Source organism: Indicator indicator, chromosome 16, assembly GCF_027791375.1.
Source record: "Indicator indicator isolate 239-I01 chromosome 16, UM_Iind_1.1, whole genome shotgun sequence".
Lineage (NCBI taxonomy): Eukaryota > Metazoa > Chordata > Aves > Piciformes > Indicatoridae > Indicator > Indicator indicator.
Window position 1 is genome coordinate 17,467,551 of NC_072025.1, and position 69,831 is coordinate 17,537,381.

Below are 69,831 nucleotides of genomic sequence, written 5' to 3' on the forward strand. Positions count from 1 at the left end.
GTTTAGACTGGATGTTAGGAACAAATTCTTCACAGAAAGAGAGATTGGCCATTGGAATGGGCTGCCCAGGGAGGTGGTGGAGTCACCATCTCTGGAAGTGTTTAAAATAAGACTGGGTGAGGCACTTAGTACCATGGTTTAGTTGATTAAATGGTGTTGGGTGATAGGTTGGACTTGGTGATCTTGAAGGTCTTTTCCAACCTGGTTAATTCTGTGATTAAAGGAGGGGTGTGCAAGAGATGCTCAGAATGGAGTTGGGACTAAGAAGCACAGTTCATGTTAAAACTCCTACAGCAAGCAGCCTGGCTAGGTGGTGGTTGCACCAGTGGCTTTTACTGGGTTTAATAGTCAAGCACATGTGACAGAAGGGGAAGTGGTGGTGCAGAATGCAACTGCCTGATGTTACTGAACTCTGAATAGGGGCACTGGGGGCACTTCGTTTTGGCTCTCTCCTGCCTCGTGCTAACAGAACTCCCAGATTTCCTGGGAAGCTTCAAACAAGACACAGCTGGGGCTCTGGGCTTTACTATTGGCTACATTTTGGAAGCAGGAAGCTGCCTTTATCTGGTCCTTCCTTGTCATCTAAAAAGTGTGGAGTGAATTACACCAAATGGGCTATAAATACTAAGGCTTGTGAGTACTTAGCCCTGTTGCTAACTAAATTAGTACAATGGCTAGAACTGTGATCAAAGAAAAGTAAAATGTCTCAGCAAGTGGCAATATTTTAAGGAAAAGCAGCCTGTGCTGTTCTCTACAGGAAATTCAGCAGGGTGAACTTCATGTTCTTGCTTGTCAGAGGCTGTAAAGGAAAGTTAACTACAACAGACCATTGATTTATGTAAATGAAGCCCTTGCTGCATTGTGCACAGAGCTATTAAGGAGAGAAAATACCAAGTTAGGAACAAGTGAGAACTCTCTGCAAACTCTTCCTTTATTTCCATGTTCTGAGCATCAAACTATGGCAAATCTACTCATATCAAGATTTCTTGATCTGTTTTGCTCTGTTTAATAATGTGACCCAGAGCATCTGCAACTTCTGTGATGGAGAAAGGCTCTGAAAATCCACCTGAGTATGGGTCAAGCTCTTCAGCTGCCCTAGGCCCCCAAAATTTAGAGCAGTCTGTTCTGTCCTGACAACTCAACACCACTACAGCAGAGATGCCAAGAGAGAGATGGGCTTGGAGCTGGCTATAGGCACTGTCAGGGGCCTCCCCACCACGGAAATGACTGCTGGCAAGTGCAGTGTGTCAGCTGCCCACACTGGATGGGTTACTCTTTGAGTAGACTTACACTGAAGCAAAGCTAATACTCCTCCTGTGTTTGGGTTGAGCCATTCGAAACTGAAAACTGCTGTTTGCCATCAGCTTTATCAGCCACATGGATACTCTGAGTGAATTAGGAAGTTCATTGTCACATGATGACAGTTAAAGGTAGAATAAACTGTTAGCTTCATACAACAGGCTCAGTGGGCATCCTTCCCATGACATGCAAAATTGCAACCCTTCTTCGAGGATGGGAAATGAGGCCTGGAAGTGCAAGAATTTGCTGCAGGACATACAGAAAGAGAGAGAGGATAATTATTGATTATCAGGTTCGCAAGCTCACTGCACCAGTCCATTAATTTTCTTTTGAAGTGATTCTCTGTGTTTAATGCACTTTGGGTGACTATTAAATTAATTCCGCAATAAGTTCAGTTAAGTAGTAGAGCTGAAGAAATAGGAAATGAGAATCAGGTGGCAATGTTTTCTAGTGGTTCATCTCTAGGACTAACCATTATTGTGATCAATAGTCTAGGTAATGCTTATTGTGAATATGTTAAAGATGATGCAGTAGTTAACAGAATTGAGCATAAGGTACCACAACTATGAAGGAAAAGTGAAGTGCTTCGTAATCTGTCCTGGGCTGAAGAGCAGGTCCTTTGATACCTCCAAAAGAAAAGCTGTAAATTTGGGTGTAGCAAAGGGAGGTCACACAGGAAGGATGGGGCAGGGATCCAAAAGAGCAGCAGCTGCACCTTCCCTCAGGGTTGTCCTGCATGTTTCTGCTAGTGAATGCAAACTGCCTGGCTTTACCCGAGCAAGACCTCTCTCCCAAGCACTCCAAGCACAGATGTCAGCAGCAGATTCAGTGCACCCACTGCAGTCAGCACCCCGACAGGCTGGTGGGGTGCAGTGGGACGGCGCTTTGAGGGAACACCCCATCCACGGCAAGGCAAACTTGGCTTTGAACTAAGGCCTGCAGCTGGCCCACCCGTGGTCTCTGCTCCCCACCATGCCTCTGGGCATCTTGTTTGCAAGTGCCCTGGCAGGGGCTGCCGTGCACTGCCACTTTAAGGCACGCAGGCACTGCCAGCGGAGGTCCTCTCCGGGCTGGAGCACGGGGCGCAGACAGCAGCCCTGCGCTCTGCAGGGCTCGCAGCCGTTCGCTGCTCTCTATCTAATAACATTTGGCTGCTCAGCAGACGTCTGACAGCCGAGCTGAAGACTTCCTCCTCGTGTGGCAGAGTTTCACCTGGTGCAGGCAGGAGCTGCCCCCATGGCAGCAGCCACAGGCTCTGCTGCAGTCAAAACTGCCAAGTCCTGCAAGAAGCAGCGAGCAGCGAAGCGGCAGGCAGGCATCTACACCTACCAGGAGCCACCCCACAGGTAAGAGACCCTCGGGTCCCTCACCTGGCACAGAAGTGGGATCTTGTCCTTTCATTTTAGGCAGTGTGGTAGCGCGGAGAGGGGGGTGAGGAAAATCACTCTTCTCTCTCTCCTTAGACGTGTCTCAGATGTCTTTGCTGGGATTTTTGTTTTCACAAAAGCCATTTTTCATTCTGCAACATCAACGCTGCACAAACCTGCTTAACTCCAGTGGGGTCAGGATATATAGCAGGGTAAGAAATCACACTGCACTTCTGCTAATTACATGTTTCCCTTGAATGTCCCCTGTGACCAAGGGTCCAGGACCATGCACTGATGGAGCAGTGTTAATATGTCCTTACACGGCATGGTGTAGGTCCTGATTTATGTCTAAGTGATTCAGAGATGTTGCTTTCTCAGTAAAACTGAAGGGAGCTTTCCCAACAAATACAGAAATAGTAAAACAATGAGAAACCTTCCTAGCTGATGGCTGTTAAAGTACTTCAGATCTCTTTGCTCCCTTCAAGGAGAAACATTCACCACGACTTTTTAGACCTGTCTGCAAGGGTGACCCTTGCTGCTGCTTCATGTACAACACCCTGCATCAAACAGGGCATTGCCAGAGCTGAAGCTTAGCAAACATGGTGACAGCATGAGGAAAGGTGATTTAAGAGCCACCCACAGAAATCTGCAGGAAAGCTCATCAATCTTTTACAGGGGAGAGTAACTCTTGGTGTGTGGGGTCCCATGCTCCCACCCCCTTCAGTGGGGGACAGGAACAAAGGGTGACCATGCTCTAAGATTCTGTTCTTCCCCTTTCTAGCAAGAAAGTATTTTATCATTATTACAATCAAAATAAAAGGCCAGCACCACATGGTGAATAGCTGCAGGTGAAGTCTCTTGCTGGAAATGTTTAGGCAGCACTTTGGGCCAGAAAAATGCCCAGGGTCCTGCTAGCACAGTGTGCAAGCTGCATTGGCTAAAAAGGCTCAGAGAGGAAAGAAGACTGGGGTCTGTGGTAAAAAGTAGGGATAATTTATGACTGAGCAGCAACTGGTGGGGAGGAAAACAGGAGTGTCCTGGAGATGGGGAAACCATCCAAATTATTCATCAGCTCTAAGCCAGTCAGGTGAGTTCCTTAGCTCCCTGCTGGTACATTGCTTTGATAGGTTGGCTCCTGTGCAAACCAGCAGTTTGCTGGGGAGCTGCGTGGGGCAAATTGGTCTTGTTTTAACTTTCATGGCTGCTAGCAACTCAGATGAGGATACTGGTGAAGAAAAGGCTGAGAGCCATGACCCAGAGCAGATCTTCCAGAACATCCAGTACCAGAAGGAGATAATGTCCAACATCCGATGCCGGCCGTGGCCCATGAGGCAGAAGCTGAGGGCGCTCAGGTACAGGGGTTTGCATGGAGGCTTTCAGGCTCACTGACTGTGACTGCTTCCAGCCACAGGGGTTTTGCAGTGTCAGCTGGAAGGGATTATGCATGAAATGATAAAGAGTGGTTAGGAAAGCATGCCAGGAGTGTGCCCTGACAAGGTCTGAGAGCTGACTGAAGGCAGCAGCCTTGCAGTGGAAGGCCTGCAGGTGAAGCTGTCTCCTGTGCACGCCTGTAGCTCTCCTGAGACAGTCACTGTGCAGAAGAGAGCAAGAAATCACACTTAGGCTATTAACCATCAGAGCAGTGTGTCAGCTGTGCAGTGGCCTAAGGAAAGGGGATGCTCAGGAATGAAGTGTAAAGCTAAATGGTTTCACTCTGTCTCAAAGATCAAAGCCAGTCTGCTGTTTTCAGGGTAACTGCCTGTGGCAGTGACACAGCGTGAGGACAGAAGCTGGTCCTGATCCTCAGGCAGTGCACTGTCAATGGCAGGAAATACTGGGCACTTGTAGGTGTAAAAGGTATGTTCAGTGCAGTAGTAACATGTTCCACACCTTCAGATTGCAATTCTTGCATTAATAATTCCACCTTTATGGTGGCAGAGTGGGTGCCTAACTCTTTGGGCCTCCTGTTTAAATGATGTCAGGTATTTCACAGTGTGATCTGTTTGGAGATTGCTTTATTTGTCCTCTTCACCTGGCATCTTTCTCTTAAAACCCTGTATGATGCCAGGATGGCATCTCAGACACAAGGAATCCTTGGCAGCAATAGAGCCCTTGTGAAACCCTGAGAGCCAAGAGAGATTTTTCTGTCTTAGAGTCTGTGACTTGCTACCTTCCCACTCCTCTTGATGAGATTTTGGTGATCCCCATCCACCTTCTGCTGAGGTCAAAGACTGCAGATGACCAGGTCAATATGCACCTCTGCATCTTGCCAGAGCACTACACCATATGTGCAGAAGAGGTGTTAGTAGCCACATGAGATCAGCAACGGGGACCTTTGCAGGTTATTCATTTGGGTAGCACCCAAAGTCTTTGAATCAAAAGGACAGAGAAAACAAATCAGAGGGATAGGAAACTCTGCTTGCAGTCAAAGTTTTGAATGTTGAGTTTCCACAGACAAATTTCTCAGTGGTTTTAAAGTGTCAGTAAAAACAAAGAAGAGAAAAGCTTTGCCTGGGTGAGGATTTCATGGTGAGACAGCTCACAGCTGGATTTCAGAGCACTTGGGACCTTTGCTGGTTTCTGCTTGTGCGGAGGAAGGGGCTCTGAGTGAGGAGGTGGATGCAGAGTGACCTTGCGCCTTCTCGTGCAGACAAGCGAAGGAGATCGTGCTGAAGTACGAAGGGAGGCTCACCAGAACCAGGGGTTACCAGGCTGCTGGTGCAGAGGTATGGCTGCTGCTTCTTCTTAAAGGACAGCTCTTTTCTATACCAATTCATCTGCAGTTTTCATCCACAGAGGCTGATGTTTGCTCTGAAGTCCTGATCTCCACCTCAGGATCTCTGCAGAGAGAGGAAAATGCAGTTAAAAGCTTCTCATTTTTCTTTCTTTTCTTTCCTTTTTTTTTCCCTATTGTGAAGTTAGTAATGACATTTTTGCAGACTAATTTGGTGTGGTGAGGGATGGATGCCCTTCTATTAATGCACTATGAGCTTTCTTCTCAAATAATCTACAAATAGTGCTGCCTGCTAGAGGGGGTGGAGGGAATGGGATAGCAACAACATGATGCCAGTATTCTCTGAAGAGTTATTTCCTCAGGCTCTGGGGCCACAGCTCAATACTTCAGTACTGAAAAATGTGTCTAGCTTGTGGTTTGGCAGACAGTCCTACAACAGGTTATGGCAAAGTCATTGTTAAAGAAGGTTTTTGCTTGCATAATACTTAAAGAACCTGAATCTAATTTAGCAAATCTACTTAGGCTACTGTAAATAGTCCCTGGCTCTCGTTTCTGGAAATCAGTAACATGTAGGAAATTGTCCCTAATACGTGGCCAACCTTATTTTCCTCTAACAACATTTCCTGGAAGGCATCATGCTTCTCTTAACTCTCAAGTTAGTTGTTCTTTTGTTTGGTGTAGAAATCACCTTAATTCAATGTAGTGCAGTGGGATTCCCTCACCAGTAGCACAGACGCTTGGTGTCCCTGCAACACCCAGCTGGGATGGCTTCTGCTGCCTGGCCCTTCTCTGCAGTTTCTCCTCTCTGCCACTGCCATCCATGGAGAAGAGGATAGGGAATGGCACCAAATGGCTTCATCTGTTGGTTCCTCGTGGTCCTTCTGTGTAAAAGATGCAGATTGATGGCTGCTGACTGTAACTTTAGGGGTGTATAAAGGACACCTTGCCTTGTCTTTGTTGGCATTTGGCTGAGTCAAGGCCTCCTATGCCCCCATGTTTTCTGTGCTTCTAAACCCCACCATGGTTTGCTTCATCCACCTTACCCACAGACGTGCTCTAAAGTCTCTGTAATTACTGTTGGTAATATTTCTTGTGATACAGGATAAAAGAGACACGAGCAAAACACTCTGCATTTCAAATGTCTTCACATGCACAAGTGTGATATTTCTCTTTTTTTTCTACTTTTTTTTTTTTCTCAGCTTTGGAGGAAGTTTATTCGACTTGCATATAACTTTGTGGTCATCTTTATTCCCTGGGAAATGAGAATAAAGAAAATTGAGAGTAAGTATAAAGATTTAATGGCATTGACCAGTAAAGTCCTTGCTAAAAGGCTGAGTCTTAACGTTTGTTTTTTTTTTTTTAATTTACTGAATTAAATATTATTTGGGAGTTAAATGCAAATTTCAGCAGTGACTTCTTCATTTAAAGCTTCTACTTTTCTTCTTTTCCTGGTGCCTTAGGCACTGGGTAGTTCTCATTTATCATCTTAGTGAGGGCTCAAGTTTGTCTGGTTGTGATTCTGAAGAGGCAGCAAGATTTGGTTGCAGTTTCTCCCATTTCATGGTGCAGCATCCTTCAGCCCAGGGTGAAAGGTGACTGTGACCTGAGTATCCAGCCCTTGAGTCCTTCAACTGGAACAGCCCTTAACATGACATCAGCAGTCAGCTCACACCTCTGTGCTTCAGCAGCAAAACAGAATGTGTGCAAATGTCCCCCAGCTGAGCAGCCTCTAGCACAAATGCCACTGGTGACCATGAGACATCCCCAGGTGTAGGAATTGGATTTCCCTTAGTGCCCTGTTTACAGTTTCTCTGCTTTGCTGCCTGCCCTGTGTGAACAAGAAAGGGTTTCCTTTGGGTTTGTTTGTCACTCAATGCTTCATGAATTGCTGGTCTGAGCTTCTATAGACTGCTGCTCAGAGAACTGTTTGCTGTGGTTTAAGGTCATTTTGGGTCTGGAGTTGCCTCCTACTTCATCTTCTTGAGATGGCTGTTTGGAATCAACATTGTGCTCACCATAATGACAGGAGCCTTCGTAGTCTTACCCGAGGTAAGCAGCTGGTGCTGGCAGCCACAGGACAATGCTCACTCCTGCACCTTCTGGATTAAATGCCACACCTCAAGCTGTGCATCAATTTGAAATGCACAATTTGAGATTATTGAAGATAAATTTCCCCTATGAAGAAGGAGCTTGTTCTGCCAAAGGATGAGATATGTTTGCTATTACTTTGCCAACACTTACTAATGCTTTCATGGAATGTGTTTGTAGCTAAATCACTAAAATGGAGAACCCAATCCTAAAGCTTAGCTGCTGGTACTGAGTACCCTCAAGTCCTGTTGGTGTCATTTCTGAGCACAAAATCATCACATCTCTCTCCAGGCTCAGGATTAGTATCCACCAGAAGAGATTTCCTACTAGTTCTGAACAGCCACCACTTTGTTTAGCTCTTGCATTGGAGTAAGGCTTCATTGTTAAATTATTCATAATTATTTTGCCTCTCCTGACCTGCTTTAATGTTATCTGGCAATATCTGATGTTTCTTCTCATTGGCTAAAGTAAAACAAAAAGTAAGAGCCCCAAAACCTAGAAAGTGATCTGTGAAATAAAAAAATATGTTTACCTGAATCTTTTGTATTTTAAAGTCAGAGTGGATTTCATCTTGAGATACCATTCTGAGATCACACACTGTCAGAACTGATTTCAAAATGCTTACATTAAACCAAACATAACTGCCAAAGCTATTTGCTGATGGTTTCAGCTGATCTCTCTCTTCACTTCTCAGCTATTTGGAAGATGCCTACAGAGTACTGAACTTCCTCACAGGCAGACCACAGATGGCCAAAAGCCCTCCCTGGTTTAGTGGCCAATGAATGCAGGGTTTCTCCTGTAGTTTCTAGTTTATACTTTAGGATGAGGAATGACCCAGTCCTTGCTACCCTGACAGTCTCATCCATGTGGGCAGCTCTTGGTGGGTTCTGCTGTGCAGCCCCAGGTCAGATGGGCTTCCAGAGCTTCTGAGACCTTCTCTCTCTTCTGCAGCTGCTGGCTGGAGCCCCGTTTGGCAGCACCCTCAGCAAGACCATCCCCAAGGAGCGTATTGCGTCTGCTCAAGACCTGGACACCATCTGGTCACTAGGGGCAAGGCTAAACCCACTCTTGGTTCTTTGGCTGTCTTTGTTCTGCCGGCAGCAGCTGCTGCTCTCACTCACGGGCTCTGCTCTTTGCAGGGCTACCTCCAGTACTCCGTTCTGTTCTACGGCTACTACGGGCGAGACAGGAGGATTGGCAAAGCTGGATACCGGCTGCCTCTTGCCTACTTCCTTGTAGGAATGGCAGTGTTTGCTTACAGCTTCATCATCCTCTTGAAGAAGTAAGACTTGCCACTTATTGCTGCTCCTGAAGTTGTATGTCCAGGCAATGCTTCATGCTGCATTTATCCCACTTCCGCTCTCTTCATTCCGCACAGCTCCGTTCATCTGTTCAAGCCTGCCAGGGTCCAGGAGGCAGGCTGGGTTTAATTCCAGCTTGCTCTGTAGTTTGCTGTCATTTATCTCTGCTATCTCTTCAGTTTCCCAGCCTATAAAAGGGCAGCACCCACCACAGTCTGCGTGCTTCGTGTAGCAGGCAGCCCACCTCTCACAGAAGCCTTTTCTGTCCTCTCTTTCCTCGTATAAATATTGCTGTGACAGAAATGTGTATTTTCAGTGTAATGCTTTCATCATTTTTATTGCCATCTTTTGCAATCCAAATCCAAAATTTCATCCCAGAGGGAATACCATGTGCATTGTTTCAGCTGCTTTGTGGCACCCCATTCAAATGCAGGATGCTACATGCTGCTGGAGGGCCACGACTTACTGAGCAGAGAGCTGACCATAAATCCAGGAATGTGCAACCCTCAGAGAGGGGCAAGGTCACTCTACCCTCTCCTGATTTGCTTTCCCTTCCCTTTGGACACCTATTTATCTGTCATACTGCAGTCCAGGGACACTTCCAGCACTACCTGTAATCACTCCCAGCTTGAAAGCCAAACCTTCCCTTCTCCTCTAGTTTTATTCTACCTGCTGGTAGAATAAAATTTGTGTCAAGGGTCTCTGATGTCTGACCCTGATCCACACAGTTGTAGTTTCTGGGTATGATCAGCTCTGCTGCTTCTGACTTAGCTCACTGACTCTTTGCTCAGCTGCTTACAGATCCCCTTTTAACACTGTCCTTTCTTTATGAGCTGTTAATCTTCATTTCATTTCTTACACTGCAATGCTCTGCTTTCTTACCCATCTGAGAAGAGTCTGTGGGTGTTCTTTTCTCCCAAGGTCTGTAAAATGGCACTGGATTTGGATTTGACAAAAAAGTCTATTTTGAATGTTAAAACAATACAGAAAACAAGCAGATCTTGTGCATGAGCACCAGGTTTGCCAAACTAGCTTGTAATCACAGTAACATAGTGAGGGATCTTCCAGCTGGATCCTGCCTGGAGGTCATAAAACTGAAATGTGTTAAAGAGCACAGCTCTAGTGAGGTGTGTCTGCTTTGTTTGTCAGTACCAAAGTGCCCTTCCACACTGAGTCACCTCTGCATGAGAACAGAAGTGGAGTTCGTGCTCTGAGCTTCACTCTGGGTTATTTTCTTCAGGCAGCTGCCCACAATGACACCAGCTACAGCAAAATGTTGGTAGTTCTACAGGCTTCTGACAGCTATCAGCCTGACCAGTGATGTCCTTCAAATTCATCTGCACACACTGACAACAGCTGAGTACCTGTGGGGCTTCTTTTGCAGAATGGCAAAGAACTCAAGAATGAGCTTGGCAAGTGCCTCTGATGAGAATTACACCTTCTGCTGGAGACTCTTCTGTGCCTGGGACTATTTAATTGGAAACCCTGAGGCTGCAGAGAGCAAAGCTGCTGCCATAGTTAACAGCATTAGGGTGAGCAACCAACCTTTGGACTGCTTAGAGTTGCTTTGTAAGCTATAGAAGTTTTTTTCTCTCGTTCCCTCACATCTCCTGTTGGAGTATTTATTTGCAGATCTTTCTGCCTGGTATCTCATCCCAGTGAGGTGTTGCTGTCACACCGTGCCTGCTGATGCTGCCTTTCTGTCCCTGCAAAGGCCATTGTGGTGTTCTTGGGAAGTTTTCTTTAGTGCCACTGTATGTGTGACAAGGTAGATAAACAGAAACAAGCTTGCTTGGAATGCAGTTTCAGTGGTTAACAGAATCAAACCCCTGTTAACCACGTGAAAACATTGACTTCACCTCTAATTAACAAATGGTCCAGGGACAACTTACTGCCCTTTTTAATATTAGAAAAGGCTTCAGGTACAGGTGGTTTTCATTTAGAACTGAAGAGCATCACTTGGTTTTCATCACAAGTAATTCATTTCCCACATTTAGTATATTCTCATGAAATGACTAAGTTATGATATTTAGCTATTGCAATGCATCAGGATAACTTTGAGCAGTTCTGTGTTGTGTTGCTGACATGGATTCCATAGGCACATCCTGCAAAAAGTTCTGGTGGGGTGAAGCTGTGGTTGTAGCTCACTGAACCTGCATGACTGAGAGTGCACAAGGGTTTGATCACTGTGTTTCTTTCTCAGAAATCTCCTTCGCTGTTTCATCTCCCTTAGCCCTCCTGAAAAGCTGTGCAGGACAGAGAGGTTTTATCCATTTGCAGTCTCAGGATGTGAAGTTTTTTATTCGTATCCTTGATGCCTTCTGTGAAAGCTGTGCATTATTGTTGCTAAATACTATTAAAATGCTAATGCTGTGTTTCTTTCAAGGAAGCTATACTGGAAGAGCAGGAGAAGAAGAAAAGCAAAAACTTGTATGTATATCAGACCAGAGATCCCTGCCAAAGCACTGCTTCAGTGCAGATAGCAGTGCTGACCTCCTTGTCTCCTACTTGTAGAAACCATGTTAGAAAAGACCCCTGATGCCATAAGCCAACCTACTGTACTAGCTGTGACTTTTGCTTTTCTTTCCAGGGCAGTGACAATCAGTTTAAGAATCATTGCAAACATCCTTGTGCTCCTCTCTCTTGCTGGAAGCATTTACATCATCTACTTTGTGGTGGATCGATCCCAAAGGCTGGAGCGTGCCAAGAAGGAACTGACTCTCTGGGAAAAGAATGAGGTAGGCTGCCCTGATGTCACCTCTGTGTGCACTGAGCTGTGAACTGCAGGAGATCAGCCAGGAGAAATGGGGAATGAGAGGGCAGAGTGCTGGTTACCTGGATCTGTCTTGCTTTCTCTGCTCTGCAGCAAGGTATTAGCAGAGCTGAAGGGGCAGGGGGATGCTGCAGGTCTGGTTGGCCCCTGCTTTGTGAGGGCAAAGCATAAATTCTCCTGTCACTTAGAAATCTACTTATGCACTCATGAGAGAGTTGAACAAACACTGGGCCAGTGGACTAGAAAGGATTTGGCTTGGACAGTAGCTATTGATGTCATCTGGGTGACGCTGAAGGTTCTGTAATGTTGCTGTTCAGAGGAACCAGTGGATAGTGAAAGCAGGAAGGGAACAGCTATGGAGAAGCTGCTCATCCATTTGACAGGGAACATGCTGGCTCCTATTTCCCCCAGGTTAAGTTTTTATTGTAATTAATAAAGTAGTAACTTTAAAGCTACAATGTCTGGAGTGCAGACTCCAGAGCAGTGGTTAGCACTGTAACACTAATGTCATTAATTACCTTTTGAAGCATCTCCTTCACAAAAAGCAGTCCCTAAAGCTTGTGCAGCAGCAGCAGCAGCAGCATTTCAGTCAGCACTCCAGGTGCCACAGATGTAATGAACAGTTGCAGAAAAGCTGCCTGTCTCTGCTCTGCAGGTAAGCGTGGTGGTGTCCCTGATCACAATGATTGCACCTTCTGCTTTTGAGCTCGTGGCAGCTCTGGAGATGTATCACCCAAGGACTACTCTTCGCTTCCAGCTCGCCAGGTACAGGCATTACACAAGAGGTGTGAGAGGAAGAGCAATGTGTTGTGGTCATGTTTTAGTGCAGCCAGACCTGAGAATGTAGCAGAAGTGGACACCAGTAGCCTGTATCTTATTCTTGCTGCTTGCAGGGTTCTTGTTCTGTATTTGGGAAACCTCTACAGCTTAATCATTGCTCTGCTGGACAAGGTGGACAGCATGAGTGTCACTGTAAGTTTTAACCTGATGTTCTCTGATGTGTAAGGCTAGTAGGCTTTGCAGATAAAATTCCATTTACTGTGATGTATGTGACGTCAGATGAGAGTCTGTCTGAAGACGATTAAAACATGTTCCAGCAGTAGGGTTGTAGAATTAAGCTGAGTTTGTAATGGTCATTTACAACTACCTGTGGTTTGTTAGGATGACTGGACCCATTCAATTGCTGGTGCAACGAGAGGAAGTGCTGTGCCTTGTTTAACTGTTTAAAACAAAGCAAACCTTTTCTGTAGACCAAATATTTCAACTACCTAAAATCAATTTTCACTGCTGTCCTTACAAGTTCCATCTGACTGTGTACATTGAGAGCTGTTTAATGACCCAAGTGCTACTTGAAAGCACACTAAGGAACCCCTCTGTGTGTGCTGCAGAGGCTGCAGACATCTGCATGCAGGTAGAGTTCAAACAGGAGCTTTGGGCACCTCTATTGTTTCAGGACTCTGATGTTAACAACGACGCAGGCAATTCCACCAACTTCTTTGCAACCAAAACTCTTTCTAAAGAAGACAATTTCTCTACAACTGTTCCTGGTGCACAAGTGGAGAGCAATGGCATTATCACACTGGAAGAGAGTCTCACTCAAGGCTTGATTCTCTCTGACTCACTGGTTAACAGCACAGCTTCCTTTAACTCTCAGAACCCACAGGATCAGTGCTGGGAGACATATGTTGGTCAAGTATGTAACTGCTTTATCATCTTATTCCTAATAAGTTATCAACTTATTCCTAATCCACATTTCACCAAAAAAAAAATTAACATCATGTTTGCTGTGCTCAGCTTTAAAGCTTTTCTCCATAGAAATTCCAGGCTTTAGCTAAGGATTGTGTAGAAAGTGTAAAGACTGTGCAGAGGGATGAGGCCATGGACACAAGCTTTGTGTTTGCTTCACTATCTACAAAGTGTTTAGTGCTGTACAAATGCTTTTTTGCCAGGCTTCAGTTCTGTTTTCTGTGAAGAATAAGCATTTCTTATCATGAAGCACTTAGCGGGCACACATCACAACAGCCAGTATAATGAATGAGTGAGTACATAGGAAAACCAGCTTATTTCTCTTCAGCTAGGCAAATTTCCAGAACAGTCGTGAAAAAGGAAGCTTGAAGCCTTCATGACCAGGGTTTTATTGCTGCAAGCAATAGAAGACAACACAGCAAGCTAGATTGTATTTGTTCTCTTTGCTAGAGCAAGGACAAATAAGGGAAAAGTCAAACAGGAAAAACTAAAAGAGAAATAACTTATTATATATTCAAATTATGTTCTATCAGGATAGTGAGCTTGAGCCAACACACAAGTGTAAATGCAGTTGATGTGCTTCCAGAAGGACTCAGGATGCATGAACATTTCTTTCAGGAGATGCTAAAGCTTTCAATCATCGACATGATTTTCACAGTGGCAAGCATCCTGCTGATTGATTTCTTCCGTGGGCTCTGTGTCCGGTATTTGAGTGATTGCTGGTGCTGGGATCTAGAGAGCAAGTTTGTGAGTGCAGTCTTTATTTCACCAAACTAAGATGCTGAAGGTGGGTAGGCTCCTTCCCTTAGTACTGAAAATCCTTTAAAGCCTTTAATCAGATAAATAATTCCTTGTAGCTCACTAGCTGCAAAGGCAGAGCTCACACCACGTTCAGCTTGGAGGGCGCAGGGTAGATGATAACAGTGGATGTTTTTCTCAAGCCTGCTCCCAAGCCCATGATGTAAAAAAACTTTGTCCTTCCCAAAATGAGACCACAGAGCAGTCCCAGAGCCAAGGATGAGACAGAGGACATAGAGTTGCTCCCCACATCCCCTTTTCTGTGGCTGTAAGATCCGTAATGTAGACAATGGTCCATGACACAACCAAAATCATGGAGTCCTTTAGGTATGGTGAGTGATACTTGGTTAGCAAGAAGCTGCTGGTATGAAAGGCTGAGGATTGTTCTTTCTCCTTCACTAAAGTGAGTTAGAGAGGAATTATTTCCTGCTCCAGAGTAGGTTTTAGTATGTTACCACTGCCTGCCAAAGGCTGGTGTGTGATCTGGATGTTTCAGGCTCTCTGCTGTCTGCAGACTGTTTCAGTCAGATGCTTCTAATAAATGATCTGTAAGAAGATGTAAACAAGATATTCATCCTGCACTGTTTCCTGTAGCCAGAATACGGAGAATTCAAAATTGCAGAGAACGTGTTGCATTTGGTCTACAACCAAGGGATGATCTGGTACGTACTCCACAGTGAGTTTTACTGTCTTTTGCTGGCTGATTCCTAAGGCAGTCTGATGATTTCCCCTGGGCCCTGTTCAAGCAGGCTCTTGGTGATGCAGCCTGCTGCACTCTGCTGTGTGTCTTGTGACAGAGAGCTGTGGCCCATGCCCTTGTTTCCTATCTTCTCTTGCTAGTAAAATTGCTTCTGGCAACACCAAGCACTGATGTGATGTTCTTTTTCCAGGATGGGAGCTTTCTTTTCACCTTGCCTACCAGCATTTAATGTTCTCAAGTTGATTGGCCTGATGTACCTGAGGAGCTGGGCTGTGTTAACCTGCAATGTGCCACACCAGCAGGTGTTCAGAGCCTCGAGGTTAGTCCAAATGAGGACAGAAGATAGAGAACAAATCAGTCCGGTGCAGATGGTGGGAATGTCTTCTGTGCACAAGAATAAATGACAAGGGGTTTAGCTCTGCAAGTTGCCAATCAAATTTGACATTAACACTGACAGCAAAGGTCTGTGAAAACAAAGGTGGTTATTGAGAAACTGGTGGGTTCACAGAACAGGGTAGTTAAGAACTGGAGGACATGACAGGGGAATATTCCTATGCCGACACAGAAATGCTTTGTTCCACACCCATCTGCCTGAGCACAACACCACACTTGCTAATTGCTGCAAGTCCTGTTTCTGGATGTTTCTTTCTTTGAAAGCTACCAAGTGTCTGCTGCTCTCTGTTGCATTTCACAACAGATTTCCCCATTTTTCTCCCCTCAGGATGAGTATTTTGTTACTCAAAATGGAAACAATTTAGGGTTACTCAATTTTTGTTACTCAAAATGGAAACGATTTAGGGCATCTTTTGTTCTTGAGAAGCAGTTATTTGTGCCCTGTTTTAAAGATGAAGCAGCTCCTGGCACTGCTGTTTTTCTGCCCCAACACAAGGAGGTAGCTAGGTCAGTGTTTACAGCCAGTTCTCTGGCTGCAGGAGCAGCCTGGAAAGCAGTGGAAATAGGATTTTGACCATTAAGAGCCTGCTTACACTCTCTTCAGACTTCCTAATCACAACAGAATGATTTTGATCTCAGAAAAGTAGATCTTGAACTTGTTAGGTAGATACAGGCTTGCACCTTTGCTGCTGCCCCTGTTTTTCTCTCCCATTAGCACAGTCTGAAGCACATTTTGCCTCCTTGCAGGTCCAACAACTTCTACCTGGCCATGCTGCTGTTCATGCTGTTCCTCTGCATGCTCCCAACCATCTTCGCTATTGCCCGCTACAAGCCGTCTTTAAGCTGTGGTCCCTTCAGGTAGGTTCTGATGGGCTAATGAAAAGGGCAAACGTTTGCTTCAGCCTCATTGTGGTGATTTTAAGGCTGTTTTCAATTTCTTTTTACAGAGTTTGAGTTTCCAAACTGAGCTAGTCTGGTGTGGTTCATGTGGGAGGGAAATTTCAACCCGCCTGTGTCGGTGTGAGCTGAAATTCCCCCCCCACCAACAATAACCAGGCTAGCTCAGTCTGGAAGCAAATGAAAAGCTGTATTTACAAGCAGAGTCTAAAATCTACAATGAAATGCAATGAATATGTACAAATATACAAAATTCACAACATTCACAAATATATACAATCAACAGAAAAAGCACAACCGATCTCCCTTTGCTTCCCCCCAAGGGGACCCTCCCAAAGGGGCCTCTCTCTCTCCCAGGAGCTTCCCCCCCAGACCCCCCTGGACAGAGAAGCAGAGTTAGTTAAGCAGAAAGTTGTTAACTTAGCTGCCAAGGTCAGTGTGTTATCTTCAGCCAGAAGAGAAGAAGAAACAGCAGCCAGACAGCCCAGCAACTGCCCCCACTGCCGAACGCAGAATGTGCAGAATGCCTACTTTGTTTTGGGTAATAGTTCTTAAACATTTCTATCTATCCAATGGAAGTGTTTAGAACAATCGTTATTTTGCTTTCTTACACCCAATAGTGACTTCTTTCACTTTCTCTGTTCTGAACTTTGCAAGGAAAAATTAAAAAGACAGTTTCAAACCATCACACCGCCACACTCTTGCAATAAATTAATCAGGTTCATTAACACCCAAGTTACTGACTTGGGGGGGGAAACAAAACAAAACAAAAAACCCAACACAAAACCCAGCGTTTGGCTGCTGCAAATGTGATCCAGTATAAGGTTTAATTAGATGAATGTGGCAACACCCTGAGCGAGGCTCAACACTTCACTTTCCTATCTATGGTACGCTTAATTTGTGTTTACACAGCATAATGTACTGCTGAGCAACCCAGCCCACACCACCACCATGTGTCTCAACTCCAGCACCCTGCAAGCCTGGCCAATGCTTTTGTGTTTTGGAAAAATTGTTCACAAGTGTGGTGGGTTGAAATTCCCCTCCAACATAAAATTGCCAGACCAGCTCAGTTGAAAGCAAATGAAGCTCCCTTTACAAACACAACTACAGTCTAGAAATATGGAATCATAGAATCATAGAATCATAGAATCAGTCAGGGTTGGAAGGGACTACAAGGATCATCTAGTTCCAAACCCCTGCCATGGGCAGGGACACCTCACACTAGATCAGGCTGGCCAGAGCCTCATCCAGCCTGGCCTTAAACACCTCCAGGGATGGGGCCTCAACCACCTCCCTGGACAACCCATTTCAGGCTCTCCCCACTCTCATGGTGAAGAACTTCTTCCTCATGTCCAGCCTGAATCTCCCCACTTCCAGCTTTATTCCATTCCCCCCAGTTCTATCACTACCTGATAGCCTAAAAAGTCCCTCCCCAGCTTTCTTGTAGCCCCCTTCAGATACTGGAAGGCCACAATAATGTCACCTCAGAGCCTTCTTTTCTCCCCAACTCTTTCAGTCTGTCCAATGAATATGTACAAAATTCATATGCAATGAATATGTACAAAATACACAATATTTATGTATATACACACACAATTTATAAGCAACAAACAGGACAAAACCAGGGGGTTACCAACAGCTTCCTTATCATTATTTTCCCTTTCACATCCAATAGTGATTCATTTGCATTTTACCACTTTCTGTTCAAGATCTGTGGAAAATTTTTCTAGGCATAGCCTAAAACTACCACAACAAGCAAATGATGAACAAGCTGCTTTTAGTTTTTATTCTGTCTCCCTTTCACTGTACTGCTCCAAAGTCCTTCTGGATGAACTCTTTGTTTATTCAGGGCAACACTGCTTACCAAACTGATGTGTCTGGGATTTCTTACTACTTAATTTGACTTTTTTTTTTTTCTCCCCCCCGTCTTGCAGTGGACAAGAAAAAATCTATGATATTGTTTCTGAAACGATTCAAAATGATTTTCCCACATGGTTCAACACAGTGATTACCTACATCAGCAGCCCTGTGGTTGTCCTCCCTGCACTGCTGCTTTTGTTGTAAGTACTTTGGCTCTCCCAGGCAGGTTAACCTGACTGTTAATGCTGGCTTTATCTCTGCAGAGTCCCGTGGTGACACTGGGGAACAAACACTGCATTACTCTAATTTTATGAAGTAATTTGAAATCCATGAAGTCATTTCATTTTATACCATTTTTCAGTATCTGAAAAGTGCCCACCTCATTGAATATGGAATGTGGTCAGACAGGAATGAGAGTTTGTTCAATAGGCTGGCACCACAGCTGGGAAAGGCATTTCTTGTTCTGGGATACTGTGTGACAGCAAGGTCACTATCTTGTGTCAGGGTTTGCAGTGCTGCTGGCTCCAGAAAGTTTTAAGAGCTTTCTTCCCTCTCAAGGGCTTCTCAGAAATTAATTTTCCATTTCCTTATGGTCATTAGATCAGTTAATGATGGCTGACAGGGCTCTGTCTATCAGTTAAAGAAGCCATTCACTCATCCTGATCTCAGACAGGATAAATCAATTAGGAAGGTCTGCTCCAGAGTGTTAATGCAATAGAACTTGCTGCAGACCTTCCAGTGCAAGTCCTTTCTTGCTCTAGTATCTAAATAATTGTTCACAGCTGGGAATTAATATTTGCTTTGAGCTGTTTGAAATTCACTTGCTCTGTGAAGTGTCATTTCTTGTTTGTGTACCTTTCTATCATCTCTTCCCTGTAAGCTACAGAAAATGTAGAGTTTGTCCCACCAGTAGGACTTTCAGACAAATCAGAAAGACTGAGGCAGCACCTCTTGCTTGGTCCCAGCCATGTAAATATGAAGATCTTTACAAATTTAAGTAGGTCTGTTGACTGCTGGACACTGCTGGCTAAGCACATAGGTAAATGTTTGTGGTATGAAGCCTAGCTCTAGGACTTCATCTGAGAGCCAGCATAATAGATTGTATCAGGCCAGATCTGACCTTGGCTGTGCCAGTGTAAACAAGCTGTTATTCCAGTCAGTCCACAAAATTGCACTGGTACCAACATGCAACCTCAGCTGTGCTTCCCTGAATGTCTCTGTTTTGTAACCTTGGACTGGGAAAACAAGGCAAAGTGTTTACCAACATTTTTATGTGAGCATGTCCAGGATTTAAATAAAAACAAGCTGGAAATGCACCCAGGGTTAGGTGCACATTGAACAGAGCTGCAAAAAAAACACAGGCACAGGTAGAGCTGCTGGTAAATCTGTTTCCAGTGGCATTGCTTTCTTTTCCTGCATGTTTGCTTGAAAGAAGGCTGTGATACACAGCATAAAGGAAATGCAGCAACTGAACCTGTACATTACTTTGACCTACAACCCCCCAAAGAGAAAACTGTCAGTGACTCATAATCACCTCTTTCACTTCCAGCATGCTAATCTATTATCTACAAAGTATTGCAAGATCACTAAAATTCACCAACAATCAACTGAGGATGAAGATCCAGACAGTAAGTACAGCACAGAGCGCTTCTACATGCAATTTGGTGGGCCTTCAGTGAAGCACTAATTAAAGCTTTATAGGAACTTGTAGTGTTCCACAATGTAAAACCAGTCCTGTATTTGTCATCCTCACACAGCAGGGGATTGATTCTCTAACCCATAAAAACTTACTGGTCCCCATTCTTTTGAATGCATTTTAGGAACGAACTGAAGATAAGAAAAAGGTGGTGCAGATGGCAGTAGGTAAGATGGTGAGCTCTAGAAATGCCACTTAAATTAATAAAACATTGGGATGCAAAACCACTGTAATTTCTCAGCACGGTTGCTGGTGCCAGCTTGCTGAATTGAGCAATTGAGCCACCTCCATATCAGAAGTGGGGTGCATTGTGAACTAAAATGGGGCTCTTGAAGAGAGTCCCTGGCTTGTTGACCACTTTGGAACCCTACAAGCAATGCCCAGTGTTCTGTATGCTGTATCTGCCCTGTACCAAAGAGTGCTGATCCACCCCTTCAGCACCATGCCTCCTGGTGTGACACCAGTTTTTCTTTTCTGAACGCCACGGGGGTTTGTTAGCACTGGATTGCCTGTCTGAAGGGTGAATTTGAGCCACTGCATTTACACAGCAGCTCCTATTCAGAGATCTGGACAGTTGTAATAATTCCTGTTTTCTAGCCAGAATCCAAAATCTGGATGGGAATGACAAGAGACCAGAGCAAGAAAATGATCTCCTCAGCCAGGAGTCCTCTGCTTGGTCCTCAACACCCCGAAAGAATGGTAGTGTCTTGAACTTTGAATCTCCTGTGAGCAAAGGCATCAGAATCCAAACCATTTCCCAGTCTGTGCCGCAGGCTGTGCCCTCAGCTGATACTTCAAGACCTGCTACTGCAGCTCCCACAACTCCAGCCTCCATGACACCAGCTGCCTCAGTAGCCAGTGTGCAGAAAGCAAGAAACAATCACATCACTAACAGGCAAGTGTGGGGTTTGAGGTGGCTTCTCTGCAGCACAGCCATGGCATACCTGGGGCTGTTCACAAACCAGCTGTGCATGCAGACTATCTGGGGCACTGAAACAGCTGAGGAGCTTTTGAAAGGTAGATCCATTCATGGGTACTGCTCAGATTGCTGGTGACACCAGTTCCTTAGCTCTCCCTTAACTGAGCTGGGATTACAGAACTCTGCATATGAAGGATACAGTTTAGCTCTTCAAATGTGAACAATACTGTTCTAATAGCCTGCAGGGGTCAGGCTCTGGCCCATCGATGTATTATTACACAAGCAACCTCTGAGGCTGAAATTTTGTCCTTTCACACATGCATTTAACCCATGATTTTTCTTTTCCCTTTATATACTACTTGAAAGAGTCCAGCAGAGAGCTACAAAAATGATTAAGGGAGTGGAATATCTTCCTTACAAGGAGAGACTGAGGGTGCTGGGTCTCTTTAGCTTGGAGAAGAGGAGACTGAGAGGTGACCTAATTCATGTTTATAAATACATAAAGGATGAGTGCCAAGAGGATGGAGCCAGGTTCTGCTCGGTGATGCCCAATGACAGGACAAGGGGCAATGGGTGGAATCTGAGGCATAGGAAATTCCATGTAAATGTGAGGACAGAATTTTTAACTGTTGTGGAACACTGGAACAGGCTGTCCAGGGGCTTGTGGAGTCTCCTTCTCTGGAGATACTCAAAACCCTGCCTGGATGCGTTCCTGTGTGATCTGCTCTAGGTGATCCTGCTCTGGCAAGGGGGTTGGACTGGATGAGCTTTTGGTGTCCCTTCCATCCCCTAACATTCTGTGACTCCTTGAAACCGTGCAACTGATGGAGTCTGCACACACCTCAGGCAAAGACAAATACTGAGCTTCCCCTCAGGCACAGAACTAGTTTGTGCAAAGTACCCTTTCCATGAACAAGACAAACACATCTAAGAGTGAATGAACTCTGTGCAGAATGCATGTGACTGTCTAGTTGTAGGACAACCAGTTTTGGATACCATCACACTGAAGTTACCTGTTGGGTGTTTTCTAAGCGATCAGACATAGAACAGTTGCCAGAATAGGAACAAAACTTGAGAGGTCAGCTGCCTGCTGCCTTTTCCCAGGGAAGGACAAATACATCTCCTAATTTCTAGGGTTTGTTTCTCAAACTGCTCCTAAGAAGTTGGTAACAATGTCGATTTTGTAACCTCAACATTGCAGGCCAGTGTTTGATCTCCAGAGCAATGTGTTTTAGTCACCATCACAGATAGGTGTCCGTCTCAAGATTTCCTTCCATTGTTTTTGTTTCCTGAAGGTACTCAAGCGCTGTGCATGGCAGTGCCAGTGAGCTCTGCAAAGCAAAGCCCTACACAGCAGTGCCTTCCAAGATGCACACTGAGGATGTTCACTCTGAGCCTCTCTTCAGGAGAGGCCTTCGGAAGGTGAACGTGGAGGACTTTGGGGCAGGGGCTCCTGTTGTGGTGGGACACAGCCCCTGTGCTGCCAGGTATTTCCTGGTGAACGAAAAGGAGCCCCGCAGAAAGCCGCTGCGCGCTGCCTCACGGCTCCAGAGGCACCTGAGGAAGGACGACTCGGGAGACATCATCGAGCTGTACCCACGCAGTGTCAGGAGGTACGTGGTCCGAACGCCATGCCAGGTGTATTCCCCTCACCCCAGTGAGGATGAGGACGATGAAGAGGAACTTGGGAGAGAATTCATGAGCAGATCTCACCGCCCTCGCTCGCTGTCTGACCTTCGCCCAGCACCACGATTTTACATTGGGGAACATGGTGATGGCCACGTTCTTATGAGCAAGGACCTAGCCAGAGTGCATTACAAGTCCTGGAATGATGGCTTTGAGCTAGATCTGGACAGGCCTCCATATGCCTACAAGAAAGTGCACCTGAACTACCCCGAGCCACGTGTGAAACCAAAATCAAAGCAGAAGCTGGAGCAGTCGCTAACAGAATCTGATTCCATTTCCATGGAATCCAGTAGTGATCCACAGAACAGCAGCAATGACCAGTACATCCAAGTCATTCACAGCAAGGAAAAGTATCCCAAATCTGGGACAAAATTCACCAAAAAGAAACCAAAAACCAATGTCAACCTCAGTACGTCTGAGCCTAATGAGCTAGTGTGCTCAAATGTCTGAAAGTGCCCTGACCTTGCTGTGTTGTCAGCTGTCTTAGATGCTGTAGCTGTTTTTGCTGCCCAGAGTCTGTCAGAGTACCTACAGCACCACAGCCTGCAGCAGCAATGTCTGCAGTCACTCCAGGTGGGAAACCACAGCTTGTGTCTGTCTGTTAACCCTGCCTTGCTTTAATGTCACAACTGCTACGTTGCAAAAGTTGGAAGAGAAAATTATTTCCATTTATTACTTGCTATTATGCCATTGGAAACCACACCCCCTACCTACTGGAAAATCAAAAGCTATGTACGTGGGGAACTTCAATTAAAGCATTGTAAAAATGTTGGAGGAGGCTCTCTTTGTCTCTTTGACACAGTCACAGTTGAACATGCTCCCACTGAATGAATCTGGGAGGTGATCAGCTGTTTACAGGTGATTTATGACAGGTTGCTGTGCCTAGGCTGAACATGGTGAAGCTCAAACGAATCAGCACTAGATTAAGAGAACAGTGAGTCTTTAGTGTCCTGCAGGGTGAAGGGAGTTCTGTGATGGCAGCAACGCACGGCAGCCTCCCAGCTGAAATCCTGCATCTTCTGTCCATTTCCTGGTGATGACTCATCCCAGCCTGGTAAGCACAACTGTAGAAAATACTCTGTCCGGGGCCTTTAAAACCCTTGCTTCGTTACTCCTAATTCTATTCTATACCACTGCGATTTCCCCCGTTCTTTGAACGCCAAAGATTGCTCTTCTGCTGGGGGCTCTTTTCCCTTCAGGCTGCTGCCCGGGGAGGGGGTTGTTCCACCGTTGCCAGCTGCTGCGGCCACCCGCGGCTCCGGGCTGCCCCCCACGGGCCCCAGCACCGCCCTCCCGGGGCCGCGATACCAGTCTAGGGGAGCAGAGGAGGGCGGGCAGCGGCGCCTGCTCAGGTGAGGAGGCGGAGCCACATCGGCCCACGGGGGTGGCGCGGCGCGGCTCGCTCATAGGCAGCGGCGGCGCAGGGGCTGCGCCTTGTTCTGCCCTCTCTTGCCGTGCGATGGACTACGCGGGGCTCGCCGAAACGGCCGTCGAGAAGATGGAGTTGTACCGGCGGGACCCCGGCGGCTGGCGGGGCTGCCGCCGCACGGTAAGCGAGGGTTGCAGGGGCCGCGGCTGAGGAGGGGCGGGCGGCTGGCCCGGAGAAGCGGCTGAACGCTCTCCCTCCCTGCTTTCCCCTTTCCTGCTTCCCCCTTCCTGCAGAGCGAGGTTGCGGTTTCCTGGAGACCCTCCACGGAGTTCGCTGGCAGCTTGTGAGTACGGCCGGCGCCCCGCCTGCATCCTGCCGTGCCGGGGGAGGGATCGCCCTCCGCGGTGCTGCCGCCGGGCGCTTGGGGCCAGGCAGGGGGGAGCAGCGGGGTTTGGTTTCGTTTCGTTCCGCTGCAGATACAGGGGAGAGGGGACCCTGCTTGCCAGCCCCCAGGATGTCTGGGAATGCATAAAGCCGGTGGCCGGCGGGTCCAGGACCAAGTGGGATCAAAACGTGAAGGACTTCGAGGTGATCGAAGCCATCAGCGATGTAAGTGCCTAAAGCCCCGCTGTGGCCTGAGCCTTGGTTCAGCAGCGCTGGGCTCTTTGCACGGACCCTGCTGCAGTGCCTCACAGACAGGCTGCGTCTTTAACGAGCTGTTCATGGGGGAAGAGGAGGTTTAGAGGCTGCACAGACTTGGCAGAGCCGCGAAGGGTTGGTGTCATTCAGGCCCTGTCTTTCACCATGGCAGTGCCTGGCGCTCTGCGTGTGTCACACTGACCTGCGCAGTGGGGAGCCTGTCACCACAGAGCATCCACAGAAGGGGATAGTGGAGTTAAGGTGTCTGCAGTATAACAAATCTGGTTGCCAAGCTGTGTCCCATGTGATAGGTTACAAAGAAGTTCTCTGTGCTAGTTTCCTGGAAAGAAGCATTTGAACTGTCCTATGAGCACAGATCGGCCAAGTTTGCTGTTCAGCATCCCTTGTGCTATCTGCCCTTAAGCAACCTAGAAGCAACACATTATCAATCTCTCGGCATTAAACTGTCTTTCATCAGCACACACAATGCCTGCTGACTGTGCTGAACCGTCCTGATTTGTGTTTTGTTCAATTAAGGGTCCAACAGAATTCCTTGATATGCTTTGGGAAGTGTAACTGAAAGTGCCAGAAAGCACTGGGAGTTTTCTGCTGTACTTCTGAAAGCACAACTGACAGAACTCTGCTTTCACTTCCAGACTGTCTCTGTGTGCAGAACCACAACCCCTTCAGCTTTCATGAGGATTATTTCACCAAGAGAATTTGTGGATGTGGTACTAATGAAGCAGTATGAAGATGGGACGATGTTGTCTGCTGGTAAGATGTTTGTGTTCTCAACGTGTTCACATTAGTTAGGAGATAACAGCAGCTACCAGAGATAAATATAAAAACCAAGTGACATGCTGGTCATTAGTTGATCTGACCAGAAGGAAAAAATATTAATAGTCTCTATATTGTTTTTCATGGAGTATATAAGTCAATGTGACATTCAGGTGATGATATTGTGGGCTTGTGGTTTCTTTCCTTGCTATTGAGGTTGAGTAAGTATTTAATTCATTATTAACCTTGTTTTAGGAAAGTCTCTAAATTCTTTGAAAGGAGACCTATTTAAGCTAAATCCTGGTTTATTTTTTTCTGCACTGCCTCTAGGTTTTGGGGAAGCCATTGGGTAAATATACTACTGCTGTATGCAGAAATAATTATGCTTATGAAACCAAACAGTGCTGAGTTTCAAGGGGCTGCTGCCACGTGGAAGGATGTTTCTTTGTTTTTTGAATCTTACCCTGTTGTTGACCTGTTACTAGGCAGTGGTTCTATCGCCCCACTCTTCAACTGCGCCATTTTCCCATCCCATTCAGGAATGACTTGCCAGGAATGTTTGTACTTGCTGGAGTGCAGCTTCTTAGCAGTCAAGTGACATGTTCCTCTGTGCCATGGATTCATTGGAAGTAATTTGAATGACCCCTTGAGGAAGGGGTCACTCAACATGGCTTGAGTGAAACTCCCTCAGTGTCTTGCTTGAGGAAACAATTGCTTTTAAATTCAGCACCTCTTTGATTTTCTCATTCCATGGCCAGAGTGGTTCCTTTTAATGGTCTGGTCTGTCTGCTGCTGTGGCACAGCCCCAAGCTGAAAAGGCTATACTGCTGCTGCAGTTTCTCTTGTAGTGAGTTTGCTTCTTAGCTGGTGCTTTGAGCACCAAGGACTTTTTCCCATTTTTCTCTGGTACTTTCCTTGAATGTTTTTCTTACAGCCACCAATGTGGAGCACCCGCTGTGTCCTCCTCAGCCAAACTTTGTGCGAGGCTTTAACTACCCCTGTGGCTGTTTCTGTGTGCCTTGCCCAGGGTAAGAAGTGATCCATCTACCACCATGTGTTCTGAAGCCCTTCTTAGCCATCCTGTGGTGTGCTCATGGCTACGTGTGATCTGTAAGCTCTTGGCAATGGCAGGTTTCTGTCTTCCTTTGACTGGGTGCTCTTTGTGTTTTCTTCCTTTGTGTGCAATGAATTAAGACTTTCTTCATGTCCTAGAAGGAAGTCTTTAATGTTACAGGAGCCATCATCCTGGTAGGACACTCTGACCTCTGAAGCAGAGATTCTGTAGAACATATGAGTATGGTCTTAGTTTTTGGACCATGAGTGCCCAGTTGTTCATGACATTGCTGTAACTCATAAACAGAATCATGGCTATTTAAGGACTGGTCTAGCTGTGATATGACTTGTGGGGTAGCCACATTAATTGGCACTTGGAACTAATGTCTGTTGGTGTTTAAAGAGAAATAGCTACTTGGAAATATCTACTGTCAAACACTACAGGGGAGAGTCCCTGTAAAGTTCTTAATACTTTGAAACCACTGGCTATAACCTCACTTGTGCTGTCTTCATAGGGAGCCAGAGAAGACCCAGCTCCTCAGTTTCTTTCAGACTGATCTTGGTGGCTACCTTCCCCAGTCAGTGGTGGACTCCTTCTTCCCAGCAAACATAGCTACATTTTACAGTAACCTCACCAAAGCTCTTAAGACATTAAAAGCATGACAGGACCATTGTTGACATCACCAGCTGAGGGCACGGAAAAGCCTGGAGGCTTGCGGATAGGAATAGGAAACTGGCCTTAGAAGACTTTTCTACCAACGAAGATACTGAAGAAAGGTGAAAGGGGAACAATGAACTGAGTAAAGCAAGATTTTCAACCAACATTTTCTGCCTGTGCAAAGCAATGCATTCTTTCCTAAGGTGAAATCCTTCCTTTGCATTGTTCAGAGTCCTGGAGACAGCGCTGGAGGCTGGCTGTGGGAAGAAGGTGCCCTGCTGGACCTGTTCTTTGCCACACTTCTCAGTGTCTGTGAGGAAAGGGGTTGCTAAAATCCACTTAGCACTACAGTGGTAGCCAGGTGCCAGGTCAGCTCTGCTTTGTCCCTGAAGCCACCTGTAGGTTCCTGGGGGGCAAATTTCCCTCTCCAAAGCAAGAGGCAGCTGTCAGCACTTGCAGAGCTGCAAAGATGCTTCATCGGGTCCAAGTCAGCAAAGGGAAAAAGGTAGAACAAACTGGGCTGTGTGAAGGATCCCACACGTTAGTTGCAGCAGACCCCAACACTGATGGTGACTGTGCCTGAAGTGCTTTTTTTTAACAAAGCAGGGTCCAGCAGTGCAGATGAATGGCTAACTCTGTGGCTTGGCAAGTATTCTTCCTTCATCCCTGCTGCCCCAAACCCAGCCATTTCCAGTGTGGCATGAAACAGTCTGCACTGACAGAGTGGTGGTAAATAAAGAAGATTTGCTTGCCACTTTAGAACCTGCAGTAGAAACGACCATTTTTAACTGCACTTGCACAGTTCTGGTCTCCTGTGGTGAGTGGTTTTAACAGGTCAACAATCTTTCTGGAGTTCTTCCTTGACAGGCCATAAGGACATTGCTGATTTTTTTCTAAGACTGAGTTGCCTTGCAGCACTGCCCTGAGAAATCAGCTCCTGGTCTTGTGTGCGGTGATGTGTCCTGCTTCAGAAAACACTGATGGTGCTGGTCACTACAGGAATGTCAGGCATTGCTATGGAATACATCTAATTACAACAGGAAAAAATAATCACTGAATCATGAATTTAAATGCAGGCTGTGATTTTAATGCTGTAACTTGATTATTTACTAAGGTTAAGATGCTCTGCTTTCGGTCCCTTTGTTTGCTTTATGTTTTGGGCATGGACTTGTGGACAGTTTTCCACTGTAAACCTATCCCTATGCAATAGGTTTCATCAAGGAAACACAGGTTTTAATCTAGTCTCTTTCGTGTACAAAGATGTAAAAACTTGTGTGAGTGTCATGAAATAAATATTTTTCTGATACACCTTGCTAGTTTTCCTGGATCATCCTTTACAATGGCTCCTCATGAACCTGCTTTGCCATCAAGGAAACAGAAGAGCCACCTAGACCTCCAGCATCTCTGAATTCAAGGCAACAAGAGAGGGCAGAGCCTACCCCTCCCATTTACATGCCCCACTAACAGGATAAAGGTGACCCTGTGAGCACAGTCACCCTTCCAGCTCCTGTGCCCATGGTTGGTTCTTCATTTCCAGCTGCTGCTGTTCATGCTTATGAAGAGTAACAAATTAACTGGGGAGAGATTTGGGCCCTGCTATTGCAGAGGTTCATCCATAGTTAGTGTACTGAAGTTGGTAGGCATGAAGTTCAGTATCTTGACAAGTCTTTGCAGCCTTGTGATTAAACCAATTAGAAAAAAGTTCAGCACTCGTTCCTGCTAGGAAACCTTTTGCAGACAATGAGGCTGCTTATTAACTGTTTTTTTTTTATACTTTGTATTTATTTTAATTGCTCTGAGCAATAAAGATTTAGGTGAGGCTCTCTCTTGGAATAACTCAAGGATTCCTTTTCTGAGTGTTCAACACCTTCTATCCAGAAGGAATTAAGAGCCTGTAATGTTCATCCTTCTGCCCTGCCAAGCTGGAGAAGGAAATTGCAAAGATCACCTTGTGCAGCCTTGAAGTACTCCCTAGACATACTGCTTGCCCACTGCACATTTTGACTCCTTTTGATCTTGGCAGATGTCAGGAAACGTAGAGCCATGCAGAAACTGAAAAACTTTGGAAGTCAAATGGGAACAGCACCTCTGGAAGAAAAAAAAAAAGAGTTCAAGTCTGTCTTGGTTCTATGTGCATTCCTTAGCTGATGAAATTCAGTAGCTCTTTCAGCAGAGGGCTTTGAAGTGAGTAAGGCATTGTGTGCCATGGCTCAGCTGACCAACTGTGATCTGTCTTTTACAGGAAGTAGCTTTAACAGTGCTGAAGAGTTCAGGTCTGCTTTTCTCCACAGAAGTCATTCGTGTTTTTCCTGTATTGCTGGTGTGAGCAAGTGGTTGCAAAACTTTAGATTCTTCTGTATGCAACAAGCCTTTACTCTGACTTTGTCAAGCCTAGGCCGGTAATGCAGAGTAAGCTGAACACAAGGAATTCTACCAAAAAAAGAACTGAAATGTTATTTTCCTGTAGGCATCCATTTCAAAATGCACACAAAGGGTTCCTCTCACATTTTTCTCCTATTTTGGTTGCTACCCAAATTCATAGAAATCTTGTTTTAAGTTTGGTTTGGAAGTGACAGCTCAGCTGGGAAGAGCTTTGGAAGTTTGGGGACAGATAGTCTCTGAAAGAACATTCTGAATGAGCTAAGAGAGTTAACTTTTGAGGAAAGGCCACAGCAAGTTGCATGCCTGGATTCCATTTGTCTGCTATCTGCTGCTGTCTATGCTGCTTCCCTGTGGCACCATGCTAAGGGCATGGAGAGCAGCTGCAGGCTGTGGCTTGGTGAAATTCATCAAAGAAGCCTGCAGCAACTTCCTGGCTCTGGGAAGTCGAACAGCCAAGGACAATAACCAGTGCAGCCATCTGACTTTCAACTGGTGAGTCACTGCTTCCATCCTGATGCATCTATCCCTTTAGTGCAGTAGGTCAGAGAAGCCCAGCTGGGTGCACCAGACCATCCTGCCACAGGTACCCTCAGTGCTGCTGCTAGAATCCCATACAGCACTTTAAGAGTGCTGCCAAAACACCCCCAGCAGTGCCTGAGGCACGGAGTTATCTCCAAATCATTCAGTGTTTGCAGATCAAACATCTGGATTCAGAACTCTGAATTCCCAAGTACTCTTACTAGTATTTTCCATTTAAGAAGTAATGCTAAGACCTCTAGAAGGTAAGACATTAGAAGGTAAGACTTTGTTCTAAATGGCTTTGTTACTCTCCTAGTGCAGTCCTTTGAGAGCTCTGGCAGAAGGAGGTCAGGAAACCCTCCACTGCATTCCTCAGCTTTCTGCCTCACACTTGCAATGCCATCAGACACCTCTTCACACCCCATGTCTGTCTCCTTGCTGGATTTGAGATGGCTGCTAACTGCTGGTTTGAGCTGGAGCTCTCCAGGGCACATCACCATTCTGACACACCCAGTTACAGCCCCTTCTCTCTGCCCTTTACACATTCAATAAGGTAGTGTGTAGCTGTGGACCTGCAGACACATTTCTTCCTCCTAGGGAGGTAAGGCAGGGAGTAAGACTTGTAGAGGAAAGCTGAAAGCTTTGCACAAGGTGTGCTCCTGATGCTTAAACCAATTAAAATGGGAGAGTAGCAGAGCTGTCAAGTGTTTTATTACAAGCAGTGAGTCATTGTTTTATCACTGTACACTTTGTAATGTCCCTTTCCGAATACTGAAGTAACAATCCTGTACATTTTGTGCAGATGTGATTTTATCCCAGGCAGCTTGCTCTGTAACTGGCAGTCAGCTGCCATGTGCCCTTCCTAAGGGTTCTGAGCACCTTGCTGTGCTAGCCAGATAGCTACAGGTCATAAAATCCTTTGTTTGTCTGTAATACTGGCAGCAGTCTATTTCCCTCTCTTATAGAGTTTCAGATGACTTGGTGGTAACAGAGCTTGGATTCTTCCTCCTGATGATAGCTGTGATGGGGCCATCAGGTAATTCCTTGATGATATTCCATGCTTCAAAACGAGTGAGCCCTTGCATGGGCCTTGTGTGCACTTGTAGCAGCTCATCACCAGGCTGAACAGGGCTGTGTTGTTCCAGTGCAGTCCCTGGAGGAAAAAAAAACAACCAAACAATTCCTTTAATTCTTTGGGTGGAGGACACTCTAATGTAGCTTTCACTTATTAAGGATCACCAACATGTTTGGTACAAACGACGTGGGCTTAGCAGGCATCAAAATGATCAATGCTACACAGGATAATGCTGCATCTACAAAGCACCAAGAAGCATTTTCCTGGCTATAAATCTGCAGTCAGTTACGAGCTGCACGAGCTCGCACCAGCTAAGAACCGACCCTGCACACCTGTTAAGTGTGTTTACCTTTAAATATCCTGTTAATGATGATGGGTTTGTCTCCATGAACTGAGCCCTTGCCTCCTTCCAGACTGAATCCTAAACCAGCAGCTGTTTTTTCCAGAGTCACAGTGCAGGTTGTATCTGCTGGAAACAAAGGGGAAGGTAGCAGATGGGCACCATACAGTCAGCAAAGCTCAAACATCTCTTTTAAAAGATGAATGCCTGTTCTGTTTGCAAAGGCACCATAAATTGTCAAATGAAAGAGAAAATGGTGACTTTTAATTTCTTTTTGTCATCTTAAGGCCCTTTGGGAATCTGGAAAGAGAAAGGTATGTTTGAATTCATGGCAGAATAAAAATGGAAAGATGAGACATTTACTAAAATAGAAAAGCCTGTTTAAGAAACAATAGGCTAAATGTAACTGGTCTGATGTCAGTCATGACATTGGTATCAACTACTAAGCTGCTAGTTTTTATTTGCACTGTCTAAATAAAGCTGCAGGTCTCCAGATCTTGCTTTAGAAAAAACAACCAAAAAAAAAAATCACAAATATACTGTAAGAATGTGAAAGGTTGCACAAAATTTGACCTACCTTTGTTTCTGCTGTAGCCACCTGCTACAGCAAACAACAGCACATTGTTTGTTCAAACAAATTCTCTTTCATAGAGAGAGAGTCTTGTAAGCTAGAATCTGATGATGTTAGAATCCCTGGTAATGAGTTGTCATTACACCTTCATTAGCTGATAATCTTTGTGTACCTGTAGGCATTGCAGAGGATCACATCTGGGTTATTTCAGAGGGGTTCTTTCAGAAATTGATCTGTTTTTTCCCTTTCCAACTGCCTGTGTCAGGAAGGTTTTAGTAACTGTGCTGTCTTCAGCCACGGTTCTCAGACCCACATGGCCAATACTGAGCTGTTTCATAACCCCACGGCTTGCAGGTGCTGAGCAAACACCGAACACGTGGGAGCTGCAAGGGCAGTACCACTGAACTCACTCACCAGACTCCTGTGAAGCATCACTTGCTACTGAAGAGCTGCTAGAGCTGATTGAAGCACTGAACTGTTTCTCTCCATCTTTAGCTTTTCTGGTGACAACAACAGCTTGTCTGGGCTGCCGTGCCTGCCGCATGAGTGCTGAAGCAGCGCTGTGAGTCGCACCCTTCAGGGACTTTCCATTAATGGACAGCACTTCATCTCCTTTCTGGATAGTTCCTTCCTGAGATGCTAGTCCATTGGGAAACACTTTGTGAACCTAGTGAAGAGCCCAGCCAACACACACAAGGAAAGAGGAAGAAGATGACAGATGGCTAAATGGTTCAGTTAATGCTGTTCACTGTCTGCACGTCTGTTCCTCACCAGGAGCCAAATTGCTGCTAGCACATTGCAGAACTGAGGGCTACAGAGAAGTTCTCTTGGACACAGCCCTCCTCAAGCAGCTGGGCCTTCTGTTCAGCCTCAGTATTACATGGCCAAAGTTTTGTTGCCCATGGCATGGGCCCAGGTACATTGCCTGTGCTACCTCCTCACTGCTGCTCTGCTAGAGGGAGGAAGAAGGCATCAAGTTGGCCTTTAGCTTCCAGACCCTACCCATCTGCACACTCACCTCATTCCTCTTGACCACCCTGCATGGTTTTCTATAAGCACATAAACAAGAGATGGTTTAGTGCCTGCTTAGGGCTGGTGGTTTTCTGCCTTGGCTTTCAGAACTGTTATGGTCTACAGTGCCCAAGGAAACAGGAGACCACCGCCCAGGTCTGTGCAGAAGAATCCTGTTTGCACTCATTAAAACCATGATTACTCTGGCTATATCAGTACAGCTGCCTACTTTGATTATGCCAAAAAGCCAATATCTGTAAGGGAAACCCAGTTACATATTCCTGGAGAGAGTAGTTGTTTTCTAGAGTATTTTTTTAAGCAGGATGCTACTTACTGTTATCACTTTGTTTTCTAGGTCAACACCTCCTGCCAGACTGAAGCCAAGCCCAGTATCTTCTTCTTTATGCAAAACTGTGACATGAATATCATCAAATTCCTAGGCAGAGAAAGAAAGGAACTCAAGACCTGTGGAGATGGTTGGAAAATCAACGTGTTTGCTTTTTGTCTGTTGGTTGTTATGTAATGAGACTTGGTGGCATATAGGCACAATACTGAGACATTTTTAGTGTTTGGCTGTGATCACATCTACCTAATCAATTCATTATTTCATAAATAACTGTTCTGTGTCTAAAGTTGTTCTAATTTGGTAAAGCAGTTACCAGTTGGATCTGGACCATGAATTGAATTAAAGAGCATAGGTATCATCAGCTGTAGAAACAGGAAAGCTGCTGAGTTGTGCTAAAGGACCTTTGAATTAAGTGGAAAGTAGCAGCTGTCATACAGCTCCCATGGGTACAATTGCCACAACTTAGGAATTGTTTCTCATTCCTATTTTTATTTTTGACAATGTCCTACTAACATTAGAGGTCCCAAAGAGGAGTTTGTGCAGTGTAACTGCACAGTGTAACCTGGTTTGCTAAGGAAATAAGACTCTCTTGACCGCAGTTTCACAATCCTGTTTACTTTTGATACTGGGTCTGTTTGCTCCCACAACTGAATCTTCTGTCCTGCTGCAAGCAGGCAGAGGGTGTGTGCTGCTCAGACTGAAATTTCCCTGGGCACAGACAGCTGAATACAAGGGAGGCTGATGTCCCACTGAGGGCAGCAATGCAGCATGGCTTTTACTGCCAGTCAGGCCAAAATTGTCAGCACAGGATGTTAGTGAAAAACAAATAATGGTACAAAACTTAGCTTTCATAAATTCTGCTTCTCTAACTGCTGCATACATTTATTTTCCTTACCTACTAACTCTTGTCCCATGGGTTAAATGGCTGTTACTGACCTTGCCTACTGAGTAGCTCTTGTCCCATGGGTTAAATGGGTGTGACTCTTGCTTAGCCACCTTTGAAGGCTTCTTCAAGATTTTGGATCAAAAGAGTTAGACATTAGTGCTGGTACATACTGCTGTGAATGTTTCACTTGTTGCAATGTGAAGTTGCAAGGACTGACTAGGCATAGTCACTGCACAGCTTTCTGAAAGTGTTGCTCCAGAAGCAGATTTACCTTTAAAGTTGCTTCATCCAGAGATTTGACTTCCTCTATCAGCTTTGATAACTCCTCAGGGGAAAGCAGAGAGATAACAGACTGCCCTGGCACAGCAGATGCCTGAAGTGAGCTGCCTTCTTCTTTCTCTTCCTCCTTCTCACGGTCTGCCAGGCTCACACTATATTGCCTCAGCTCAGAGAGACTGTCCCATGGTGACAAGAACAAAAAAGAAACATTGGATTATGAAAGAACGCAGCCACAAAAGCACAGCACAGACAATGCTGGAGCATATTTTGATCTTACTAACATCTGATTAGGATGGTGGCTCCTATAGTAAGTATCATAACTGCAAATGTAAGTTAATCACATCAGGCTAACAGAAATAGGATCCCTCACAAAAGAACTGGAATAATCTCTTAGCATCGGGCAAAACCATACTTAAACCTCCTGGATCATGGGGATGCTAGAAATGTTCTTTCTTAAGTAGAAGTTTGAAGTGTGCATTTGCTTATATAATACAAATTTGCTTATATAATACAAATTAAAATCAATCTCCTGAGTCATTCAACCTTTGTGTTTTCAAAAAGTCTTGACTTGGTCTGTTCTTTACTCTTGTGTGCTGCTATCTTGGAGTGTCTGTGTTCCAGCAGACTAGCCCAGCTGCTCAGAGTGCTGGTCTGTAAATATGACTTTAAAATATGATCTCTTACTTTAGTGAAAATCCAGTGTCCAGGTGGTGATTCTCAGGTGAGAGAGAAGTCCCCTCCTCCTCTGCAGAGGACTGAGACAATGAGTCCAGGGTTTCCCAGGTGCTGTTTCCAGAAGAGGTTAGAGACTGAGGAAGGCAAAGCAACGATTTCATTAAAGCAGATGACACCTGGCTGCTGATGGAGTAGATTTTGCTACACCTTTCATCCCGTGGCTTCATCATCTCACAGGCTGGGGTGGCAGTGAGTGGGAAGCTTCGTGACCGCAGGCTCTGTGCTTTTGCTACCGCTGCAGGAGGGGAGGTTGCCGTGGCCTCTGTGCTGGAGAGGCCCAGGGAATTTTCAGTGCTGGCATTGTTGCTTCTCCCCGAGCTAGCTACAAGGACCTCTCTGGAAGAGGAAGATCTGTCCAGGCTCATTGTGCACATGACCCCAGGAGGCTGCTGGCTATTGTCACAGTGCTGGAGAAGGGCTTGGTGTGTCCGGGCTGCAGCCCCTTCTGCAGCAGAGGGCTCTGGCCGGGCTGGCTGCTTCAGGCTGAACCTTCGGGGTGGTTTTTCAGGTGACTGTGGAGCACTCAAGGACTCAAATGAGTTTATTCTTTGTTTTATTGATGATCCCCTTGGAGAGACACAGCATTGCAGCTCTTTGCTGGCAATACTCTCAAGGCCAGGAGGACTTTGATCTGCCTGTGTCTTTACACCTGAATTTGCTTTCCTCAGTCCTTTCAGGCTCTGGCGAAACCAGACTGGCTTAGGTGCAACAGGAGGACCTCTCTTCACACTGTCATTTTCCTCTGATTTTAGCACTTTTGAACCAACACTTTCTGATTCTGATTTCTTCAGAACTGTCTCTGAGCTGCTTCGATTCTGGTTCTCTTTGTTGGTGCCAGGTTGCAAATCTAAGTGGACGTTGTCTTCACTCATGGTAGGGTTAAATAAGCTTTTTATGCAGTCAGAAATTTTAACCCAAGGGTCTTCTGTTGTTGTCTCAAGACTGTAATCTACCCGTGCTTGTCTTTTAAGTATAGGCCTTTGTATTGCTGAAAGTGGATTCCCTGCATGAGAGAAACGTTGATTATAAACAACCCTTCTACTTCTGTCCCTCACCTGTGCATTGTTATTAATTTACTAGTTTGAATTTCATTCAAGCTTCCAATATGCTTTGGGTTTTTTTGAAGTTTCTCAAGTGTTTCACCTTTTTAGAAACCCACAAATTCACCAAAAAGAGTAAAATTTCATGACTCTCAATCTACAGGTTCCAATTCCTGAGACTGAAACTAAGTGAAACCCCAGGTTGATATACAGGATCCCTTTTCTAAAGGACCTGCACCTTCTGAAGGTAAGCTGAAATTCTGGGATACTGAAGCCATGATATTGGCTGTAACAGTTAAACTACGAGGCTCCAATGTTAGTGCTGTTTGTAGCCCAGGGGGAAAAGCTGATGTTGCAGTAATTTGTTTGCATCATTTTTTCTTTCCTATATTTGTAAGTTATCTCACTCTGAAAAGGCTCTCCCATGAGTACTTATGCTTGTTTAAATGCCTTGTGTAGGCATTTCCAGTTGTATTTTCCTAGTAAGTAAAAGCTTCATTCTCATGTAGAAATATCTTTGCACCATGGGCTGATTTCAGCATTTTCATGTCAGATGTGGCAGAGCTGAATAGCACCGACCAAACCTCTGCGCAGTTTCACTGTTGCTGTTATCTGCTGCAGTGTAAAAAAAGCCATTTTTTTAATGTTCTGAGCTAGAAGTTACCATCCCATAATGTTTAAATTGTAAATCATTTAGCTCCCCTAATGCTAAGTTCCCTTAATTCTAATGAAGACTACAAAATGCTAGACAGTGATCAGTGATTTGTGTTTGCAACACTAAACTAAGCACAAAGGTGTCCTGTAGGAATGCTAACAAGCAGTTTCATCTGAGGAAACACAGCAGGAGTAACCCACCTGGTAGCAGGTTTGTACAATAAACACCTACTGTGCTTCATTTGATGTAGGCTTTTCCCTCTTGGTCAAAGATTAATCAACAATTTGAAATTTCCCCTTTTCACCCCCAAATTTTACAGATACTGGGTTGAACTCTACACTTAAACAAAAAGGTGAGGTCAACTCAATGCCCATCCTGGAATCCAAACAAAAATGCTCAGTTTAGCTGCACAAAAGTTCATGGCATTAAACATACCTAAGTCTGCTTTTCTGTCTTGATCTCTGCTCACTGGAACAGCAGCTGTGTGATCAGCGTCAGATGCTGTAGGAGAAGTGGTAAAGACGTTGTGGGTTACACCAGTTTGATGTCCCTCTAGCACTGTTTCTCCAGCTTCCTGCTGAGCAAACAGGAAATAGAAATGTGTCAGAGTGTAATTATTCAAACCATACCACAAGTGAATCAGAAAAAAAAACCCATACTGTATTTTTCATTTCTTTTTATTCTGAACAGAAATACTGAATAGAAATCCAGCTTTCACTTCTGCTAGGGATAGAATCCTCACAGCACCTATTCTGCATTTCAGGAGTGCTGGGATGATATTTCACTTGTTCTGTGTTTCAGGAGTCTGGGATGACATTTAATGGCTACATTTGTAAAGAGACTGTGGACAAAAAATGCCATTAACATTTTCAAGTTGTAGCAATAAACTTCATAATCCACTGAAAGGCTGCCACTAGAATTTTCAACTCTTGTCAAATCAACCATTCAGTAACTTTTGCAAACCAGTCAGGCAGATTTCCTCTAACTTCCTATCAAAGTTTCTCTTCTGCCCTTCAGCACAAGCTAGATGAGTGACATCACTACTGCAGTTTCAGAGTTCTCCCTTCTTGTGTTTGGCTTGAGACCTGGGCTAAGAGGGTCAGTCTGAGGCATCACTGATTCTTTTGTTACCATTTCTACCAAGTGACCATGGCTCTGCTGGACCAGTGGAAGTGCTCTCTGCCCTGCAGTTAAGAGCACTGATAGGAACTAAACCCAAAGAGGACAGAGAGTGAAAGGCCTAGAAACAATTGAGAGTGTCCTGAAAAGCTCCAGTGACTGAACAACACCTAAGCTTTGCTGTCATGGGGTTGTTTGTTATGCAACTTCCTTATTCTAGGGAAACCTTCCTCAATCCCCTGCTTATCAGGGTCCTGCTTGTGAGCTGCACTGGAGTTCTGTTGCTGTTAGACAAGCTGAGAGGTCAGTCTGGAAGCACTCTGAATACACTGCTTGGTCTTGGCTTTTACTGATGGCAGCTGTGCCCAACTTTGTACTGATGCAGTTTAAAGCACAGTTGAAAAGTGTCTGTTAAGAATCCTGGGTTATGAAAAGCAGTCTGCAGAACCCCCCTATTAGACTGTAATATGCAGGCCTCAAACTGACTGACAAAAAAGGTTTGAGGAATACAGGTTAAAAAAAAAATTAATTTTAAAAGCAGTAATAAAACCTTCTCTTAGTGATCTGAAATGCTCTGTGACAAGAAACCCTTTCTCCTGGGGTCTTAAAGGAGCTATTGCCCTGAGATAGACAGACAGTCTGACTAGAGGAAGTTATCTTCATGAACAGAGCTTGGCTTTTGATGGATTTTATTGATCTTCAAATTTGTTTTTCTTTTCCTCCTTATCATTTAGAATAACTGAGTACTGAAGAATACTAAGTTGCATGCAGTGATAAGTTCCACAAATGCTTATCTCCCTGAACTTTACTTCTGCAAGGTGATTTTCTAGGAGCTGTTGATGAATATGTTTGTGCTGCTCTTGTCTTAGGGGATGGTAAAAAAGTGACCTTGCACAGGGGTGCTGACTGGAAACTTTCTTGGATGTTAACATTCTGCATGGACTCCAGCCTGAGCTGCATGATTTCATTTTGGTCTCTGCAGCCTGGGAGCTGCTTTGGCAGGGTTGGTGTTTCTGCATTGCATGGAGATTGGCTTGATTTTGCTGGTGTGTTGCTAAACTCAGGGGAAAGAGGTTTCATTTTCAACCAGACCACAGCTCTGTTTCAACACACAGAGCTCCTAATCCCTTAGGGCTGCAAATGACAAACCTTGTCCTTCTGTCCTGTCTCAGGTAGGAGAGGGAACTGAAATTTAGCAAAGTACCAAATGCCCTCTGTTTTTGAAATACTGGAGTTACTCACAGATATGTTGGTTGAATTGTGCCTCACAATTTAAAGGGCTTTATTTAGTGCCTTCTGGTCTCTTGCACTGTAAGCAAATTCAGGATCAAGAGCAACAGGGAGTGGTTCAAATTTGTTCTCACTGCTGCTCTCACTGGGATTTTAATTGAGATTTTGATATGCAAGAAAACTTCACTTCTCTGCTTTCTGACCTTATCTTGAGCATCACCTTTTGAACTAAACTGAGAGATAGAGACCTGCTGGAGAGAATCCAACAGAGAGCCATGAGGATGATTAGGGGACTTGAGCATCTATCTCCTCCATGAAGAGAGACTGAGAGCCCTGGGGCTGCTTAGTCTTGAGAAGACTGAGAGGGGATCTGATCAATGTCTATAAATACCTGCGGGGTGAGTGTCAGGAGGAGGGGGCCAGGCTCTTTGCGGTGGTACACAGTGATAGGACAAGGAACAATGGGTTAAAACTAGATGATTTCACCTCAACATGAGGAGAAACTTCTTTACAGTGAGGGTGACAGAGCCCTGGAACAGGCTCCTCAGGGGGGTTGTGGAGTCTCCTTCTCTAGAGATTTTCAAAACCCACCTGGATGCGTTCCTGTGCAGACTATCCTAGATCCTGCTTTGGGAGGGGGGGTTGGACCTGATGATCTCTTGAGGTCACTTCCAAACTCTGGGTTGCCTAAGAGAAAAGCTTCATCCCCTCCCTCTATCCTCACACATCTCTACACTTTTCTTCTTCCTGCCATCACACAAAGTCCCTTTGCCTTCCTTTTTCCCTGCCTCATAAACATGAACAAGAAGAGATCTGAAGCTGTTGGTTTACCTGAAGCCTTGCAGAAGGTGCTCCAACCACATCTGACAGGAGCTTTTCTTTCCTGTCTGGGTCACACTGGTCACTGCATGTACAGTCCTGCTTGAAGTATTTCCTTGGGGGAGGTTTGGGCTTGGATGATTTAGGTTTTCTGACGAGGATCTCTGATGATTTCTTAGTGTTTTGCACGGGTTGCTCCCTGTCCCTACAAGCAGGAGGGGAGTTTCTCTCTGGATGATTATCAGACAAGGAACACAGCAGGCCAGGCTGCCTGGTAACTGGTACATCAATGCTGTGGACCCGTTCTTTGGAGTCAGTCAGGTGGTGCACAGCACCATCGCTAGGTGAGGACCTGGGGTTGTAGCTGCTGTCGCTGCTGGAGCGGGTCATTAGCCTCTGTATCCTGCGGGGGCCGTGGGCACCGTTCCTCTCCAGGTGTTTCTCACACAGGTCTCTGCCATGCCAGCTTGCCTCTAGCTTTTTAACACCTGTGTCAGGAACAAGTGCAAAATGTCTGTTCAGAGAGATTAAGTGAGGTGGCTTCCAAGAGTCAGCTGATTCAGTTTCTGGCTAAATACCTCACGGGGTGATGCCAAGGTACAATTTCTGTGTCAAAGGCTTGTGGAACCAACAGTTACAGTCTTGGGCAGCAACACAGCCTTAGCTTTTCCCTAAAGGAAATGGCCTCAAGTCGTGCCAGGGGAAGGTTAGACTGGATATCAGGAAAATTTGTTCACCAAAAGGACTGTGAAGCATTGCCACAGGCTGCCCAGGCACCACCTCTGGAGGTATTTGAAGTACATGTGTGTGGTGCTCAGTGACATGGGTCAGGGGTGGCTTTGGCAGCGCTAGGTTTGCAGCTGGAATCTGTGACCTTAAAGGTCTCTTCTGCCCTAACTGACTGTAGATGATGTTTCTGTTGCCTTTCTTCCTTTAGAAGAAACGAGGGCACTAAAAGGAGATTGTTGCAAAAGTTCTTGTGACAGGTTCTCAGACCTGAACTGAGCAGATAGCTCTACCCATGACTGCCTCACAGAGATTCACAAGCTGTTTGTCCCCAGGATGTCACCTGCATTGTGCAGGTCTTGACTATCATAGTCCTGTCACTTACTGAAAGTTGTTTGAAAAGCTTTAAGCAGAGGTTATGGATTGGAAAGAATGAGCAACAGGGACAGGAAGGTTCCTTGACTGTTAGCAAGGATTCTAACCCAGCATGTACTCATCCTATGGGTCTGTGAAGTCCAAATGACCACATCTCATTACCTTCAGTACTCCACTGCTGTCTCTCCTTTCCAAATCTGTTGTTTTCCACAGCTTGTGCAACAGCTTCCTTTAACTGCTGCTCAGACACCTAGGAAATATGGTGCCATTAGACTCTGTGAGATTGCTGAAGGGCAGTGAGTGTTAGTTAAACATTTATTCCTTTCACAAAGATTTCAAATCCTCTAGTGGGAATGCACAGATCTAATCATCTCACACAGCAGTGCATGTTAAAGCCAGGTGCACAGCATGATGTTGCAGTACAGGTGAGGGGTATGCATGGGTGTGCTGCTTCTATTGGCTGTTTAGATACAAAAAGCTCTTGCAAAGATCACTCTTCCTTTTCATATTTCATATGCAGAAGGAGAATTCTGCATTTACCATCACAAGTTAATTTACTAACACATTCCTATTATCATTTATGCACCAGTTTAGGCTTGATAATCATTTCTACAGTATTTGGTGTTAGGAAGCATTTCATAGGAAATAAAATAGAATATAGAATGAAATAGAATTCTAAAAATAAAATATTTTACTTCAATATTAATGTCATTTTAAATATTGGCTGGGCAAACCCTGTATTTTAATGACTGAAGGATGAATGTAGAAACATTTCTTTCTTTTTGGGGGCATGTTCCTGCTTTCAAATTCTTTTTTTTCTTGGTTGGTTGGTTTTTGTTTTTCTTTTTTTTTCTTGCATAAATAAAAAAAATCTTCTGGTTTATTCCTTAAATGCAATTTCATTATTCACAACATAGAAACTCATGCAGAAGTGTCTCCAGTGACCTCCAAACCTTACATGATTGTATTTCAGATTGTGCATCTCTCAGATTTGTTGTGCACAGTGATGCTTAAAGAGATCAGTACCCTTGTTAGCAACATTTCCCCACCTGTTTTAGATCAGCACCAGCTCCCTCAGCCTGACTTCTTAATGTGTGCTTTATAGAAAGTCAGAAAAACCATTGTGTGCTACCTGTGGTTCAGGGTGTCTGCTGATAATAATCTGCACTGCACCAGGGTCACAGTGGCTTAGCACAGCATAAACTTCATTAAGAGTCATATTTTGTACTGAAGCCTCGTTAATTTCTATAATTTCATCTCCACACCTACAAAGATATTTAAAAAACAGATGTAAGAGGATGTAAACAAAACAGGTTTTCTCCCAGAGTTGTCTCACCCATGTCAAAGGACACAAAAAGCAAACTCATGTGGCTGACTGCTAATTTAATCACAGATTTCACTCTCTCTCTATTCTTGTTCCAGAAAATGGAATGGGAGTGAGTTGGATGGCAAGGGATTTTTGGCTTGACTGTCTTGTTGCATGCAAGCTTTGAGCTTCCTTCATGTTCAGCCCTGCATGCTTGGTGTCTGGGAGCTGTCTGCTCTATGCAGCTCTAGCTGCTGTGGCCACCTACACCTTCCTCCCTTTCTTTCAAGCTGGCACTTCACTTTTCACATCTGTTATGGTGTGCTGGTGTTTTTTAAGGTCAGAAAGGATGCTGTCTTTCTGCTGCATATAAAGAGCTTGTTAATAGAAAAGTTCTAATGATGAACTACTATAATCCTAGACTGGATCTTTCTGGATGGAATCCAGATTGGGCCACTTCAAGTCAAATCAAAAAGCCCTCACTGAAAATGCTGTGTTCTGGTCAATTCTGAATATGTTCAACACCAGGCTCTCTTTGGTGGTTCACAGTGATAAGACAAGGAACAATGGGTTCAAACTTGAACATAAAAGGTTTCACCTCAACATGAGGAGAAACTTCTTTACAGTGAGGGTGACAGAGCCCTGGAACAGGCTCCCCAGGGGGGTTGTGGAGTCTCCTTCTCTGGAGACTTTCCAACCCCACCTGGATGCATTCCTGTGCAGACTACCCTAAGTGATCCTGTTCTGGCAGGGGGGTTGGAGCTGATGATCTCTGGAGGTGCCTTCCAACCTCTGATATACTGTGAGACTGTGATACTAATTGGTCATGAATCTTACAAAGCAAATTTCTACCCTCTCACTAAAACTCACTTCAACAAGTCTGTATTTCTGTTGGACAAGGAGGGTTAGAACTTGAGGAGCCTGTATTAGGACTAAGTAGTGCTCAAACAAGCCACCTTATGTCATAGCTTTGGGGTTTCCCAGATGTTTGCTTATTTGGAAACCTCTGAGAGAATGCTGTAGGCTTGTCTAAGACCTTTAACTAGCCCAGCCTGGATGAGACAAGAATTTCTATGGGTTGCTCTAGGTCTGGCAATCCCAAATGTCCTGAATACACATCTAGGAACAGCACAAAGACTTTAAACCCAACAGTCCCAGGGAGCACTCTGACTTCCTTTCCAAACAGGTCAAAAATAAACCCATAAAACACAGCAGTGAAAAACTTAAGGCATAAACCAGACACTTCCACACCCTACCTGAGTCTTCCATCCATATGTGCCACTGAGCCTGGTGAGAGGGTGTGAATAAAAATCCCTGAAATACACTGGAAGTAGGGGATGCTGCATAACCCAATGCCAAGGCCAGCACATGGCTCTGAAACAACAAAGATTAGTAAAAAAAGACAAAAACAGCAGTCAAAAGAAACCACTGGAGAGACCCTTCTGAAAACTGCCTTCAATTTAGTTAGTTTTTTTCTGTATAAACCAGAATCAATGTGTCTTGTGTTCATGAATGTTTCACATTCAATGCTAGTTGCTGCCTTTTTTCTTTTCCTTTTTTCTTTTTTTTTAATTTTCCTTTTTCTTTTCTTTTTTCCATTTTTTCTTTTCCTTTTTTTCCTTTTCCTTTTTTTCCTTTTCCTTTTTTTCCTTTTCCTTTTTTTCCTTTTCCTTTTTTTCCTTTTCATTTTTTTCCTTTTGCTTTTTTTAATTTTCCTTTTTTTCCTTTTCCTTTTTTTTCCTTTTCCTTTTTTTTCCTTTTCCTTTTTTTTTTTCTTTTCCTTTTTTTCCTTCTTCTTTCTGTTTTTTCCCCCTCATGATTAAAGTGAGTGCACACTGGTATTGCTGGTGGGGTTCCAAGACCTGCCTTGCAGTTCCTTACTGGTGTGTCACAGACACAATGCAGTGGAAGTTTATTTTGCAATCTGTCTGTCGTTAGTGAAGAATTCAAATTACTTCACAGGAAGAAAGACAAAAAAATTTAAATAAGAAAAATTATTAAGGAGGAGGAAAAAAAATAATAAATACAAAAGGCTGTGCAGCTGTTGTTTGCTGTGTTCTATGCAACACAGCTTAAGGCTTTCATGAAGTTATAAATTGTGGTCAGTCACGCTGATGTCAGACCCCATAGGGTGTGTTTGCTAAGTCCTGCTGTTACCTCACACAGACCCTGCTTTGTTTGTTGCTTTGGTGTTCCCATATTTAAAAGTTGATTTCATTCTGCCAGTGATGATATATAAATGGAAGATGATGACAATTGAAGAGGAGCTATAGATAGCTGTTTGATTTGGGCTTAAGTCTTTTCAGAAATTAAATTGCGTGCTTGCATAACTATGGTCAAAATTTGTATGCTCTGCTTAAGAATTGGTAGTTGTTGCCAAGAGGTTTGCTTTGTCCTGTGAAGGATGTGAATGTGACTCTAATGCTTGAGTGAAATAAAGCAAGGGATGATTGGCTCTTGAGGACAGATGGGGTTTAAAGTCCTGCTGCTGATAGATGGTTGTTAGCGCTGATAGATGCTTGTTAGCACTGATAGACAGCAACATCCTATTTAGTGTATTAAAAGTAACTTAGCTCAGGAAAAGAATCAGGTTAGTGAGGAAAGGCCTTCAGAGAGCAAGTGAGCAGTGCTCTGTTCATCAGCAGCCAATGTCAGCACTTACCTTTGTTGAGGGTGACCTCCATGATGATCCTGTCATTGGGCTTTGTGGCATTCAGTGAGAACGCTGCACTGTCTGAACTGAAAGAGTTGTTCTCTTTGGTTATGCAGGAGCTCAGAGACTGGCACAAGTGGGGTGACAGACAGCTGGAAGCAGAATGAGGTGTACCAAAGCTTGTCCTGACTGTAAGTGTCAGAAGACCCTTTTTGGCCTGCTAGGAAAAAAAAAAGTCAATCAGTGAACAGCTGGAGCTCACGTGCATGCTATGTATAAAGACAGAAATTCTCTGGGAGGAGAGTACATAACCTTGAACTTGTGTAAAGCATCAGAGTGTGTTAAGCCATGCATGGGCTCTCCATTCAGCTCCAGGATTTCATCACCTGTTTTCAAGGAGAAAGATGAGGCTGTGTCACTGTCCCTGAGCTGGGCAACTTGCTACAGGGCTCCTGAGTGCACTCAGGAGTCTGGCAAAGGCAAAAATGGGTGCTGGCTCGCTTCAGTTTCTCTTTAATCTGCCTTTAGGGATCATTCTTTGGGACTATGGCATGAAAAAAGAGTGAGAAGAGGGGTTTCCCACCTTCTTGTAGCCTTCCATCAGCAGCAGCAGCTCCACCAGGAAAGATGGTTTTGACATAGATGCCTATTGGTCCATAAATGCTGTCTTTCCCTCCAACGATGCTGAAGCCCAAACCCTAATTTATGGAAGACAAACAGAGAGCCCATGGGCAGTTCTCATAACAGGTCATGTGTGCTTTCTTCTGCATTACCTACCTGGGCAGCACTGTCAACAGAGTAGATAAATCTATGAAAAGCTGTGCCCCACATGTCAGTAGTGAAAGCAAATGAAGATTCCGGTGGAATGCCCTCATGGTTTACTTTCTGGTTGTTGCAGTCAATTAATTCACAATTATGAACACACAGAAGGTGTTTAAACTCTAATTTGTTTTGGGTTTTTTTTGTCCTTGAACCCATAACCAGCTGTGAGGAATTGATTTTTCTGTTCTCCTTAATTTCCTCTGCCATAAATGAGATAGATAAAAACACAAGACCATGATATTGCTCCTGATTTCAGCCATGCAGCTGGAGACCTCATGGAGATGTCTCTTTCCTGTCCTCTACTAAACAGAGTTAGTGTGTTGTAAGTTTAAGCAACACCAATAGGCCTTTGTGGGTACATGGTTCCTACCTACTTATCCTTTGTCCTTCCTTTATGTAAAAGTCAAACACTACCTGTTACCATTAGATGGCTGTTATAAGACTAATTCACACCTCAGAAGCCATTTAAATGTCTCTCAAATGAAAAATGAAAGTCTCGTGCTGGTGACACCCTCATGGGCTCCCAAAACACAGCCAATAAAGGATTATTTTGTAAATGCTGACCAACATACTTCATGGGAAGATTCCTGAGAGTACTCTCTCAGCTCAAGTAATCATAAATTAAATATTTTAACTGAAAAGGTTATTAATGAACAAATTCAGAGCCTTATTCAACAGGTTCAAAAGCTGGATGTTTGAGTTCATAGCTTCTCTATTCTCTTTTTAAGCCTCTTCAGTGACATTCCTGTTGTAGATACAATATTCTGTCTTTCTCCAGACTTCATTGTGGGGTTTGCAAATTTTTTTTTCATTTTTTGCCTTTTTTTTTTTTTTTTTTGAGGTATTGAGTGTTCCTGTTAGCTCATTTTCCCTCTCAGCAGCACTGTCATTATGGCTCGACTCTGACTTGAAGGAAGCTCTAAGGTTGTTGTGCTGATGCAGCTTATGGAAAACAGAGTCTTTGATTTCATGCCTGCCTTCAGCTGCCAAAAAGGGTAGCAGTGAATGCCAGTGCTGGTGTGCTAGCTTGAAGTGGATGTGTTATCAGAACCTGAAGGCTGCGCTTCAGCCAAGAGATGCTTCAGAAGGCTGAGAAGCAAGTGAATGACAACTAATCCCTCCTAGCAAAGGCTGGAGATGAACTGGCAACCCAGAAGTAACAACTTTAGTATATGAAGTGACTTCCCTGCTCTTTTGTGAAATGGTAGATCAGCAGAGCCAGTCTTACCTTCCCTTGTCCTCTCATCAATACGATGTTTGAGATTACTGAAGCCTGAGAGCTGCAGGATGCCTGCACCAGCTGTGCTGTACTGAGTGATCTAGATGGCCTTGAAATGGCCTGTGAACACAAAAAACAGAGATATCATTTTCATGCAGAATCAGAAAATCTTGGATATACATTAGGACAACTCATTTATTTCAAATCTTCTGCCTTTGAACTGATTTTTTAGAATCAATTCTCTCTAATTTTCAGAAGCCACTTGTTATTTAGACAATCAGTGCTCACCAAAATTCTCCCTCAGTGACTAAACTGGAGTGAAGCTTGAATGTTGACCCTCAAAGTGGTGCAATGGTGTAGTCAGATTGATTTGTTCTCTCAGTGGATTCTCCTTGCCAAAATCCCATTTGTGGCAGTTAAGGGTCCTAAACAAACATCATCGTATTTGCCTCTACAAACTGAGCTAAGAAACAAGAAATTCTAACTCACTCCCTCATCATGCAACTAAACAATTTTATCTTGCCACAAACAGCATTTCCCCCAAAATTCAAATTGGTGCCCACAGAAGTTCTTCAGACTGTGAACTGCCCTGTGCTCTCTCTGTTAAGCCACCACATATGCTCCTTTCTACTGCTGGAAGGTGAAACACCTCCTTTTTGCTTGATAAGCAAGGTAAGCAATTCCACAGTGCTTTTCCTCCTTCCATTGCACAGAGTGGATTTCTTAACCCCAGCCTCTGAGATCTGACCCACTTTAATGAACCTTAATGAAATATTTAATGATCATAGAATTGGGTATTACAAACTAATTTAAGCACTGACAGAAGTCATTACCTAAAGCTGGCTGTGTAAGGCAGTTCAGCAGCACCAAAGTTAATTGCACTCATTACAAGCCCAAGAGAGTTCACCGCTTTTTCTTTACTGAAGCAAAATGACAAGTGTTGAGGTGCATGGAACATCAGCTTCTGCATATGCAAGAAAAGTCTCCATTTTGGCATGAAAACAAAATTGTTTATTCACCAGGAGACTGGGAACATGATTAAGAGAGAAATGCCTGTGCGATACCAAAATCAGACTCTCCAAATGGTACACTTCTGCCAGGGCAGGGTGATCCTTTATTGATGAGTGGCTCTGAATCTGAAATTGGAAGGTTTCAGTTTGGTTTTGCTTCTGTGTGAGAGAAGTTTCTCCTCCTTCTTCCCACGCCAGGCTGCAGCCTGTGCCAGCCAGGATCATTTAACTGTGCCAGGGGCAGAAGGGCCTCATGCAGCCTGCACTACCAAGGCAGCAGCTACCAGCCGTGAGGAGAGCCCATGGCTGGGCCAGGGGAGGCAGCTCAGGAGGCTCACAGTGGCAGTGCCCAAAGCTCAGGCCAGGGTTGTATTGGCTGTGCAGGGAGCATCTCCACAGCCAGCAGTGGAGGGGTGCCTGGGAAGTGCCTCTTGGGTGGTGAGCTCTAAGGCAGCAGTGGGTGGCTGCACAGGGCGGGTTACATACACTGAAACCTGCTGGGGCAAGAGGAGGCAGAGGCTGCTGAAGAAATGGGGTTTGCTGGCACAGAGCCTTTCTCACTCTCCTACTCCTCCCAGAGCAGGGATAGGGTTGAAAAGTGGAGGACGAAGGCATGCACTATTTTCCCTGGCACAGTGTGTCGGTGTGAGCTGAAATTCCCCCCCCACCGACAATAACCAGGCTAGCTCAGTCTGGAAGTCAAACCATCACACACAGCCTGCAAGGAAGGCAGGTTTTGGTGGGAGCCATGACTGCCAAGGTCTTTGAGAGCCCTTTTGGTGACAGTTTTTTCTGTTTTCTGGGTGATTTCCTGTAGCACCTACTGGGGCTCTCCCTGCAGAGCAGTCAAGCTGTTGGGAAAGAGACTTGCGGCTGGTGTGGAGCGCGTGAGGCTGCCGGTCCCTGGGGGCTTTCCGTGGTGCTGAGCAGTCCATCTCCCCCAGCCAGCATGGGTCTACACCTGTCAGTGAGAGAAGGCTGGGTTACTTCTCAAGCATTGGACATTCCTGTGCATTCACTTTATCAGGTAAGTGTTATTTAGGAATTGTATCTCCTCTAGTAAATCTCTCTGAGCAGGCAGGGAACCTTCAGTCAGTCGGAGCAGCCATACATGTTAAATACAGTCAAACACACACACAGTCCCCACCAAAAGAGCATCCTAAACAGGATACACCTTGGGAAACATCCAGTGGAATACTTGTGCACAAAACTCCTGACTGCAGGGTGTTGAGAGTGTAAAAGCTGATACTTCTATGCATCAGCACCTCCTAGCTGATGGATAGGAGTTGCTGATGCATAGGAGGAGGATCTGACTCAACTCAAGGAGGATCCCAGAATCAACTTGGGCAGCATCTGCAGTTCTTTCCCACGCAGCAGCACATCATATCAAGTGCTGTGCTGAGCACTGCCTGGGTGTAACCAGAGACAAGGTCACTTCTTTGCAGCTTACTGGTTGAGTTGCTGCGGGTCCGCTGGCAGGCAGCGTTCCTGTGCAGAAAGCTGTTGTGTGTTCCCAGAGGCCTTTCCTTGCAGCTCGGTGTCTCCTGACAAAAAAAACAATAACAATGTATTGCTAGGCAAGGAAATCTGAAAGTGGTCTTAAAAGTGAAAATAAAATTTCTCCTAATCTGGCTCTCAAACATTTCAGCCTGAATCAAAACACGTGGGGCAAAAGGAATTATTTAAGATAAGTAGAATCACAAAGGAGAACAGAGCTCAAATCTTTGCTGTAAACATGACCATAACTTGCTAAAGTGATAAGACAGGAATAGATTCTGGACTTTAACTAAAACCCTAACTGGACACCCTCCCCCCCGCCCCAAGATGGTTCAGGCAGACTCGTGTTTTGGTATGTAAGTAAACTGCAGCCACATTTGTCTAAATCCTGGAGCTCACTGGTGCCTCTGGGCACTCAGTTTCCATCCCTTTAGAAGGTTGTTGTTGCTAAAAGGAAAAATCTTTAAGTGCAGCTTTGCACTACTGGATCGGTGTCTAAGTTTTGCTGATTTAGAAGGAAAGGTTTTAGTTAAAATACAGTCTGGGTAATTAAAAAAATAATCCTCTGAGGACCAGGATTTAGTGTTTTCAAAAAATTCAGCCCCTTCTAGTTGGAAACTTTTAGCTGGTCGTTGTAGCTCTCACCTAATTTCATCCCATTCAGCATTCTGAGAGAAGACTTTTTCGAATCACTCACTGATCCATGACACTGAAAGGTGAGGATGATTTGCAAGGAATATCTAGAGAGGCTTATATTGCTAAGAGAGCCCTGAGAGGGAATTTAATGTACCCATTTTTCACTGTGGCACTAAGCAACCCAAATGCTGCTCTAAGGAACTCTGTTGATGACTCTGTCACCATCCACCCAGGCTCCTTGACCCATCCTTCAGCCCCTTCTAGTTGGCAACTTTTAGCTGCTTTTGAAAAATCTGGCCACTTATGCCAGCATTGAAAAAGGTGCAGATAAAACATTCAGGTTTCTAAAAGCAGGTTTGTGGAACAAATTGAAAATAAAGAAATTACCATAGCTGAAGAATGGTTGGAGTTAGGAGGAGTTTCTGGATTCATGTGCTTCCTGAAATCCCTGCTTCTGCTGTGACATGAGGAATCTGACTGGCTCTGAGGGAATCCCAGTCAAAGGAAGGGCATTGCTAAATATGTGCCTGGAAACTGACTTGAAAGACATGAAACCTTCAAATAGAAATGGGGTTTGCTCAGCGATGTTCTGCAGGGGTTAAGAAGGCCAGGAGAGGAGCATCAGAACAGGACCTGCATGTTCTAACCTCTCTGGAGCCGACTAAGGAGAGCATTTTCTCGCAGAAGCCTGGCTTTTTTAGCAGTGCTGCTTGGAGACAGCTCCAGAACTAATCAATGCTGGTTTCCTTCCTCGGCAGCAGGTGGAGGCATTGCCAAGCAGCAGAATCCTGCTCCCCTAGCTAGGGACTGACACTTTTAGAGTATGAAATGCAAAAATCCTTACAGAGACAGTTTGGAAATGATTTTGCAGTGTTTCTCTTCCCAAGCTAGCTAGCTTGAAAAGCCTTTGCTATTAACCCTCAATTTGCTGCAGACTTGTCTCTAAATGCACAGTTTACCTGGCTGCCTCTCGGGAGGCACTATGCTGCAGGAGTTCAATATGGTTCATCTCTGGCCACTTAGGCATTTGAAGGAGATAAAATGAGCAAAAACTTGGCAGCACCCAGCAGATATCTGAGTGAGACAGTTCACTGCTGTGCTAGAAAGAGGCAGACTCTACTCAGACCTGATAGCAGCACCAGTCAGGAGGATTTTCTCTGTCTAGGACTATGTCAGAGCTTTCAGTGTGGCTCTGTTGCAGACAGCAAGCCAAAAGTGCCTTTTTTTCCCCCTTGGAATATCAAAATTTGAAGTCTGCAATAAATCTTTGTTTTCTTCCAAATGGTAAATGTGATGCTATCTAGTTTGGGGTGTGGATGAGAAGATAGGAAGCCTGAAATGAAATGTGCCTGATCTAATGAAATGCACCCTGTGAAAAAAAGTTCAAAAAGGTTTTCCACTGATTGATTTAGTGATAATCTGGGGTTGCTGACCTTTTAATGCTGCCTCTTCTTCCTCTCTTTCTGTAACAGACTCTGATAACATTCACCATGGAAATTTCCTAGTGATCCTAGATCCACAAAACTATTTCAGTGCAAGACGTGGTCTTTAGCTTCTTGATTCATGGATCTTTGCTTAAGTCCACCTCTTGTCTTTGCTCAGCTTCCAAATAGAAAATTAATCTTGGCAAGCTACGTGTTGCCAAAAGGAGGGGTGACACAGTCCTTGCTAGAATTTCCCAGGGCCTTGGCGTCCCCATAGCCTCTGTTTATCTGGGAAAAAAGCTATGCTGGAGCTCACCAGAGCCTGACCACAAGAGGTCTGGAGCTTTGTCAGGAAGAACAAACCCATATTCTTCTAATGTCTGATGCATGCATTCCCCTTCTTTCTCAAGCAGATGTTGTCAGATCACCCCACCGCTGTGGGAGGCAACCACAACTGCCATGCTTACTTTGCCAGCCTCCATGATGTTCAGCAGCCGTGATGGGGGGTGAAGGAGAGGCTCAGCTTCCTTCCTGCACAGAGCTTTAGGTGGTTGTCCATTCAGTGCTACCAGTTCATCCCCTGGGCACAGACGAGCATCCCTTTGGGAAAAGGAGAAAGGCACCTGCTTGCACATCATTCCACAACGATCAGTGTGACACAGTGGTGCCACGTGGCTCACCCACTGAGGAACTGGCTGCAATCCCTCCTTTGCTTTGTGCAGAGTTACCACGAGATGTCTTGAGGAGTGGTGCACCCTGTCCCCTTCTAGCTTTAGTTCCTGTTGCTCTTCTCTTCTGCTCAGTCCTGGTGATCAGTGGCTGCCTTTGCATGCACGCCTCATAGCCAGGCAAAATATTGCCCTGCTCTCACTACCTTGCCTCTGCAAGTGGATCAGGGACTATGCCCTTTTCTCTCTGTTAGGAAACACAGCTCACTCTGCTTTCCAGTGGGCTGGTTGGGCTGGTGACATCCTCCATGGCCCTGTAAGAGGGCAACTAGGAAAATTTGCAAACGTGATGTTCTGTACAATCCTTCCTTCTTCCAAGTTGGATTTCTTAATGTAATTGAGAACCATCTGATCCCTAAATGGGCACAATTTTATTTCTCTAGACTCTTGATCTGTCTCTCCAAGTGGAAGCATTGTAAGAAATGGTTCCCTAACCCTGCTCTGAAACTATGCTACAAGCACAGCCTGTCCCAGGAAGGTGGTCATGCACAGTCCATGCAGACAAATGGCTCCCTACTAAGGACTCCACGTGTACAGTACCTGTTAGCTGCACCTCCAGCAGGCATGGGGCTGCTTGTGAACCCTTTCCATAGCAATGCACACTTTGGAGTCCTGGACAGCTTGATTCCTGAGCTGCTGTTCCCTGTGCTTGTACACAGCCTACAGATGCAACTGTCCTGGTTCAGAAGAGGAAAAGGTGCATGAAAGAAAATGTACCAAGGACATAAAAAGGCTCAGCTGTAAGTAACTTTTAAAGTGATACAGAAAATATTCTTGGGTTTAGGACCACAGTGCCTCCAGGTAGGACAGGAACAGGCCTTTAACCCCACACTTTGGAAAGAGTAATTGTACCAGAGAGTCAGTGTTTAAAGAGTTGTTTTCCTCAGGGTTTCAGTGGCTGCCAGCTTGCAGAGGGATGTATTACAATCAAATGCCTCTCTCCACAGAAGGGAAGAGAACAGAAAATAGGCTCTTCATAGTGACTGCATACATAGTTGCCTGTGCTAACTACTATAAGAAAGACAGGGAGGAAAACAAATGTATGCCAGGAAAGGAAATACTTTGGAAAACAGAAAAGGCCTGAAGGGAAAATAAAGTGTACACAAAACACTGGGAGCTCCACCCCTGTGATGTGGGAGCAGGGGAGCAGAGAGACTGTGACAGTGGAAGATCCTTTGTCCACTCCAGACTGGTTGAGGTTGCTGCAGTCTGCGTGCTACATCTGGAGGACTAACTGCAAGCACATTTTTAACAGCTATGAATCATTAACATATGGCCAAAGAGAAAGAGTGTCATGAGTCATGAGTAAGTAAAGCAAAGACTGGAGTGACAAAGCACATGAGGGACAACACATTAGTCTGGGAAACACACAGCACAAATGTGTGAACACTTAAAAATTCTAGGAGATGAGGAGAGCTGAAAAGTTAACACACAATTGCTTTTCCATTTGCTTAGCAGTTCTCCTAATTCAAGCTTTCACTCAGTCTGCTCCCATCTGAACCCACCTCCTCTGCCCTCGCCAGCCTCTCCATACTCCACAAAGTGAAGAGGGCTCTCAGTGTATCCTGGATCCAGGCTTGTTCCCAAGAGATTTGTATGACTGAGGAACAGATTTCTGAAGGGGAGGCAAATTTCATACGTTAGGACAGGCCACAAAATACAGCAGTGGTCAACTGTCTGTATTGCTCCAGGGTCCCCTGGTCACAGTGGCATGAACTAATTCCAGTAATGTGCAGTGTTCTGACAGCACAAGCAAAGCTGTGTAGCCACCTTTCCCACCATCAGCAGGGCTTCATTTCTGCCCTGAGCAGAGTTAGAACCTGTAAGCCTTTCCATGCCCATCAGTGGGGGGATCACAGCAGACCTGACTGACAGCAAACACAATCCCCAGATTTACAGTGATGTCAATAGAGGTCATTCTCTTCCAGGCTCCCAGTCTGAAAGCTGCCAGAGTAAACCTAAGGCTGTGAATCAGTGAATAAATGACTGAAGCTGGTGCCCTGGTCTCACCACAGGCTGGGTTCAGTGTGCTATGGATACTTGTCTTGCCTGCCTCATTAGCCCTGTGGCTTTGCTGGCATTCCAGGTTGTCTGCCATCAGTGAGGAATGGCTGGATTTCACGAAGCCTCCCTTGTCCATGAAGAGTGCTTCTAGTGAGTAAGTGTATGAGCAGGGGCAGAAGTCTATTTTAAACCAGTTTGCTTGAATCCCAACATTAGTTTTGGAGCTTCTGCATTTACTTTTTACCCAAGGTAAATAACTTGGCCAATACATACTTGTGGTCAGGACTATACTACCTTCCTTTCTGTCTTACAGCAGTGCTTTGAAGGTTTTGGCATGGTAACAAAATAAAGGTTAGAATTCTAATGTCTTAAGATTTCTGATCTTGAGTAGCGAAAAATGTGAGCTGCCTTTTTTTGTTTGCTTGTTTGTTTGTTTGCATTGGCCTTTTATGTTAGGGATCAGGAAGATTTTATGGGCCAGATCCTGCAAGCATCCATTTAACTCACAGGTTTCAGCAGTGTAGTGTCCTGCTTTTTAAACAGGAGACCTGTGATCTAGATAGAGATTAAGGGAAACTATTCTGCCAGTTGGCTAGGGATTTTGAAACATCTGTCAAAGAATAATTGTATTATATATAGTGGTTTTTAAAAGCCATTTCCCTTGGTTTCTGTAGCCAGAATTGAAGTTTGGACTTACCAGCTTCTCAGGAGCCCATGCTCTTGTGTACTGCTCCTTTGAAATACCTATAAATCCTCTCACAGACACTGTTCAGGCACACACAGAACTTTGCAGAGCTATTCATTTTGTCCTTGATTTTGATTTAATGGAAGGCCTTTTTGTTTTGTCCCCAACTCATCACTGTGAAGAGCACAGTTGTGCTTATGCCCTTCCTGTAACTCATTCACAGCTGCTCTGTTCCTAGTGTTTATGGAAATCTTCATCATTAGTTGTCCAAAAGTGACTTGGCTCTCATCAGTTTCACAGGACATCACTGAGTGGGTTTGGCTCTGAGGTTTTTTCATTGCAGCCCCATGTAAATCCTCTGGGGCAAATATTACAGTTTGTCCAATGGGACACATGCCAGGCTGGAAATTCTGGGTTATATTGGGACATGCATGTGAAATGACACCACATGAAAACTGGTATGGATATTCTTTCCAAAATCAATAAGCTGCATGCACTTAGTGAGAAGGAAAGTAGAGGTTAAATCCATTGTACACTGCAGACAAACCTTGGGAACAGCATTTGTTTACATCTGTAGTCATCTTACCAAGCTGGGCCACATTTCAAAGAAGCTCTGTGTGTCAATAGCTTCTGCAAGTCCCTTATGGGAGTTATTTCTTTAAAAAAACAAAAATAAGAATAGCTGGGCTGTGGGGGTGTGTGGCAGATATCTGTGTGCTGTCAGCATCTGCACTTCTTTGGGTCCTGGCTATAGATCCCCATATTCACATCCAAGTGATTGCAACACAACAGAAATGAATAAAAGCTGTTCTCTAGAGAAAAGAAAAGAAAGCAACATTTGACCATTTCATGTGCCAGCAGTCAGTTGGCTTTGGGTTTTGTTCTGTAACATCTTTGATTTCCTCTCTCACTCGTTAGTTTATGTACAGAAATACTGCAAGAGTAAAGACAGTATTTACTTTTCATCCTCCTCCTTTTTGAAGCTTCCTGCTTGTTTCAAAAGGTAATTTACAGTGCTGAGAATCTGCTAGAATGAGGTTGTCAGGTTTGATGTGTGGGCAGGTGGAGTCCATGTCAACCTTGCCCACTCGTTGTTAGAACATCTACTGAAATGCATGTTGCTGACAGTGAATAAAATCTCTTTGTTTTTACAAGGGCTTTGCTTCCAAGCACTTCAGGACTCTGAGGAGAGTTGTATCTGTGTTGTAATGTCCACTCTGTGCTGAGGAAACAAAATGAAGGAAGTCTGTGGGAGTGTTGGCAATGGATTCTGAGCAAATGCTGTCTTTAAAGTGGACCTGTTTGGCTGAAAGATGAAAAGCAAAGATGGAGTTCCAGAGCCTTTGGGAATGCATTTTTGTCACAGGTGAGAGTGGATTAATTGTTTGTGTGTTTAGTTCTGGAAAGTAATTTGCACACCCAGGCCAGTTCTCTCCTCCTGCTCCCTTTGGGCTTGTTTTGTCACATAAGCTCTGAGGATGTCTTCCATCTGCCATTTAAAAGCCTTCTTTTGCCTTCATGCTTGCATTAGGCTTTTCTAGCCTGGAGTCCCATCTCAAAACATCTAATCCCAGATGTTGTTTAGAAAGAAGGGTAACCATGGCATCTATGGAAAACTGAAGAACCTTTGTGCCCTCAGCACAAGACACAGTGGTTAGATTGTCTGAACACAAGTGTTATACAAGGCTAGTTCAAGTGTTATACAAGGCTAGTTCAAGTGAGGTCTTTGCCTCACTTAGCCAAGCATATGACAATGAGCTGATTGACTGCTGGTTTAAAAAAAGAAAATAAAGCAAAGCAAACCAATCTGACAACAGTGCAGTAATCACTTTAAACATTTAGCTTTTCTGGCCCTTCTGACTGTGAAGTGACTGGGATTTCCAAGTGGTGGGTTGAGTCTTCTTCAACAAGCATTTTGTTTCTGCGTCACTTCTGCCAGAGAAAGGGCCAGAGTCTCTCTGGCATTAAACTGCTGTGACTCCACCAGTTCTGACATTCCCTAGCCAGTGCCTTGGTCTTTTCAAAATATTTACAGTAGATGTAATTCATTTTCCCAGCAGCATATTCCCTCTGCAATTAATAAAATGGCAGAAGCTAGAAAGCCTTTGGATGATGCAAGCAGGGCACAGGATTAAGGTTCAGCCATGGACAAAAAACCATCTGTCTCCTCAGATGTTACAGATGGACCTTTCCACTCTCACCTGGCTTTTAGTCTGTCTTCCTGGGAGCCTTTACCTTAGCCCACATTTTGCAGCACCCACAGCAGCCTCTTTTCCCAGCTTGCTATGGGGATAACGTGGCCCTGATGCCACAAAAGCAAGAAGGTTGGGAAAGCAGAAGGAACAAGGAGGAAAAGGGAGGACACATAAATGTCTAAAGAAATGCAGTCTCCTCTTCTGGCTTTGCTTTTGGTCCTGCCCATAGGCTCATGTTTGAGACATTACAGTCTGCTGCTGTAACACTTGTCCTGGTCCCAAGGGGCCAGCTAAGTTGGGTTTGCATGAAGATGGATTAATAAAAATACATTCTGGTGAGGGAGGAAATCAGCCTTTTTCTTTTTCCCCTCTTGAGGCAGAGGGTCAGGGACCAAAGTAAACATGGAGAAGTTTCTAGAACTGAGTGAAGCCATGCAGTCAGATCAGCTTGGATCCAATGTTTGCACAGTCAGCCCTTCCCCTGCTGAGTTTGTTCTAGATGTTTTTTCAGCCCTGCTACCAGACCCTCTGGCTGATGCAGGGGGAGAGGTAATGGAACACTTCTTGAAGCAGGCTTTAACACCCAGCACAGACTGCTGCTCTCTGAAGAACCAGAGCTGATAGTGTCTAGTCCTGTCCATTCCTCCTATAACTGGCATGGATTCAGACTTTGTAATGACATGAGCAGGCAAGCTCATCCTTCACAGCTCCTGCTGCATCAGTGCACAAAGTATCAGACACTGCTGACATATTTTGTTGTTTTCTTTTCCTTTCAGGCCACCTGGAAACTGCTGACTCTGTGAGAAGCAAACTATCAAGGAGATCTGACATCTGTGCTCTGGCTTTCCAGCTCTGCCTGTACCAGACAAAGCACACCTCTGGAGAAGAAATTCACAGAGAGCATTAAATCATGCAGGACTTTTAAAGACTCTCCTTTCCTTCCCATATGACTGCAAAACTGTCAGGGTTCAGTTCTGTGGGAGCTGTTAACACCTTCAGAGTCATGCTTTGGGCTGCAGGCACTGGGAAGCAGAAGAAGAGTGGAATATCCTCAGCAGCACCGCAGAAGGAATGGAACCAATTTTCTTGAACAAAGACGAGGATCTTTCAGGTCTGAGTCACACATGGTGGACTTCTGGTGTCATTTGGAGATGCAGAGAGTGAGTGTCATGCTGGGACTGCAAACATGTTTGTTGTCTTCTTTCTTAAAGGGAGAGCTTAAGCCACATGTTTGTTGTCTTCTTTCTTAAAAAGAGAGCTTAAGCCTTCTGACACATGGTACAGGAAGATTGTTCTGATCAGCTTGTGCCATGTGAGAGACAGAGACCACTGCTTTCTAAACACAGGGCAAAGCCTCAGCAAGAATAGTGCCAGGATAAGGTCATTGTAGCTGTCACCAAATTTCATCCCATTTATCATTCTGAGAGAAGGCTTTTAAGAATCATTCATTGATCCCTGACTCTGAAAGGTGAGGATGATTTGCAAGGAGCATCTAGAGAGGTTTATATTGCTAGGAGAGCCCTGGAGAAGAAATTTAATGTACCCATTGTTCACTGGGGCACTAAACAACCCAAGTGCTGCTCTAAGGAACTCTGTTGATGACTGTGTCACCATACACCCAGGCTCCTGACCCATCCTGTTCAGTGACACTAACACTGCAGCCTAAGGGTAGATTTCTACCCTTGGCAGTTCTATTTATCTGTGCAGTGGCATTAATTGTGAGACTTACTCTGTTCCCAAGATCCCTGTTTGAACTGCTTGCCAGCTATAATAGAAGATGATCTAAACTTACAGCCTGCAGTCAGATACTGAGCAGTTTCACATGGATATGGATCACAAAGGTTACTTGAGTCCTGCATATTTTGGAGGTATGCAAGCAAGTAGATGGGCAGCTGAGACAAGGAGAAAGTGCTGCAGCTCTGTTAATAAAGAGGGGGGAGTCCACAGAGGCCATCTCTTCCTTGGCTCACAGAAGGAAATCAGCAGAGTGCCTATGGACTCCTTCCAAAGGAGAGGAGGCAGTGTGGTTTTGCAGGTGACCAAGAATACTCTCAGACCTGGGTCAGTGCCACCTATTTATGTTTTCTGTCAGAATGTAGTAGAAAGTTGCTTTGGGTTTGTCCTTGAGCTGGGACCCTGCCAGAAGCTGAAACACCTCACAGCCAGAACCCTGTCCTGCTGCAGTGTTTGCAGTCCTGAACTGAATGCAAGAAATTCCAGGAGTAGGAGACTCTGACTCGCGGTACCACTGTGCCACTGTTAAGACACAGAAGTCTAGTTTTAGCTAATTTCTACTGAAGTTATGTCAAATAAAATAGAGCAGATTAGAAACACTGCAGGTGAGAGGACCAATCCTTTCACAGAAGCCACTACCTGCAGAGGTAATAGCTGTAGAACAAGGGGAGGTGCCAGGAGGACACAGGCTGTGTTAAAAGACATGGCATACTCTCAGGGAAGTCCCTTTGACACATCACATCAACAGGTAGAGAGAAAGTGGAAAATCAGAATGCCACTGAAAGGGAACATTCTAAAGGCATGGGAAATACATTGCCCAGGATGAAAAATGGTTCAGTTTGTTAGGGGTAGCACAGTTACTTCCTGATTAAAGAATAAGGGTGTCATAAGAAGCTATCTAGGAAAAAGTCATACCCCTGGTGGGTTTAGAGCCATCACTCCCTCCCTCCTGAATCAGGAAGAATATCTTCCTGCTGAATCTCCTGTGCCTGTCATAGTATTAATATCATTCATACTTGCATAGCTTGTGAGATCTCATGGGCTCACACTTTACAAACGCACTTTATTCAGCTGATAACAGAAGACTGTCACTGTAGTACTGAACTGCAGGTAGAAGACACCAGACATGCTCTGAATCCACCCAGAGCAGCCTGGCACTCACCGAGTGCAGCACAACATCAGCAGCGGAGCGCAACAGCACGGCAGGGAAGCTAATACATTCCCATGCTGTTTACACAGGGCAAGGAGCCTGCAGGCTTGCAGGCTCTGAAAAGCCAAGCAGAATGCTGTGCTCCTGAGGAATATCTAGGAACTGTTGCAGTGGGGAAGGTCACAGCACACCGCACTCAGCTGCCTACCTTGGTGAGTAACTTTCTCCTCATGTTGTTGCAGTTCTTGTTTGCTGCCGCTTTGGGCTGGACCATGCTGGGGATCACACGTGCAGGATCGGGTGGACTCTCTTCTGTCTCTGATGTGTATGGCAGTGGTGTTCTAGCACAGCAGTCAAAATCCCCTTGACCCCAGCTGGTAGAGATCTCCAAGGGATCAGGGCACTTCTCGTCAGGACTCGAGCCGTCGTCGCTGGTTTTGGCGTTGCACAGGATGAGTGATCTCGAGAGGGAGCGAAACTTTCTTGACTTCCTGTTCCCAGCACTGCTCTTTCCATCCATCTTCAGAGAGCTGCTGGTGCTGCTCTTTTTCCTCTCGTGCTCCCATTTATGTGGCATCATACTTTCAACAGCTTTCTCTGCTTCTCTGGTGCTAAATAGCCTCCAGGAAAGGAAATATAAAAAGTAAGTTGTAATATACCCTACTTTCTCCCACTTAATAACCTACACTACTGAAAAGCTCTAATGAATAAATCAAATCAACAGAGCCTCTCAGTCTGCTCACAGCCACGTGATATCTCATGACTTGCTAATTCTGTTTCTGTGCAGTGCTCTACCAAATTCTCCCTTCACCTTTTCATTCTCTTCCCATGCTCCCCAAGCACAATGGAGTGCTTTTAATAAATGTTTTTGATGCTTGCATTGTTCTGCTTCCTCTAGGCTCCTGCTGAATCTGCATGTTGAAATCCCAGATTGAGAGGGAAGATACTTTAAAAGCATTATCCTGTCCTCCTAACACTATTTGGAAAGAGGAAGCTCCTTCTGAAGTTTGATTCATGAAACCACTATAATTCCAAGAAGATTAATCCAATTGTGCAGGTTAAGTTCTCTGTCTGGTATATCTGATTTGTAAGAGGTTTAGCAAAAGTAGAACTCAGCCATCAGAGAATGAGGAATGTTAGGCTGCTATAAAACCCCTGCCTTTGCACTCCAGAACCCACTTAAGGCCATGCATTTAACAGCAACAGAGAGATCCAGTGAAGCACTTAAGATGTGAATATCTGATTAGGGATTGAACTCTATAAAGGCATACAGCTCCAATACATCCATCAATAAGTGTCCCATTACAGAAATGGCTTGTTTCAGCCTGTGATTCAGCATAAAAACTTAAGAGAAAATGGAGAAAATGCTATAAAATCCAAGTGTGACAAAGTTGGACAAAGTTACTCATCTTGTAAAATGAGAAAAGTAGTGAGCATGTTGGGATAATAAAGGGACGCTTTGTTAAACTCTTTCCTTCTTCTCTCAGAAAAGGCTTTCTAGAAATATTTTGGTAGGTGTGTGCCAGGGCTGAAAATTCAGCAAGAGGAAGTCTAAATTTCTATGATGATGTTCATTACACAAACTTTTCTGTTCTCTTCATGATACCTAGCTGGTTAGTGCATGTTGAAACTAAAGGATGTGAATGAATCAAAGAGGCTGCAGGTGTTGTACATGACATTGGAAATCAATGTAACCTCAAAGGCACTTCTCAGGGATGCCACTGAGAGAAAAACTTTGTACATTGTGCTCTGAGCTGAGTAGCTGAGTTTGATTTGGGGTCTTTTGCACCTCTGAAGAACTAGGCAGATATGTTTGCGCTTTGCACCCAGAGTAAGGCATGAGCTCTTATTTCTCTAGGTCTGATCCCTCCTCCTGCACTATGCAGAGAACCTTACTTTCAGAGCCTCCATGCAGTCATTAATTTTGAAATACAGAGCTGAAAAGTGCTATTAATTACATTAGAACAATAATTTTGGGAACTGAAGTAGCTGCTGATGGTGTAAGTCAGCATCACAAGTGTGCAATTTTTTTGTGTGTTTTTTGTTGATTAGTTGAAAGCTGACTGACACTTAACCCTACTAAAATGTAAAGACCTTCAGTGTTTGAAGATTTTGGTTGTTTCTTTCTTTCTTTTAAAAAATACACTTTTAAATGGCTTGGTAAACCTAAAGCATTACCCTACCATAGTGTGTATGAACTTAATTGAAACCTTTGAGTTGGGAAATCCCAGTGTACTAGAGAATTAATCTTGTGAAGCTTGCTGTTGCTTTCCCTGTATGTCTGAAGGTCAGTAAAAATGCCATCTGGAGCTGGCTGTGGAGCTGAGAAAGCAATAGGATGGGCAGGATGAAGAGGAAGATCTTCCCTCAGCACCTGGGTAGGAAGCAACAGAGCTATGTGCTGAAGGTGAGTGCAACGTGCAACACTTGAAAGTCTGCAAGAGAGACTGGTGCTCCTTCTGTGACACTGGCAACTGCTGTTGGACACCAGCAATAAGAAGCTCAGAAACAAGCCTGAGCTGCACATTCAGACTCCTGTCAGGGGGGAGGTGGTGCAATTAGAAGAAACAGCACTGTTCATTCAGGGATTTCAATGCTGTGCAAACATTACCTGTGCTCTTACATCCCCAAAGAGAAAGAATTTAAAACCAGTTATTAAAAGCACATGGATAAGCAGAGGACTTGATAGCTTAATGGTCAGAATACAGCTCTCTGGAGAGCAGCATGCTTAGAATGAAGGGTGGAAAGATTCAGAAGCCCTTTCTTGTTCTTGCTCTGCTTGAAGCTGCTGAGCTTAAGGGAGCACTGCCTTCAGTACTAAGTGCTCCAAGAGGTCCCTCTTTTGCCAAGAGACTGGGATGCAGAGAATAGCTAAGTACCTCTTAAAACACTGAAGGAAATGGCACTCTGAGGGTGTTCAGCTATCACACCCCCTGCCATGCTTCTGAGAGATTTTACCTTACCCCAGAGAACATCTCTTCTGCCCTGCTGCCACAGCCATCTTCTCCTCCCCCACCCCCACCAGGGCTCCATCAGTTCAAAAACCAAGTTTAACCCTGAATGACTTACCTAAGGTCTCAAAGCAAGCCAGTGGCTGAGGAGAAAATAAACCCAGCAGACCTGAAGACTTCCAGTTAAATGCTTGCTCTTGCTCTAAATATTAGACCACAGCCCAAGCCTTAACTAAGGCAACATCCTTTCCAGAGCTGGTGATTCAGGGTTGCATAAGTGACAGAAACACAGGAGATACCAAACCCAGAGTCTATAAGATTTCCAGTTAAGATATCCAGAAACGTTACTTTACACAGCAAAGAGTATTGCAAGAGCCAAGCTTTAAGATTCTTCTCCATCTTCCACCAAATTTAACTCAAGGTATTGGTAGTATGGACAGTTACTTCAAAGACAATTCTCCAAAGGATTCATTCTCTCCTCCAGTGCTCTCAGTGCTTGTCATTTTCTCTTGCCATTCTTATACCTTCAGCACACCCGATGGAAGCTGTCTGTGGTTTCTAATGCAAACCAAATGTTCTTTCTCACTCTCTCTCTCTTTTTTTTTTCCCTCTCCAAGCTTTATTTTTCCAGCTTTAAGTCTAAAAAGCTCTCACTCACTCTGTCTTCTGAAAACAAAATAGCTGATCTGAGCCATGCCCATTTTGGTACACATTTTTGGTTGGACATTAAACTGAGCATTTACAAGATGCAAATAATTTGGTGTAGCTCCCAGCCTGGATGCAAATGTGCTGCTCTTACCCAGACAGTAGGAGAAGAGAGAACTTTTCTTTGCTAGCAAGGACAAGATGAGTTTTACATTACCGAGTGCTAACAGCGTGATATCTTGCATCCTATTTTTAATCTACATCTTGTGATCTTTGTCAGATTCATTACTGAGTAGTACTGTTAGCACTGAACTCTTGCAGATGTCTAGGATTTCCAGGCAGCAGAAAAAGAGCTTCAGATTTGGAAGCTTCCTAATAGCGAGCGAGAAACTCTTCAAGAGTTGATTTTACCGTTAAAAAAAAAAAAAAAAGGAAAAAATTACTAAAAAAAAATAAAACCCCATCTGACTGTAAAAAAAAAAAAAAATAACAATTGAAAGGGAAGAACTTACAAGAGCGAGGCAGGCAAACCTGAGTGCTGCAGAGGGCTGCTGCTCTTCATAGGCCTGGCAAAAAAAAAAAAAAAGACAGAGGGAATAATTGGAAACACGCTCAGCTGGCGCCACGTGACGTGGTCCTGCTCCCAGCTTGGAACCCAGCTATTGTTTCCTCATTGAAGGGAATGTCAGCAAGGAGAGACAAACAAAGCCATGGGATGTGCAGGGCTGGGGAAGCTGCTCCCAGCAGGCTCCCAGCTAAGGGGGCAAGGCCATCTAAGGAGCTTGTGTCATTTGGGTTTTGCCCCTCGCTTTCTGGTCCTAGGAGTGGCTGTGGTAAACACCTGGGGGAGATGGGGAGCATGGGACAGCCAGAATCTGTACTAGGATTTCCTGCTGCAGGCTGAGATGGCAAGCATACTTCTGGTAAGTTTAGCAAGTATTTTAAACATGGAGCTAGAAAGAATTTCATAGACTACTTCTGCTCCAGGGGCAAAACATAGGAGAAGCCACCTCCAAATGCCAAGCCCTTTTGCTGCTCACCAGGAAATGGCATGGGGCCCTTTAGCCTAGCAGTTCTGAAATGCTGTCTCCTTTTTGGGCTAGACTGCAGCTTTGTGATCCAACCTGATCAGAAAATCCTTGCATTTTTTTTTTTCATAGAGCACCTGGGAAACAAGATCCATGCCATGGATTCTCAACTACCTCAGCTACACCCTTCATTTGCTGCCAAGCAGATGGTCTACACCATGTTCTACTACTGGGTAAGTCCCCCACGACACACTGCTGGAGCTGCACCCACCCTCAGCTGTGGGAGCAGGCAGCCACCTTTCTGCCATGTCCCTAGGCACACTTAGCTGGTTTTCCTCAATCACTCAGATCATTGTGTCAGTGCCCACCTGCCAGGTCTCACTTCTGCTCCCATTGACAAATAAGTCTTGCTGCAGAACCCTGCTTTCTCTCAATGAATGTGTGGTCAGATAAACAGGGAGTTTGGAAACCCAAAATAAATGTCCCATAGGAAAAAGCATCATCTCTGTTAGCTTACTGAAACAGCCAGGCCTCTGGGGTGGTCTCACAAACTAGAAATCCTTTCCATTTCAGGAGAATGTAAACAGGAACCTGAATTTTACTCTGAGCCCTGTCTGGTCATGTAAATGGTCAACGAGGGAGTGCTCAGACACATGCTGCCTGCTGTGTTCTGTGGCTCGAAGGTCCTTATTGGTCTGTCACTAACCTCACAAAACAAAGAGAGAGAAATGCTAAACTGTGAAGACAAGAATCAGCCCCATGGTAATGGGGTAGGGACTGGGAGACAAAAGGAAGATGAGACCTCTGCTTTGTACATTGCCCACAGGAGCCCCAAAATGCTCTGCCCCACAGGAAATGGCCAATCTCTGTTTTAAAAGCTTACAAAAAGAAGTTAATTTGAGAGTGTTTTCCTGACAATTAAGTTTCCAGGCTATTAGTTCCCTAAAGGAAATCTGGTGTAAAGAGCATGGTTTTAACCTGGATCAGTGGATGAAATAAACGTGGGATGTTACCCAGCTCTTCAATTCTCATCTTGTAGAACCACCAGCAGCTTTCCTGGAAAGGAGGAGAAATAGGGAGCTAGCTTTCTGTTTTGGGGAAGACAGTGGCCTTGGACATAAAATGGAGGTTTATAGCACTAGAAATGTAAAAATGAACTATCCATGAGGAAGCAAAGCAACCTACTGTTTACCATTGAACTGCCTGGCACTGTAACAGACACATGTTTTTGTTTAGCAATAGAGAAGTCATTCACACACGATCCCAACAGCTCCTAAGTTTTGATCCAAACTGATTGAGCTGGAAGCTCAGAAGCATTGGAGAGCTTTTTTTATTCCTTCCCATTGTCACATGCTATTGCATTTCCTGAGTAGGGGCTGAATGCTGTAGTCCCTAAGCCACAGGGAGTTTCGTTCATTCAGAGCCTGGACTTCTGCCAGGGCCAGCAGCAGAAACATAAATATCACAAGGAAAGGCTGGTTTGTTCACGTTGTTTCACTCTAACCTTTTGCAGTTTTTTCCATCTTCTCTGTGCAGTAATTGTTCAGTGCCCAGTGGTGAACAGAAAAGCAGGATTTTAGAGGCCATAAGGAAAAGGAGCAGGAGAAAACCTCTCCTGTGCCTGCCATCTTACACTAACCATATGCTTTGATATTGGATACTGTGGTCAGTCTTCATCACTTAGCTCAAAGGTATTGTACCAGGAGGAGGGCAATGAACACTGAGCAGAGGCTGGAATTTTGTATCAAAAGATTGTAATGTGGACTCTCATTTGCAGAAAGGAGCTGCATCAATAAAGGTTTATGAGATAGTAGGAACTGTAAGGAAAATCAGTTGGGTTTCTTTACTGCCTTCTCATATGAGAGACAGGCAAAGAAGAATGCAATAAAATGCAGAGTTCAAACAAATAAAAGGAAGTACCTGAAACCTGAGGCACAATGTGTGGAACAGAAAGATAGCATGAGCACTTTGAAGTTAGCTCCTTTGCCTTTGATTTCAGTGGGACAGAGATTTCTCCTCAAGAGCTGAGTAAATGAAAATCTGTAGTTAAAGGCAATAGCATGCAGAAGAGGCAGCAGCCCTTGCTCCAGGATAGAAGTCAAGCAGACCCACTCACACCTCTGCAATGGGATGGGGTCCTGGTTACATACATGGTAACTTCTCTGACACCTGGAGTTGGTGTCTGTTGGAGGTGGGAAAAGGAAATAGAGGAGCCACTGAATTTATTTGTTTAGGACAGTTCTTCTCCTTTGTCTAAAATCAGGATGTGTCTGGAACCATAGCAGATACAGGAGCTGAGCCCTCTTTTCCTCAAATTATTTTCTGTATCCAAAGGTCTGGATTCTAGAGGACAAATAGGCAGACTACCCAGGACTAAATATTTAGCCTGTTGCTACTGGTGATAACCTTTTCCAAAAAGGAGAATATAAATTTAAGCAGAACATTAGTACTGGGCAAAGCAAATCTATGTGATGATGGAACTTAGCCCTACTCCTGATCCCCACCCAGCTCCAAATACTGCTTGTGTTAATAGGGAAGAAAGCCAATAATTTGGAGTGCTCTAGTTTTTGTCCTGTCCTTACATTGCTCAGCACACTAATGAATTCATTTTACCTTAATCAGTCACAATTTTCACATGTTGCCATATTTCAGACAACAGTTGTGTTACACAGGACAATCCAGCCCCTGACTGTACTGCTGCTAAGCCAGGATTGGATTAGTCACCTCTGTCTTGGGTTTCACAACCCTCTCTCTGCCCTGCCCTGCCATCCATCCAAACATAGCAACATGGCATGGTGAGTCACCCTATAAACACAGTCACATCAGCAGCCTCCTGACAGCAACAGGGTTACCTTTATGAAAAGAATCAAGGGAGATTGCTTTCAGGAAGAGTTTCTTCTGAGTCCCTTCTTGCTAGGATTAGGCTGGCTCCCGAGGCTCTGTGTGTTCCACTGCTATTGGAGGGGTTTAGGTTCTGACTGGATAGTCCTGGTTCAGCAGAAGCTGCAGCTGCCCCATAATGGATGAGTATGGCACTATGGCAAGCAGAGATAGCTATTCCCAATTTCTTTTATCACTTGCTGCCTAACTTTTGCCAGGAAGCAATTTTCCCCCCCCTTTTTCTACAGGTTAAATGAATCCTGTGTGATGCAGCTGTAATGTACCCATTTTTGACTCCCACGAAGCCTTTGGTTCCAAGAGCATCCAGAGGCAGTGAGTTTCATGTGTTACATAAAAATTTACTTCCTTGTAATTGTTTTCAATTCACTGCCTCTAAGATTTGTTCAGATCTCTGTAGAACCCTTTTTTCCTGTACTGGTCATCCTCTATCTTCTACACACTTTTCTGCCCTTCCCTTCTCAGCTCCATGCTGCTTTCATGTGTTTAGAGATCCTCCTTTTCCTTTAGATCCTTTTTTTAGAAGTCCACATCCTCTGGTGAACTTTATTACCTGGCTATAATGGTATCCAGCTCTGAAGCCTCCTGGTCTATTTTCTAGTGAATTGCCTTCCTGTGAGTTAATAAAGGATCCTGGATCCTATCTTCCCATGGCATGCACTTGTGCTCTGCTTGACTGCAAACCTCAGCCTGGTGTCCACAGTTGTGGCAATGCCTTGGGGATAAGCTGTAAAATATTGCTTATATAGTGCCATGGAAGAGAGGCTAAGACTAAACATGTGCCAAGCAAAAAGTACTTTTGCCTGATCTTCAGAACATAATTCTGGAGCTCTGGTTAGACTACTTTACTGTGTACATGCTAAGAATAGTTACTGTATGCATACTCTGCTTTGCTGACACAAAAAGCAGCCCACATGTGATTAAAAACCTCCAGCACTAGCAATGTGAGGGGCATGGACTGTGGTGGTGGTGAGGCACAGCAGCAGCACCCTTCTGGCAGTGCTGTGACCTGTGTTTGTTATTTCAGTACTGCTGTACTGGCTATAGGGACTGTGTGAGAGATCTTGTCGAGCTCATGAAACACCACAGGGCATTTGTGTCAGCTGTGCAGTTACTAAGTGTATGCTGCTAAAGAAAATGTCCATCAGCTTGTTTTTAAAGCCAGTGACCAATACACAGTTTATCATTTGCTGCAGCACCACAGTACAACCATTATGTGAGCTTCCCTAGATGGTCTCATTCTAATTTAAAACAAATATTTTTAAAAGTTATGACTTTACCTCTTCTTTCCCATTTCCAGTCACATAATGTTCCTTTTTCATCTGACTTTGCATTCCTTTTGATTTATATTCCCTTGAACTGCAGGCTGACATAAGGGGCCCTTTAGATTGAATGAAAGGAGAATTATCAGTTGCCAGGATGATGATTTATCAGGAAAAGAAGGGCAAAAGAGAAAACTTACTCTACATACAAAAACCATATGAAAATGGTCTCTGTATTTTCCAGTATAAAAGGGGCATTTAGCCCTGTCTGCCTTTACTTTTGCATCTGTTGGATTCTGCCATGCCTATTGCTGCTGATCTCTCCTTTGCTCCTTGAACAGCCACATATGAACCAATGACCTCACTGAAAAGATGACAAGATTTGGTCCCTCTGAGCACCAGAGGCAGAACTTGCTCCATGTTTTACTCTATGGTGGAGTCACCACTTTGTACAGCAGCCTGATCTCGGTCTCAGTGGAGTCATGGGATTGTCTTTTAGCACAGATAGTGGTGGTGCTCCTGCCTTGGTTGCTGTGTTTGTTGCTTTGGTTTCGGTGGGTTTGGGTTTTTTGAGGTGGTGTGTCATGGAGTTCTTTCAGTGTGGGGTTTTTTGTTTTTTTTTTGGTTTAAGTTTGTCTGGGTTTGGTTTGTTTTTTTTTTTTTTCCTAATTAGCATTGTCAGTGGTTGATAAGGAATTATGCAAACTCTTCTCTTGGATGTCTGTGTCTGGATAAGATGTCTTTACCACATTGATAGGTGCAGTTGTCATTTCAACTGCAAGGCTTTAGCAGAAGCTCCTTCTGAGTATTTGTCGTTCCTGTTGCCTGGCAGAGGCAAAGCTACTTAATACAAGCTGCTGCTTAATTCTGCACTGAGCAAGTCTTGAGGACCCTTCACGTTTTTGCTGCTTTACTTGATCTTTAAGGCTGTGGCAATCAGAATGAAGCTGAGGGGATGGTTATGTGTGGTGCTGAAGATAACCGTATAAAGCTCCTGTGGCAGCTGTCTTGCTCTGAAGTCCTGTGGCTTCTAATGCTAATGCAATGCACACCATGTCTGTTACTCACTGGCACTGTCAACAGCCAGGGGAGACTAGATTATTTCACATCTTCCTGACTCAAG

General features: G+C 44.7%; 3 protein-coding genes across 3 annotated transcripts; 2 read left to right on the top strand and 1 right to left on the bottom strand.

Moving 5' to 3' along the window:
* The first annotated feature begins 2,535 nt into the window (after positions 1 to 2,535).
* TMC3 (transmembrane channel like 3) lies at positions 2,536 to 22,707 on the top strand. The gene is made up of 22 exons (XM_054388075.1): positions 2,536 to 2,645; positions 3,875 to 4,018; positions 5,317 to 5,392; positions 6,600 to 6,681; positions 7,343 to 7,449; positions 8,440 to 8,538; positions 8,628 to 8,770; positions 10,174 to 10,321; positions 11,176 to 11,219; positions 11,380 to 11,527; positions 12,218 to 12,327; positions 12,456 to 12,534; positions 13,016 to 13,255; positions 13,927 to 14,055; positions 14,701 to 14,768; positions 14,997 to 15,125; positions 15,947 to 16,057; positions 18,031 to 18,156; positions 19,506 to 19,584; positions 19,777 to 19,819; positions 20,250 to 20,547; positions 21,867 to 22,707. Exons 1-22 carry the CDS (start codon positions 2,536 to 2,538, stop codon positions 22,705 to 22,707), a joined length of 3,354 nt encoding a protein of 1,117 aa, XP_054244050.1.
* A 1,009-nt stretch (positions 22,708 to 23,716) lies between these two features.
* On the top strand, positions 23,717 to 26,766 carry STARD5 (StAR related lipid transfer domain containing 5). The gene is made up of 6 exons (XM_054388091.1): positions 23,717 to 23,806; positions 23,920 to 23,969; positions 24,103 to 24,235; positions 24,922 to 25,039; positions 25,977 to 26,070; positions 26,611 to 26,766. The coding sequence occupies exons 1-6, from the start codon at positions 23,717 to 23,719 to the stop codon at positions 26,756 to 26,758; spliced, it is 633 nt and encodes a 210-aa protein (XP_054244066.1). The 3' UTR covers positions 26,759 to 26,766.
* A 3,847-nt stretch (positions 26,767 to 30,613) lies between these two features.
* IL16 (interleukin 16) lies at positions 30,614 to 60,459 on the bottom strand. The gene is made up of 20 exons (XM_054387995.1): positions 60,133 to 60,459; positions 52,697 to 52,833; positions 51,896 to 52,028; positions 49,322 to 49,415; positions 48,696 to 48,832; positions 46,871 to 46,981; positions 45,404 to 45,518; positions 45,133 to 45,206; positions 44,830 to 45,040; positions 43,424 to 43,541; positions 41,994 to 42,126; positions 41,024 to 41,111; positions 39,773 to 40,248; positions 37,028 to 37,169; positions 34,847 to 35,900; positions 34,155 to 34,338; positions 32,986 to 33,087; positions 32,055 to 32,307; positions 31,079 to 31,198; positions 30,614 to 30,807 (listed from the first exon to the last, which is right to left on the bottom strand). The coding sequence occupies exons 1-20, from the start codon at positions 60,442 to 60,444 to the stop codon at positions 30,614 to 30,616; spliced, it is 4,188 nt and encodes a 1,395-aa protein (XP_054243970.1). The 5' UTR covers positions 60,445 to 60,459.
* Between the last annotated feature and the right edge of the window lie 9,372 nt (positions 60,460 to 69,831).

Coding starts and splice junctions, on each gene's coding strand:
- STARD5 (XM_054388091.1), top strand. CDS start 23,717: ATGGACTACGCGGGGCTCGCCGAAACGGCCGTCGAGAAGATGGAGTTG. Junction 23,807..23,919: donor GGCGGGGCTGCCGCCGCACG/GTAAGCGAGGGT, acceptor CCCTTCCTGCAG/AGCGAGGTTGCGGTTTCCTG. Junction 23,970..24,102: donor ACGGAGTTCGCTGGCAGCTT/GTGAGTACGGCC, acceptor GTTCCGCTGCAG/ATACAGGGGAGAGGGGACCC.
- IL16 (XM_054387995.1), bottom strand. CDS start 60,444: ATGGATGGAAAGAGCAGTGCTGGGAACAGGAAGTCAAGAAAGTTTCGC. Junction 48,833..49,321: donor GACCCGCAGCAACTCAACCA/GTAAGCTGCAAA, acceptor TCTCACTGACAG/GTGTAGACCCATGCTGGCTG. Junction 37,170..39,772: donor CACCTTCTGCAAGGCTTCAG/GTAAACCAACAG, acceptor CTGTTTGCTCAG/CAGGAAGCTGGAGAAACAGT.
- TMC3 (XM_054388075.1), top strand. CDS start 2,536: ATGGCAGCAGCCACAGGCTCTGCTGCAGTCAAAACTGCCAAGTCCTGC. Junction 14,769..14,996: donor TACAACCAAGGGATGATCTG/GTACGTACTCCA, acceptor TTCTTTTTCCAG/GATGGGAGCTTTCTTTTCAC. Junction 19,585..19,776: donor TGAGGATGAAGATCCAGACA/GTAAGTACAGCA, acceptor AATGCATTTTAG/GAACGAACTGAAGATAAGAA.